This window comes from Tamandua tetradactyla, chromosome 2 (genome assembly GCF_023851605.1).
Source record: "Tamandua tetradactyla isolate mTamTet1 chromosome 2, mTamTet1.pri, whole genome shotgun sequence".
Lineage (NCBI taxonomy): Eukaryota > Metazoa > Chordata > Mammalia > Pilosa > Myrmecophagidae > Tamandua > Tamandua tetradactyla.
The window spans coordinates 155440612-155512700 of record NC_135328.1 but is presented as its reverse complement, the minus strand read 5'-3'; the positions used below and the strand labels follow the sequence as shown (position 1 = coordinate 155512700).

Genomic DNA, 72089 nt, shown 5'->3' with positions numbered 1-72089 from the left:
TTGACATTTAGTGTTATTACTGTTTGGATAATATTTTCCTCTAACATTTTGCCTTTTGTATTATATATATCATATCTGATTTTCCTTCTTTCTACACTCTTTTCCATATCTCTCTCTTCTGTCTTTTTGTATCTGACTCTAGTGCTCCCTTTAGTATTTCTTGCAGAGCTGGTCTCTTGGTCACAAATTCTTTCAGTGACTTTTTGTCTGAGAATGTTTTAATTTCTCCCTCATTTTTGAAGGATAATTTTGCTGGATATAGGCGTCGTGGTTGGCAGTTTTTCTCTTTTAGTATTTTAAATATATCATCCCACTGTCTTCTAGCTTCCATGGTTTCTGCTGAGAAATCTACACAAAGTCTTATTGGGTTTCCCTTGTATGTAATGGATTGTTTTTCTCTTGCTGCTTTCAAGATCTTCTCTTTCTCTTTGACCTCTGACATTCTAACTAGTAAGTGTCTTGGAGAACGCCTATTTGGGTCTAATCTCTTTGGGGTGCGCTGCACTTCTTGGATCTGTAATTTTAGGTCTTTAATAAGAGTTGGGAAATTTTCAGTGATAATTTCTTCCATTAGTTTTTCTCCTCCTTTTCCCTTCTCTTCTCCTTCTGGGACACCCACAACACGTATATTTGTGCGATTCATATTGTCCTTGAGTTCCCTGATACCCTGTTCAAATTTTTCCATTCTTTTCCCGATAGTTTCTCTTTCTTTTTGGAATTCAGATGTTCCATCCTCCAAATCACTAATTCTATCTTCTGTCTCTTTAAATCTATCATTGTAGCTATCCATTATTTTTTCTATGTTTGCTACTTTATCCTTCACTTCCATAAGTTCTGCGATTTGTTTTTTCAGTTTTTCTATTTCTTCTTTATGTTCAGCCCATGTCCTCTTCATGTCCTCCCTCAATTTATCGATTTCATTTTTGAAGAGGTTTTCCATTTCTGTTCGTATATTCAGCATTAGTTGTCTCAGCTCTTGTGTCTCATTTGAGCTATTGGTTTGTTCCTTTGACTGAGCCATATTCTCAATCTTTTGAGCGTGGACAGTTATCTTCTGCTGCTGGCGTCTGGGCATTTATTCAGATTTCTCTTGGTGTTGGACCCAGCAAGGTTGTAATATTTTTCTGTGAAATCTCTGGGTTCTGTTTTTCTTATCCTGCCCAGTAGGTGGCGCTCGTGGCACACGTTTGTCTGCGGGTCCCACCAGTAAAAGGTGCTGTGGGACCTTAAACTTTGGAAAACTCTCGCCGTCCTGGGGGTTCGCTAGCCGAAGCGGCTTGAGCCGGCCGGGGTCCGAACGCAGGGAGGGTTGCTGGTCGCCGCAGCCAGGGAAAGAGCCCGTCCGAATTTCCTAGTCGGTCCTGGGCAACAAGCGTGGTGGGAGGGCGCCAGCGGCAGCAGCCCGCCCGGGAGAGTGCACGTTCCCCGGGAGTCACGGGTTTGGAAGGGGCCTCCCCCACCCGTCACCGTTCTCCGCGGCCTGGGGGTTTCTGATCCAATTCTCTCAGTTGGTCCGGGGGCTGCGCGTGGTGTGGGCGCCAGCCGCGGCAGTTTCAGGGGACCGCCTCTCCAATTCTCCCAGCCGGCCTGGGAAGGGGGAAGGGAGTAACTCTGGCCGCTTGCCACCCCGCCCGGTAAGGCCCGCGCGCCTCGGCAATCTCACCCGAGCTGCTTCTCTCAGCCAGCCAGCCATTCCAGGATGGGGTACGCTGTCTTTTTTATCTCTGTTGTCGCTTTGGGTGCTTTCTGTATCGTTTCTACTCCCCTAGTAGGTGTCCTGGAGAAGAAACTAAGATCCGCGCGTCTTACTAAGCCGCCATCTTCCTCCTTTTCAATTTTGATGCCTTGTATTTCTTTTTCTTGTCTAATTGCTCTGGCTAGAACCGCCAACACAATGTTGAATAATAGTGGTGATAGTGGACATCCTTGTCTTGTTCCTGATCTTAGGGGGAACGTTTTCAATTTTTCCCCATTGAGGATGATATTAGCTGTGGGTTTTTCATATATTCCCTCTATCATTTTAAGGAAGTTCCCTTGTATTCCTATCCTTTGAAGTGTTTTCAACAGGAAAGGATGTTGAATCTTGTCAAATGCCTTCTCTGCATCAATTGAGATGATCATGTGATTTTTCTGCTTTGATTTGTTGATATGGTGTATTACATTAATTGATTTTCTTATGTTGAACCATCCTTGCATACCTGGGATGAATCCTACTTGGTCATGATGAATAATTCTTTTAATGTGTTGTTGGATACGATTTGCTAGAATTTTATTGAGGATTTTTGCATCTATATTCATTAGAGAGATTGTTCTGTAGTTTTCTTTATTTGTAATATCTTTGCCTGGTTTTGGTATGAGGGTAATGTTGGCGTCATAGAATGAATTAGGTAGTTTTCCCTCCACTTTGATTTTTTTGAAGAGTTTGAGGAGAGTTGATACTAATTCTTTCTGGAACGTTTGATAGAATTCACATGTGAAGCCGTCTGGTCCTGGACTTTTCTTTTTAGGAAGCTTTTGAATGACTGCTTCAATTTCTTTACTTGTGATTGGTTTGTTGAGGTCATCTATGTCTTCTTGAGTCAAAGTTGGTTGTTCATGTCTTTCCAGGAACCCGTCCATTTCCTCTAAATTGTTGTATTTATTAGCATAAAGTTGTTCATAGTATCCTGTTATTACCTCCTTTATTTCTGTGAGGTCAGTAGTTATGTCTCCTCTTCCATTTCTTTTTTTTTTTTTTTTTAATTTTTTTATTAATCAAAAAAAAAGAAAAGAAATTAACACAACATTTAGAAATCATTCCATTCTACAAATGCACTCAGTAATTCTTAGTATCATCACATAGATGTATGATCATCATTTCTTAGTACATTTGCATCGATTTAGGAAAAGAACTAGCAAAACAGCAGAAAAAAATATAGAATGTTAATATAGAGAAGAGAATTAAAATAATAATACTAATAATATATATATATAAAGGAAAAAGAAAAAACAAAAACAAAAGATACAAACACACAAACAAACAAAAAACCATATTTCAGGTGCAGCTTTATTCGATGTTCCAACATAGTTACATTACACTTAGGTATTATTGTGCTGTCCATTTTTGAGTTTTTGTATCTAGTCCTGTTGCACAGTCTGTATCCCTTCAGCTCCAATTACCCATTATCTTACCCTGTTTCTAACTCCTGCTGGTCTCTGTTACCAATGATATATTCCAAGCTGATTCTCGAATGTCGGTTCACATCAGTGGGACCATACAGTATTTGTCCTTCAGTTTTGGGCTAGACTCACTCAGCATAATGTTCTCTAGGTCCATCCATGTTATTACATGCTTCATAAGTTTAGTCTGTCTTAAAGCTGCATAATATTCCATCGTAGGTATACGCCACAGTTTGTTTAGCCACTCGTCTGTTGATGAACATTTTGGCTGTTTCCATCTCTTTGCAATTGTAGATAATGCTGCTATAAACACTGGTGTGCAAATGTCTGTCTGTGTCTTTGCCCTTAAGTCCCTTGAGTAGATACCTAGCAGTGGTATTGCTGGGTCGTAATCCATTCTGCCATTCTATGTCTTTTGATTGGGAAATTCAGTCCATTAACTTTTAGTATTATTACTGTTTGGATAATATTTTCCTCTACCATTTTGGCTTTTGTATTATATATATCATATCTGATTTTCCTTCTTTCTACACTTTACTCCATACCTCTCTCTTCTGTCTTTTCGTATCTGACTCTAGTGCTCCCTTTAGTATTTCTTGCAGAGCTGGTCTCTTGGTCACAAATTCTCTCAGTGACTTTTTGTCTATAAATGTTTTAATTTCTCCTTCATTTTTGAAGGACAATTTTGCTGGATATAGGAGTCTTGGTTGGCAGTTTTTCTCTTTTAGTAATTTAAATATATCATCCCACTGTCTTCTAGCTTCCATGGTTTCTGCTGAGAAATCTACACATAGTCTTATTGGGTTTCCCTTGTATGTGACGGATTGTTTTTCTCTTGCTGCTTTCAAGATCCTCTCTTTCTCTTTGACCTCTGACATTCTAACTAGTAAGTGTCTTGGAGAACGCCTATTTGGGTCTATTCTCTTTGGGGTGCGCTGCACTTCTTGGATCTGTAAATTTAGGTCTTTCATAAGAGTTGGGAAATTTTCAGTGATAATTTCTTCCATTAGTTTTTCTCCTCCTTTTCCCTTCTCTTCTCCTTCTGGGACACCCACAACACGTATATTTGTGCGCTTCATATTGTCATTCAGTTCCCTGATCCCCTGCTCAAGTTTTTCCATTCTTTTCCCTATAGTTTCTGTTTCTTTTTGCAATTCAGATGTTCCATCCTCCAGTTCACTAATTGTAGCTTCTGTCTCTTTAGATCTACCATTGTAGGTATCCATTGTTTTTTCCATTTTTTCTTCTTTGTCCTTCACTCCCATAAGTTCTGCGATTTGTTTTTTCAGATTTTCTATTTCTTCTTTTTGTTCAGCCCATGTCTTCTTCATGTCCTCCCTCAATTTATTGATTTGGTTTTTGAAGAATTTTTCCATTTCTGTTCGTATATTCAGCATTAGTTGCCTCAGCTCCTGTATCTCATTTGAACTATTGGTTTGTTCCTTTGACTGGGCCATATCTTCAATTTTCCGAGCGTCATCCATTATTTTCTGCTGGTGTCTGGGCATTTGATCAGATTTCCCTGGGTGTGGGACCCAGCTGGTTGAAAGCTTTTTCTGTGAAATCTCTGGGCTCTGTTTTTCTTTTCCTGCCCAGTAGGTGGCGCTCGTGGCGCTCGTCTGTCTGCACGGGAGTCGGCCCGGGAAACCGCGCGTGGAGGTGGGGGTCGCTGGCCGCTGCGGCTTGGGAGAGTGCCGGTCCTAATTGCCCAGCTGGCCCGAAACGCCAAGCGTGACGGGAGGGCCCCGCTATCCAACATTCCCAGTCAGACCGGGGAGCCACGTGCGTGGAGGGGACCCCAGTCGCCAGCCGCCCCAGCCGGGAAAAACGCGCGCCCCTCGGGTAGCTCACCGCAGCAGATTCTCCCTGCCCGTTCAGCTGTTCCAGAATGGGGTACGCTGTCTTTTTGGTCTCTGTCGTGACTCCGGGAGCTGTTTTGTATTGTTTCCGTTTCTTTAGTTGCTTTTCTGGAGGAGGAACTAAGACCCGCGCGTCTTACTAAGCCGCCATCTTCTCCGGAAGTCCCTCCTCTTCCATTTCTGATCTTATTTATTTGCATCCTCTCTCTTCTTCTTTTTGTCAATCTTGCTAAGGGCCCATCAATCTTATTGATTTTCTCATAGAACCAACTTCTGGCCTTATTGATTTTCTCTATTGTTTTCATGTTTTCAATTTCATTTATTTGTGCTCTAATCTTTGTTATTTCTTTCCTTTTGCTTGCTTTGGGGTTAGCTTGCTGTTCTTTCTCCAGTTCTTCCAAATGGATAGTTAATTCCTGAATTTTTGCCTTTTCTTCTTTTCTGATATAGGCATTTAGAGCAATAAATTTCCCTCTTAGCACTGCCTTTGCTGCGTCCCATAAGTTTTGATATGTTGTGTTTTCATTTTCATTCGCCTCGAGGTATTTGCTAATTTCTCTAGCAATTTCTTCTTTGACCCAGTCGTTGTTTAGGAGTCTGTTGTTGAGCCTCCACGTATTTGTGAATTTTCTGTCACTCTGCCTATTATTGATTTCCAACATCATTCCTTTATGGTCCAAGAAAGTGTTGTGTAAGATTTCAATCTTTTTAAATTTGTTAAGACTTGCTTTGTGACCCAGCATATGGTCTATCTTTGAGAATGATCCATGAGCACTTGAGAAAAAGGTGTATCCTGCTGTTGTGGGATGTAATGTCCTATAAATGTCTATTAAGTCTAGTTCATTTATAGTAATATTCAGATTCTCTATTTCTTTGTTGATCCTCTGTCTAGATGTTCTGTCCATTGATGAGAGTGGTGAGTTGAAGTCTCCCACTATTATGGTATATGAGTCTATTTCCCTTTTCAGTGTTTGCAGTATATTCCTCACGTATTTTGGGGCATTCTGATTCGGTGCGTAAATATTTATGATTGTTATGTCTTCTTGTTTAATTGTTCCTTTTATTAGTATATAGTGTCCTTCTTTGTCTCTTTTAACTGTTTTACATTTGAAGTCTAATTTGTTGGATATTAGTATAGCCACTCCTGCTCTTTTCTGGTTGTTATTTGCATGAAATATCTTTTCCCAACCTTTCACTTTCAACCTATGTTTATCTTTGGGTCTAAGATGTGTTTCCTGTAGACAGCATATAGAAGGATCCTGTTTTTTAATCCATTCTGCCAATCTATGTCTTTTGATTGGGGAATTCAGTCCATTGACATTTAGTGTTATTACTGTTTGGATAATATTTTCCTCTAACATTTTGCCTTTTGTATTATATATATCATATCTGATTTTCCTTCTTTCTACACTCTTTTCCATATCTCTCTCTTCTGTCTTTTTGTATCTGACTCTAGTGCTCCCTTTAGTATTTCTTGCAGAGCTGGTCTCTTGGTCACAAATTCTTTCAGTGACTTTTTGTCTGAGAATGTTTTAATTTCTCCCTCATTTTTGAAGGATAATTTTGCTGGATATAGGCGTCGTGGTTGGCAGTTTTTCTCTTTTAGTATTTTAAATATATCATCCCACTGTCTTCTAGCTTCCATGGTTTCTGCTGAGAAATCTACACAAAGTCTTATTGGGTTTCCCTTGTATGTAATGGATTGTTTTTCTCTTGCTGCTTTCAAGATCTTCTCTTTCTCTTTGACCTCTGACATTCTAACTAGTAAGTGTCTTGGAGAACGCCTATTTGGGTCTAATTTCTTTGGGGTGCGCTGCACTTCATGGATCTGTAATTTTAGGTCTTTCATAAGAGTTGGGAAATTTTCAGTGATAATTTCTTTCATTAGTTTTTCTCCTCCTTTTCCCTTCTCTTCTCCTTCTGGGACACCCACAACACGTATATTTGTGCGGTTCATATTGTCCTTGAGTTCCCTGATACCCTGTTCAAATTTTTCCATTCTTTTCCCGATAGTTTCTCTTTCTTTTTGGAATTCAGATGTTCCATCCTCCAAATCACTAATTCTATCTTCTGTCTCTTTAAATCTATCATTGTAGCTATCCATTATTTTTTCTATGTTTGCTACTTTATCCTTCACTTCCATAAGTTCTGCGATTTGTTTTTTCAGTTTTTCTATTTCTTCTTTATGTTCAGCCCATGTCCTCTTCATGTCCTCCCTCAATTTATCGATTTCATTTTTGAAGAGGTTTTCCATTTCTGTTCGTATATTCAGCATTAGTTGTCTCAGCTCTTGTGTCTCATTTGAGCTATTGGTTTGTTCCTTTGACTGAGCCATATTCTCAATCTTTTGAGCGTGGACAGTTATCTTCTGCTGCTGGCGTCTGGGCATTTATTCAGATTTCTCTTGGTGTTGGACCCAGCAAGGTTGTAATATTTTTCTGTGAAATCTCTGGGATCTGTTTTTCTTATCTTGCCCAGTATGTGGCGCACGTGGCACACATTTGTCTCAAGTGTTTGGAATGGGTCTCCCCCAGTCACCGATCTCCGTGGCCTGGGGATTTCGGATCCAATTCTCTCCATTGGTTCAGGGGCCGCGCGTGGTGGGGGCATCAGCTGCCGCGGCTTGAGGGGACCCTGTGGCTGGTTGCGGGCCGCAGCGGGCCTGGGGGATTCCCCACCGGACCAGGAAGCCTCCCGTGGGAGGGGCTACCATGGCTTGGATAGCCCTCCTATCCGAGACTCATATCCGCGGACTCGAAGCAGAGACTCGAAGCCGCCCGCAAAAGAGGGGTGCCGCCTGCCTTGGCTTGGGAAACTTGCTTCTCCAATACTCTCAGCCGGCCCGGAAAGGAGGGAGGGAGTAGCTCGGACCACCGCAGCTGCCGCTGATTGAGAAATCACGCGCCGCTCGGGGGTCTCACCGCAGCCGAGTCTCGCAGTCAGTCTAGCCAGCCCAGACTTTGGATAGCCCTCTGATCTGAGATTCGTAGCTGCGGACTCAAAGCCGAGACTCGAAGCCGCCCGCAGAAGAAGGGCGCCGCCTGCCTCGGCTTGGGAAACTTGCTTCTCCGATACTCTCAGCCGGCCCGGGAAGGAGGGAGGGATTAGCTCGGACCGCCGCAGCTGCGGCTGCTCGGCAAATCACACGCTGCTCGGGGGTCTCGCCGCAGCCAAGAGTCACAGTCAGACTTGCCAGCCCAGACTGGATAGCCCTCTGATCCGAGACTCGTAGCTGCGGACTCGAAGCCGAGACTCGAAGCCGCCCGCAAAAGTGTGGCGCCGGCTGCCTTGGCTGGGAAGCTTGTCTCTCCGCGTCCCTCAGCCAGCCCGGGAAGGAGGGAGGGATTAGCTCGGACCGCCACAGCTGCGGCTGCTCAGGAAATCGCCCGCCGCTCGGGGATCTCACTCACCGCAGCCGAGTTTCGCAGTCAGACTAACCAGCCCAGACTGGGTTACACTGTGTGTCCATTCCCTGCTGTAGCCCCGGGAGCTGTTCTGTACTGTTTCTGTTCACCTATTAGTTGATTTGGAGTCAGAGGAACTAAGACGCATGTACCTTACTAAGACACCATCTTGGATCCCTCTGCCAATACTTTTTGATTAACTGCTTAATATATTCTAGGATGTACCAGGCATTACATTAGTCTATACAGGATTAAAGCACCTCTTTCTTATTCTGGGATCCCTGTGTTTCAGTTGTTCATATGAGCTATACAGATAGGTTGAGTTAGATTATGTACTACAGAAAATTTCAGTTCCAGACGAAATAAACCTTTCTTTGGTCTCAAAGAGCATATGTGGTTCTAAAATATAGACAATGTCTTCCTTACTCCTGTGTTCTGAATTACTTTAACCCCAACCTGATCAGCTTCATTCTTATCTCTAAATATCATTACCACTCTGGACTTGATGTGTCTGCTATAAAGACTTACAATCTAGGCCCTTGTTTTTGTTTGTTTGTTTGTTTGTTTTTTGCATGGACAGGCTCTGGGAATTGAACCTGGGTCTCTGGCATGGCAGGTGAGAACTCTGCCACTGAGCCATCATTGCACTGCCTGGCCCATGTTTTCTTATAAGCATTTTCTAAAGGAGACCATACCATTGTTGTTCTTTTGTTTCTGGATTATTTTGCCTCACCAAAGTTCCCACATAATCATTCACATCATTGCATGCCTTGTGACTTCATTCTTTTTTGTAGCACCACAACATTCATTCATAAGTATACACCATCGTTTGCTAATCTACTTCTCAGTCAGTGCATCCTTCAGCCACCTGCATTCTTCAGGCATCATGTATAGTGCCCAAAGTCCACAGTCCATGAGCACTCTCAATTTTAGATAATTTCATTTTTCCCAAGAGAAAGAAAACCAATAAACACACCCCCACCAAATAAGAAATCTAAACCTCCTCTTAACTCTTGTCCCTCCCATTATTTACATCTCCTGTTGCTATGGTAGTGCTGATATTTTCCTTTTAAACATAGCCCATAGCATGTAATAGCAGTTTCCCCCTATACCCTGGACCTAAATACTCTTTGTGCAGAAATCACACCTTTGAAGTAGTTCTTGCATGAATTAATTTATATTTCTAATGTTAAATCAGCGGAACACGTAGGTCTATACAAACTCTTTTAATCTTGCTCACTTTCAATATGCTAATATTGCTTACAGACCCACAGAAAACTGCCTTCAATTCTATCTGTTCCCTTACATTGGAATTCAAGCTTATTAGCTAACGATTCACACATCTCTAGCTTTGGTGTATCTCTGTTCCCTATATTCTGTATTATAAGCTTCTGATTTTACCTTTACCATGGTCATAAAAGTGGAATCATACAGTATCTGTCCTTTTGTGTCTGGCTTATTTCACTCAGCATTATGTCTTCAGGGCTCATTCATCTTGTCATGTGCTTCAGGACCTCATTTCATCTTACTGCAGCATAATATTCCATTGTATATATATACCACATATGGTTAATCCACTCATCTTTGATGGGCATTTGGTTTGTTTCCATTTTTTGGTGAATGTGAATAATGCTGCCATGAACATCAGTGTGAAAATGTCTGTTTGTGTCATTGCTTTCAGTTCTTCTGGGTATATACCAAGTAGTGCTATTGCTGGATTATAGGGCAACTCAACATTTAGTTCCATAAGGAACTGCCAAACAGTCTTCCATAGTGGCTGCCCCATTATACATTCCAACCAGCAGTGCTTAAGTGTCCCAGTTTCTCTACATCCTCTCCAACATTTATACTTTCCTGTTTAATAGCAGCCACTCTTAAAGGTGTGAGGTGATATCTCATTGTCTTGATCTGCATTTCCCTTAAAGCCAATGAAAGTGAACATGACTTCATGTGTTTTTGAGACATCTGTATTTGTTCTTCAGAAAAATGCCTATTCATATCTTTAGTCCATTTTGTAATTGGTTTGTTTGTTCTTTTGCTGTTGAGTTGCATGATTTCTTTGTGTATATAGGATATCAAACTTTTGTCTGATATGTGATTTCCAAATATTTTCTCCCATTGAGTTAACTGCCTCATCACCTTTTTGTCGAGGTATTAAAGTATTTTTGGTATTAAAGTGAGATTACCTTCATAAGATTAATTAGGTAGAGTTCCTTTTCCCTCATTTTTTTTGGGAAAAGTTTGAGGAGGATTGGTGTTAGTTCTTCTTGGAATGTTTGATAAAATTCCCTTGTGAAGCCATCTGGCTCTGGGCTTTTCTTTTGTAGGAAGATTTTTGATGACTGATTGACTCTCTTTACTTGTGATTGGTTTATTGAGATCTTCTATTTCTTCTTGAGTCATTGTAGCTTGTTTGTGTGCTTCCAAGAAATTGTCCATTTCATCTAAGTTGTCTAGTTGTTGGCATATAGTTGTTCATAGTATTCTCTTAAGATTTCTTTTATTTCTTCAGGGTCTGTTTTTATGCACCCATTCTCATTTCTGATTTTGTTTACTTGCATCCTCTTTTTTTTTCTTTGTCAGGCTTGGTAGTGAACCATCAATTTTATTGATTTTCTCAAAGAACCAATTTTTGGTTTTGTTGATTCTTTCTATTGTTCTTTTGTTTTCCTGTTCATTTATCTCTGATTTAATCTTTGTTATTTCTCTTCTATTTGCTTTGGGGTTAGTTTGCTGTTCTTTCTTAAGTTCATCCAGGTGAGCAGTTAAGTCCTAAGTTTTTGCTCTTGTTTTTTAATATAGGAATTTAGGGCAATACATTTCCCTCTCAGGGATCATATGGTAGCCCATGAAAAACTCTGGGATCTGTCCTGTAATCATTTGTTGAATGAAGAGTGCTTTGAAAACTATTGGTTTTTTATTTCTTTGCTTTGCATATATGTTATACAAATCAACAAAAAAGTTAAAAAAATAAAAAATAAAAAAATTCTGGGGTAATATATATAACAAAAAATTTTTTCCCTCTTAGCACAGCCTTTTGGTGCATCCCATAAGTTCTTATAAGTTGTGTTTTCATTTTCTTTCATCTCCAGATAGCTACTGATTTCTCTAACAATTCCTCCTTTGACCCATTGGTTGTTTAAGAATATGTTATTTTATATATATTTGTGAATATTCTCATTCTTTGGTATTTATTGAGATCCAGCTTCATTCTATTGTGAGCAGAGAAAGTCCTCTGAATAATTTCAATGTTTTTAAAATTATAAAGACCTGTTTTGTGCCCCAACATATGACCTATCCTGGAGAACATTCCATAAGCATTAGAGAAGAATCTATATCCTTGTGTTTTAGGATGCAATGACCTATATATGTCTGTTGTGTCTAAATCATTTATCAAGTTGTTTATCTTCTCCATCTCCTTGTTAATCTTCTGTCTGGTTGTTCTATCTATAGAGGATAATGGTGTTTTGAAGTCTCCTACTATTATTATTGAAACATCTGTCACTCCCTTCAGTATTGACAATGTCTGTCTCATGCTCTGGAGCTCCATGGTTAGGAGCTTAAACATTTATGATTGTTATATCTTCTTGGAGATTTGTCCCTTTAATTGATATATAGTATACTTCTTTGTCTCTTATGATGTCTTTACATTTAAAGTCTATTTTGTCTGATATTAGTTTTGTTACTCCTGCTTTCTTTTGGTTACAACTTGCATGTAAAATCTTTTTCCATCCTTTAATTTTCAATCTATTTGTACCCTTGTGTCTAATATGAGTCTCTTGCAAGTGGCATATAGCTGGATTATATTTCTTAATCCATTCTACTAATCTGTATCTTTTAATTGATAAATTTAGTCCATTAACATTCAAAGTTATTACTTAAAAAGCATTTCTTGAATCTACCATCTTATGTTTTTTAAATTTTGTCAGGTCTACATATTCTTTTTCCTCTTTCTCTTTTTAATCTGTTAAATTACTCTTATTAGTACTCTTCAGTTCTGTGCCCTCCTCCAGACCTCCTTCTCCTGTCTTTTTTTTTTTTCAGTTGGCAGAGCTCCTTTTAGTATTGTTTGTAGGGCTGGTCTCTTGTTCACACATTCTTTCAGGATTTGTTTGTGAAAATTTTAATTTCTCCCTCAGTTTTGAAGGGCAATTTGGCTGGGTTCAGAATTCTTGGCTTCCAAGATTTTAAATATATCATACCACTGCCTTCTCACCTCCAGGGTGCCAGCTGAGTAGTCTGAACTCAGTCTTATGTGTTTTCCCTTATATATAGTAGATTGTTTTTCTCTTGCCAATTTCAGAATTTTCTGCTTCTCTTCAACATTTGACAGACTGATTAGTATGTGTCTTGGGGAAGGCCTATTTGGATTTATTCTCTTTGGGGTTTGTAGGGCTTCTTTAACTTGTTCATTTATATCCTTTATAAGGATTGGGAAAATTTTCCCCATTATATCCTCAACTACTTTTCCTAGCCCTTTACTCCTCTCTCCTCCTTATGGGATACCAATGATTCTTATATTTGTGACTTTGTTTTGTCTATCCTTTTCCTGAGATCCAATTCAAATTTTTCCATCTTTTTTGTCACTTGCTATTTTGAGTATTCAAAATCAGTTATCCTGCCCTCTAGATTGGTTATCTTTCTTCTTTTTCCTCAAATCCATGCTTGTGTGCCTCTAGTATGTTTTTTATTTGGGCAACAGAGTCTTTAATCTCTGTGATATCTGCTGTTTTTGTATTTATTCTTTCAAATTCCTCTTTATGCTCTTCTACTGCCTTTTTGCTCTCCTTTATGTCATTAGCCATCTCACTTATTTTATTAAGTAGAGTTATATGAACACCTTTGATTAATTGTTCCAATGTCTGTGTATCCTCTCGTGTTTTAAATTGGTCATTACGTTGGGCTATATATCATTATGATATGCTTAGTGATCTTCTGTTATTTTCATCGCCTGTAAGTATCTTGATTGATTTACTTTGGGAGCTGATTTCCTTCGGTAGTCCAAAGCTTTGTGTTTGCAGGGTGAATGTGAATGCAGGGTATGGAGCAAGACACAACAGTGCAGTAATTCATTGCAATGCAGGTATAGGTGCAGGTTTGGGATGTTAAGCTGGTGCTTGTGAATGTGGGTGCTCACTGGCCAGGGAAGATCTAGCTCTGTGGGTGCACGGGCCTTGGGGGCATAACCCTAGTGTCTGCTGGCCTAGGTCACTGGGCCCTTTGTGCATATGCACAGAGCTATGGCAGCAGGTCGGCCTTATGCCTTCATGGACTGGGGGCAGATGTGACCCAGCTGTGTAGGTCAGCACTTTATCAGAGCTGGGAAGCCTGACTAAGGGCCATGTGCATGCATGTGTCTAGGAGTAATGTGAACTGGTATTCCAAGAGCTAAGGGGCATGACTGGGGCACAGTGCAGATCTAGGAGTGCCATAAACTCACGCACAGAGGCGGGGGGCAGGATGAGCCTGTGTGCCACTATGAGTGGGGGCTCAGGTGTAGCCTGGGTGGTAAGTGCCCACAGCCTCTATGCACCGGCAACAGCCTGCAGGGAGTAGTGAGGGGGAGGTAGGGCTCAGGAGGGTGCAGGAGATGTGGGCTGGGCTGCACTTGGGGTGGGGGGATGGGGCGGGTACACACACTGGGGATTGTTGGAGAAAGGGCACTTTGAGCACGGGGAGTGGGGTTGAGTGACAGGGTTTGGGTGTGTGGGGTGTGGGGTGATTCGTGGGTCAAAGGGCTGCACTGGTGAGGGTAGTGCATTCAAGGAACACAGCTTGGCTTACTTTCTAGTCCCCATCTCTCCATCAATGCACTCCTGTTGATTCTCTGCTTCCATGTTAGGCTCCAGTTTTCTACATCTTGGATCCTTACTTTTTGCAACCAGGGCCACCCTATGTGGTGCAAAAGATTTTCCTAGGTCAGTTGCACTCTTGAATCACTATCTCAGTTACCTTCCCATCCCATCTCTAACTTTTCCTTGGAGCAAGGCTGAACTCAATCTACCCTATTCAGCCATCTTCCTGGAACTCAGAATATATATTTTTATCCTAATTTTTTTTTCTTTTTCTGTGAAAAATAGCATACATACAAAAAAGAAATTTCAAAGAACAGCACATCAATTATTTGTAGAACAGATTTCAGAGTTTGGTATGGGTTACGATTCCACAATTTTAGGTTTTTACTTCTAGCTGCTCTAAGATACTGGTGACTAAAAGAAATATTAGTATAATGATTCAGCAATCATACTCACTTGTTAAGCCCTGCCTGCTCTGTATAACTCCACCATCACCTTTGATCTTTCTCCCACTCTTTAGGAGTATTTGGGCTATGGCCATTCTAAATATTTCATGCTAGAAGGGCTGCCAATAATATGGGGTAGAGAGCTGGAACTAGCTGATGTTCTGGAAAGGCTGGCCCCTCTAGGTTCAGGACTTATCTGGCCCAGGGCCCCATGGTCATATTTCTGTACACTTGAAAAGCACCATCTAAGGAGGGAATCCAGAAAAAATTATGTTTGCAATAGTGGCTAAAAGAACAAATATCTAGGAATAAATTTAACCAAGGATGTAAAGGGTTTATACACAGAAAACTAAAGATTGCTAAAAGAATTCAGAGAAGACATGTATAAATGGAAGTACAGTCTATGTCCATGGATTGGAAGACCAAATATCATTGAGATGTCAATTCTATCTCCAGTTGATCTATATATTCAAAGCAATGCCAATCAAAATTCCAACAGACTACATTGCATAAATGGAAAAATGAATTATCAATTTTATTTGGAAGGGTAAGAGGCGTCAATTAGGAAAAACATCTTGAAAAAGAACAATTAAGTGGGAGGTATCATGCTTTGTGATTTTTAAACATATTTCAAGGCTGCTTTGGACAAAAGTATCATGGTACTGGCACAAAGATAGATATGTCAACCAATGGAATTAAATTGCAGGTTCAAAAATAACCTACAAAATGGTTTGTCAAAAATTGTTTTTTTAAACATTTTTTTCCGAATTATACATGGAGAAAAATGATACATTTCAAAGTACATTTTGACAAGTAGTTATAGAGCAAATTTCAAATTATAGTATATGTTACAGTTCCACAATTTCAGGTATTTTCTTATAGCTGTTGTAATACACTAGAGGCCAGCAAGAAATATCAATATAATGATTCAGTAGTAACAACCATTTGTTAAATCCTATCTTCCCTGTTACAAGTCTTCCCTTTCATCTGATTCTACTCCAGTCTCCAGGATATTTGGGCAATGACCACTCTAAGTTTTCATGTTGAAAAGAGATGTCAACATTATTGAGTAGCGGGATGCAATTAGTTGATGTTCTTGGAGAGACTGGTGCCTCTGGATTTCTGGGCTGATCTGGCATAGGAACAATATGGAGGTTTTAAGTGTCTGAAAATAAACTTAGCGAAATGAAATTTTTGTAGAGCCACAGACATAGTCTTGATAATTTTAGTGTTTTCAGGAATACTGCTGGTTGGGGACTGGCATACAATGGCAATTTGCATTATCTAGTGGAAACATGCATAAGAGTAATCCCAAGAATAGCCTCTTGACACTATTTGACTCCTATTAATTTAGGAGTCCCTAATGGTTTAGAGGGTATCAGGAATTTCCTAGGTGGGGAAATTTAATATTTCCATATTATTTCTCCCATCTCTCAAGGGACTTTGTCAATACTTTTTATATGCTCACCATACCCTGGAACATATCAGCATATTGCATTGAACTATACAGAATTACAAGTTCTCATTCCCTATTCTAGTTTTCATGTGTTTATATTGTTTAAGTTAACCGGCCAGACAGGTTAAGTTAGAATGGGTGCTAGAGAAAATTTAAGTTTTGGACAAAATAAACATCCTTTCCTTTGGTCTCAGACAGTAAGTGAAGTTCTAAAATATAAGTAAAATCATCCTTTACCTTGTATTCTGATTTACTTTAGTCCCAATCAGATCAGGTTCATTCATATCTTTCATTGAAGTCTGATATCTTTTTTTGCTTCCTTAACAGTTGCTGTATAGAGTAATGCTGACTTTCAGAGCGGTGGATGCTGAAAATCTACAGCTTTCAGAGTCTTAGGTATCACACAGATACCCAGAATACCAGGTTACACCTCCAAGTTCATAAATAACACTTAAAGCTCAGGCATAAATGTAATTTCTGTAAAAACTTACAATCTGGACCCTAATTTTTTTCAAGTATTTTCTAAATGAAGCTATAAAATATTTGTCCTTTTGTTTCTGGCTTATTTTGTTTGTCAAAATGTCCCAAAGTTTCAGTCATGTCATTGCATGTCTCATGAATTCATTCCTTTCTGTAGCTGCACAATATTCCATCATATGTATATACCACAGTTCACCCTTCTCCTCGATGTATCCTTCAGCCACCTCCATCTATTGGCTATTGTGAATAATGCCACTATAAACATAAGTGTGCAATGTTCACTAATAACAAGATTGTCTAATCATATGGCAACCCCATATCTAGCCTCCTATGAATTTGCTACATTACTCTCTGGAGGGACTGCACCATTCTTCTACCCTACCAACACTGAATATATATAACTCTCTATCCACTTTTTCTGGAGCATTTGAGTCTTTCTTCTAATTAATTAAATGAGAATTCCTCAAAAATGAACTTTCTGTGTTTCAAAGGACTTTGTCAAGAAGGTGAAGAGGCAGCAAACTCAATGGGATAGGATATTTGATAACCATTTGTGATGGTTAGGTTCATATGTCAACTTGGTCAGGTGAGCATGCCCAGTTTTCTGGTCAAACAAGCACTGCCCTAACCATTACTCAGAGGGCATTTTGTGGTCTTGAATCATCAGTCAATTGATTGCACTTATGGTTGGTTACATCTATAACCAACTAAGAGGACTGTCTTCTGCAATGATAGAATCCAATCAGCTGGACCCAATCCAATCACATGAATATAACCTAATCAGATGAAGGCTTTTATGGGAGAGGTACTGAATCCAGCAATCAGAAGACAGCTTTCATCCCTACTTCACCTAGCCAGTCTGTCCTGGGGAATTCATCAAAGACCTTCATCATTGTTGCCAGCTCATGGCCTGCCCTATGGAATTTGGATTTGTGCATCCCCGAAGTTGCATAAGTCACTTTTATAATGTTGTGGGGTGCACCGAAAAAGAGACCACACAATTCAAAACTGCAAGCCAATTTGGAGTCTTTATTAGCCAGCCAGCAACTGCCTCAGAAACCTCCAAGGAAGAGGATTCAGAGAGCAACCCCTAGAGGTTTTCAAGGTGTGCTTATAAAGGCTAAAATCATGCTGTGGTGTTTTTTTTGCAGTTGCTAGCAAGCAAGCGGTTCATAGAAGCAGAAGAATGCCGTTAGCCATTGCCAAAACCTATCCCATTCCCACAGTTTCTTAGCATTGGTTATTGTTTAACTCTCGGGGACATTCCGCCCCACTGGTGTGGGGACTCTCCCTTCTTGGGCCTGATTGATTGCTCCTACTTGGGCTTGATTAATTGTTCCTGGCCCTCCACAATAAAATCTCATATTTACCTATAACTGCTGTTTCTGTTTCTCTAGAGAACCCTGATGAGTATAGCTTGATATCAGGAGTGGTTCTTGAGGAAGGGAATTTTAAAAATGGGGTTTTACTATTGATTCTCTACTTTGATGAGACTCAAAGGCACTAATAACTCAATTTCTAATAATCAAGATGGCACTGATATTTCATGGCATGAGCTTGCAATACAGATACACAAAATATCACCATTTGTGGCTTAGTGGCAGAATTCTTGCTTGTCATGCCAGAGACCTGGGTTTAATTCCTGGTGCCTGCCCATCCAAAAAAAAATCACTATTTGATTCTTTTAATCATACTTTTATATGAGGAAAGGCTCTGAGTGACAGTGTTTTTGACACCTAACAGCATATTCTTATGTAGGCTGGATACAGTTATAAGACAAAGGGATGAACTGAAGGCTACCAATTTACAACTTAAATGCCACATGAAAGATATAGAAGTTTCTATGTGTGTCTTGAAAGAAAATCTTGTTTCCAGTGATTGCAGACTTGAGATCTCTGAAAACCAGACCTAGATTTGTGTGAGCAGTACATTTACAACATAAACTAAATTCTCAAATTTGCAGGATTCTACTGTTAAACTAAAGGCATTGATAGGAAAAGAATGGAATCCTGAAAATTGGAAAAAGGGACATATGGGTTGATAATGAAGGCAGTGGGGACATTGGAACTCTTGATTCACCTGAGACTTTGCTATATAAAACTGTAATCATCTGTCTTGAGGAAATAGCCACCTCAATTCTAGTCTGTCCTGGGGAAATAGCCACCCAATCTCCAGGCTGCCTTGAAAAGACAGATACCCATCTTCTGGACAGCCTTAAGGAAAGAGTTTCCCTACTTCTAATCTGTCCTGGGGAGTCTGGCATCCAACCTCCACCTAAAGAGATTAACCCTGCAATAGTTGTAAACTTGTAACACCTATACTGGGGAAAAAGCCCTAACTCTTCTGTCTGGAAAGAGTAATCCAGTTTCACCAGATGAAACTGCAACAGAATTCCCTGAGGTAATTCACTTGAAGGACACTTCTAATTTTTTTCATGACCCACCCCCACCACCCCTCTTTTCTTCAAGACCTATGTGGTAGTTAGATTCAGTTATCAACTTGGCCAGGTGAAGGTGCCTAGATCCATTGCTATGGACATGAGCCAATGGTGTGTGAACTTCATCTGTTGCTGATTATATCTGTAGTTGTCTAGGAGGAGTACCTGCTGCAATAAATGATGTTTGATTTAATTGGCTGATGCTTAAATGACAGAACTCAATGTTGCACAGCCCAAGGAGCTCAGCATACCTCCTCTCAGAACTCACAGCTCAGCCCAGGCCTTTGGAGATGCAAAAAGAAATCACCCTGGGGAAAGTCGTTGGAACCCAGAGGCCTGGAGAGAAGGCCAGCAGAGATCACCCTGTGCCTTCCCACGTAGGAAAGAACCTCAGTTGAAAGTTAGCTGCCTTTCCTCTGAAGAACTAATGAAAAAAATCCCCTTTTATTAAAAGCCAATCCATGTCTGGTGTGTTACATTCTGGCAGCTAGCAAACTAGAACAACCTATGACTAGACTAAAGTCCCAACATGCCCCCAAAAGGTGAGGTACAAAGTGTGACTCATGAGGATGCATGCTATACTCCAAAAGAACTGCATGACTTCTCTAATTTTTATAGGCAGAAATCGGGGAAATATGTGAGGGAATGGATATTAAGGGTGTGGGATAATGCTGGAAGGAATATAAAGTTTGATCAAGCTGAATATATTGATGTGGGCACACTAAGAGATTCTGCATTCAATGTTGTAGTTCAACAGGTTAGAAAGGGCATTAACAGTTTGAATGGTTGGCTGAAACACGAATCAAAAGGTATCTGACATTACCTGTGGTCAAAATGCCAGAATTGCCCTGGTATAATGTATATGAGGGGATCCAAAGATTTTAATGTTAGAGTGGATTTATCATGGAAAAACTGCTCACACACTCCGGGAATGTCCAGATGTCACATCTATTACCAGGACTGTGCAGAATATATTTGTGAGACTAACTCCATTATTCCTGAAGTGTTATGTAGTTGCGCTTCTTGGTAGGTCAATTATAACTGTGGGAATTGTTATCACTAAGCTGGAATCCTTAAACACAATGGAGATAATTGGATCGCAGGTTGGAAGAAGCTCTGTGGCAGCACTTAATCACCAAAGACAATGTGGGTGTGGCTACCATAATGGACAGCAGACTCAAAGCAGCAATCAAGATAATCTGACCCACAGAAATTTATCACATTGGCTAGCAGATTATTGGATACCTAGAGTGAAATAGTTGAGCATCTACTAAATTCTTGATTGATCTGTATATACAGAAGATTTCTAGGCCAACTGAAAAAAGTCTAACTTAAAACACAAAAACAGAGAGTCACCATCCCTTAATCAATTTCAAGACTTGAGACAGTTCACAGACCTAGAGGCCTTTGAATGATTGGAATATCAGATACATTTGGGGAAGTACCCTGTTACACTGCCAAAAATTTATTCTGTAGTCTTCCTCTGAGCCTTCCCTGAGGAGACCTACAGCCTTTTGCCAGATTAACTATGCATTGGAAGGCTATCTGGGGGACTGTTAGATACTGGCCCAGAAGTAATATTAATTCCAGAAGACCTAAAACATCACTCTGGTCCACTATTCAGTGTAGGAGCTTATCAAGGTCAGGTGATCAATGGAGTTTTAACTCAGGTCCATCTAATAGTAGGTTCAGTGGGTTCCCACACCCATCCCAGTTCCAGAATGCATACTTGGAATAAACATACTCAGTAACTGTCAGAATCCTCACATTGGTTCCTTGAATCATGGAGTGAGGGCTATTACAGTCAGAAAGATCAACTGGAAGCCACTAGAATTGCCCTTACCTACCAAAAATAGTAAATCATAAGCAATACTGGATTACTGGAGGGATTGCAGAGATTAGTGCCATTCTTCAGAATTTGAAGGATGCAGAGATGGTGATTCCCACCACATCCCCATTCAACTCTCCTATCTGGCCTGTGCAGAAAACAGATAGGTCTTGGAGGATGACCATGGATTATTGTAAACTTAACCAAGTAGTGACTCCAATTGCATCTGCTGTAGCAGATATGGGCTCATTACTTGAGCAAATCAACACACCCCCTGGTATCTGATATGCAGCTATTGATATGGCAAATGCTTTTTTTTCTCAATAGCTGTTAAATAAGGACCATCAGAAACAGCTTGCTTTCAGCTGTCAAGGCCAGCAGTATACCTTCACTGTCTGACTTCAGGGTATATCAACTCTCCAGCCCTGCGTCATAATCATGTCACCTGGGACCTTGATCATTTCTCCCTCTCAGAAGACATCAGACTAACCCATTATATTGATGATATCATGTTGATTGGACCTAATGAGCAAGACATAACAACTACTCTAACTTATTGGTAAGGCATTTATATGTCAGAGGATAGGAGAGAAGTCCAACAAAAATTCAGGGGACTTTCATCTCAGTAAAATTTCTGGGTGTGTAATGGTGTGGGGCATGTTGAGCTATCCCTTCTAAGATGAAATATAAGCTATGCATCTGGCCCCTTCTATGATCACAAAAGAGGAATAATACCTAATTGGCCTCTTTGGATTGGAAACAGCACATTCCTTATTTGGGTGTGCTACTCTGGCCCATTTACCAAGTGACAAGAAAAGTTGTTAGTTTTTACTGGGAAGTGGAACCAGAGGAGGCACTGTGAAATGTCCAGGCTACTATGTGAGCTGGTTTGCCACTTAGGCCATATGCTGGAAGTGCAATTGTCTGAACAATTCTGTCTGGAGCCTTTGCAGGTTCCTATAGGAGAAGCACAATGCAGGCCCTTAAGATTTTGGAGTAAAACCCTACAATTCTTTTTTTTTTTAATGTATTACCAAAATAATTTATTAAAACATCTGTATTTGTAGAAACAAAGTATCTATAAAGAAAAAATTCCAAAGTTCATCTAATATAGAAAGCTGATTAAAATATATATATTCATATAATATAAATATATATAAATATATATATTTTTATATATATACATAATCTTTTTAAATGATTGATGACTATTTCTAATGCCTATAAGGTATACTTCTATTACTTCAAGCTTTCTTAATGAAAAAAAAAAAAAGTCTTTGTACAGGTTAATGTAGCACAGCCCAGAATTCTAAGTCACTGAATTAGAAACAGTAAAAAAAACAAAAACAAAACCCACATTATTGCTACAACTAAGCGAAGGATTGAAAATTTCTGTCTTCTTTACCAGCTAGAATTCTATAGCTTGTCACAACCTGTATTTTCTATTTATTACATTAGCAAAGAATACTCTGAATTTTATTAAGGAAATTAAATTAAAAAGGCACCATTCAGCTCTAACTAGACATGACCATACAAGTAATTTCGGAGCTGTACTCCAGGGGGCCTACTTTGGAAGGATTCATTTTTCCCTAAACTATCATATACAGGAATGTCTATTTGCATATAATCTCCAGGATACAATTTTGAATTGTTTTATAATGTTGGGTCAGCACCACTGTTTTTTGCCAGTCATTACTTATCAAGGACTAGACTATAGAAAAGCTGAAAAATTATTTGAGGCCCTTGCTACCTCTTCATGACAGCCCCACATTTTGTTAATCTGGTTATTCTTTATATCTCCCTTAAAGGAATGAGCAGATGAGATGAGTATAGAGCATAACATATTTTCTGCTGTAACCATTTTAGGTAAGATTCCCAAGTTATAATTATTATTTTTTTTTATCAATGCTGTCTCTAGCCTGTCATCAGCAGAGATACTGATGACTCTTAAAGGCATATAAATGCATTTCATCTAAACATTTGAATGCACTATTTTTATGTTAAACTTTAGTTTTGAAGTTTTCAAAGTACAAAAGTAGACAGAATGTTATAGTGATTCTCCATGTACACTCAGTACCCAGCTTCCTAGTTAGCTAGTCATGGCCAATCCATCTTACAGCCCCCAATAAATATAATTCGAAGTACATGTCAGGCATCATTTCATTTTGTCTATATTTTAGTAAGAATCTGAAAAAGCAAAGGACTTCTTTTTAAAAAAAGAAAAACTATTTTTAATACTTTTAAAACATTGATAGTCCTTACCAACTTTTTGATAGTTTGGGGTCAGAATTTAAATAAGGTACACTTATTTAAATCCCCACTCTCATTTTAATCTTTTCCTTTGGGGTATTTGATGATGAAATGCAGTTATTTATCCCTTAGTCTGGATTTAGCTGATGACATCGCCTATGATTTCATTTAACATGCTCCAGTCTTCTGTATTTTTCTTTCTTTTTTTTTATTAATTAAAGAAAAAAAAGAAACTAACCCAACATTTAGAAATCATTCCATTTTACATATGCAATCAGTAATTCTTAACATCATCACATAGATGCATGATCATCATTTCTTAGTACATTTGCATCGATTTAGGAAAAGAACTAGCAAAACAACAGAAAAAGATATAGAATGTTAATATAGAGAAAAAATAAAAATAATAATAGTGGTAAAAAACAGAAAAGGAAAAAGAAAAAAAAAGACAAACAAAGAAACAGACAGACAAAAAAAAAAAACCTATAACTCAGATGCCGCTTCATTCAGTGTTTTAACATGATTACAATTAGGTATCATTGTGCTGTCCATTTTTGAGTTTTTGTATCTAGTCCTGTTGCACAGTCTGTATCCCTTCAGCTCCAATTACCCATTATCTTACCCTGTTTCTAACTCCTGCTGGACTCTATTACCAATGACATATTCCAAGTTTATTCTCGAATGTCGGTTCACATCAGTGGGACCATACAGTATTTGTCCTTTAGTTTTTGGCTAGACTCACTCAGCATAATGTTCTCTAGGTCCATCCATGTTATTACATGCTTCATAAGTTTATTCTGTCTTAAAGTTGCATAATATTCCATTGTATGTATATACCACAGTTTGTTTAGCCACTCGTCTGTTGATGGACATTTTGGCTGTTTCCATCTCTTTGCAATTGTAAATAACGCTGCTATAAACATTGGTGTGCAAATGTCTGTTTGTGTCTTTGCCCTTAAGTCCTTTGAGTAGATACCTAGCAATGGTATTGCTGGGTCATATGGCAATTCTATATTCAGCTTTTTGAGGAACCGCCAAACTGCCTTCCACAGTGGTTGCACCATTTGACATTCCCACCAACAGTGGATAAGTGTGCCTCTTCACCGCATCCTCTCCAGCACTTGTCATTTTCTGTTTTGTTGATAATGGCCATTCTGGTGGGTGTGAGATGATATCTCATTGTGGTTTTGATTTGCATTTCTCTAATGGCCAGGGACATTGAGCATCTCTTCATGTGCCTTTTGGCCATTTGTATTTCCTCTCTGATAGGTGTCTGTTCAAGTCTTTTTCCCATTTTGTAATTGGGTTGGCTGTCTTTCTGTTGTTGAGTTGAACAATCTCATTATAAATTCTGGATACTAGACCTTTATCTGATATGTCGTTTCCAAATATTGTCTCCCATTGTGTAGGCTGTCTTTCTACTTTCTTGATTAAGTTCTTTGATGCACAAAAGTGTTTAATTTTGAGGAGCTCCCATTTATTTATTTCCTTCTTCAGTGCTCTTGCTTTAGGTTTAAGGTCCATAAAACCGCCTCCAATTGTAAGTTTCATAAGATATCTCCCTACATTTTCCTCTAAATGTTTTATGGTCTTAGACCTAATGTTTAGATCTTTGATCCATTTTGAGTTAACTTTTGTATAGGGTGTGAGATACGGGTCCTCTTTCATTCTTTTGCATATGGATATCCAGTTCTCTAGGCACCACTTATTGAAGAGACTGTTCTGTCCCAGGTGAGTTGGCTTGACTGCCTTATCAAAGATCAAATGTCCATAGATGAGAGGGTCTATATCTGAGCACTCTATTCGATTCCAATGGTCGATATATCTATCTTTATGCCAATACCATGCTGTTTTGACCACTGTGGCTTCATAATATGCCTTAAAGTCCGGCATCGTGAGACCTCCAGCTTCGTTTTTTTTCCTCAAGATGTTTTTAGCAATTCGGGGCACCCTGCACTTCCAGATAAATTTGCTTATTGGTTTTTCTATTTCTGAAAAATAAGTTGTTGGGATTTTGATTGGTATTGCATTGAATCTGTAAATCAATTTAGGTAGGATTGACATCTTAACTATATTTAGTCTTCCAATCCATGAACACGGTATGCCCTTCCATCTATTTAGGTCTTCTGTGATTTCTTTTAGCAGTTTTTTGTAGTTTTCTTTATATAGGTTTTTTGTCTCCTTAGTTAAATTTATTCCTGGGTATTTTATTCTTTTAGTTGCAATTGTAAATGGGATTTGTTTCTTGATTTCCCCCTCAGCTTGTTCATTACTAGTGTATAGAAATGCTACAGATTTTTGAATGTTGATCTTGTAACCTGCTACTTTGTTGTACTCATTTATTAGCTCTAGTAGTTTTGTTGTGGATTTTTCCGGGTTTTTGATGCATAGTATCATATCGTCTGCAAACAGTGATAGTTTTACTTCTTCCTTTCCAATTTTGATGCCTTGTATTTCTTTTTCTTGTCTAATTGCTCTGGCTAGAACCTCCAACACGATGTTGAATAACAGTGGTGATAATGGACATCCTTGTCTTGTTCCTGATCTTAGGGGGAAAGTTTTCAATTTTTCCCCATTGAGGATGATATTAGCTGTGGGTTTTTCATATATTCCCTCTATCATTTTAAGGAAGTTCCCTTGTATTCCTATCCTTTGAAGTGTTTTCAACAGGAAAGGATGTTGAATCTTGTCGAATGCCTTCTCTGCATCAATTGAGATGATCATGTGATTTTTCTGCTTTGATTTGTTGATATGGTGTATTACATTAATTGATTTTCTTATGTTGAACCATTCTTGCATACCTCGGATGAATCCTACTTGGTCATGATGTATAATTCTTTTAATGTGTTGTTGGATATGATTTGCTAGAATTTTGTTGAGGATTTTTGCATCTATATTCATTAGAGAGATTGTTCTGTAGTTTTCTTTATTTGTAATATCTTTGCCTGGTTTTGGTATGAGGGTGATGTTGGCTTCATAGAATGAATTAGGTAGTTTTCCCTCCACTTCGATTTTTTTGAAGAGTTTGAGGAGAGTTGGTACTAATTCTTTCTGGAATATTTGATAGAATTCACATGTGAAGCTGTCTGGTCCTGGACTTTTCTTTTTAGGAAGCTTTTTAATGACTGATTCATTTTCTTTACTTGTGATTGGTTTGTTGAGGTCATCTATGTCTTCTTGAGTCAAAGTTGGTTGTTCATGTCTTTCCAGGAACCCGTCCATTTCATCTACATTGTTGTATTTATTAGCATAAAGTTGTTCATAGTATCCTGTTATTATCTTCTTTATTTCTGTGAGGTCAGTAGTTATGTCTCCTCTTCCATTTCTGATCTTATTTATTTGCATCCTCTCTCTTTTTCTTTCTGTCAATCTTGCTAAGGGCCCATCAATCTTATTGATTTTCTCATAGAACCAACTTCTGGTCTTATTGATTTTTTCTATTGTTTTCATGTTTTCAATTTCATTTATTTCTGCTTTAATCTTTGTTATTTCTTTCCTTTTGCTTGCTTTGGGATTAGTTTGCTGCTCTTACTCCAGATCTGCCACGTGGACAGTTAATTACTGAATTTTTGCCTTTTCTTCTTTTCTAATATAGGCATTTAGGGCAATAAATTTCCCTTTTAGCACTGCCTTTGCTGCATCCCATAAGTTTTGATATGTTGTGTTTTCATTTTCATTCGCCTCGAGGTATTTACTAATTTCTCTTGCAATTTATTCTTTGACCCCCTTGTTGTTTAAGAGTGTGTTGTTGAGCCTCCACGTATTTGTGAATTTTCTGGCACTCCACCTATTATTGATTTCAACTTCATTCCTTTATGATCCGAGAAAGTGTTGTGTATGATTTCAATCTTTTAAAATTTGTTAAGACTTGCTTTGTGACCCAGCATATGGTCTATCTTTGAGAATGATCCATGAGCACTTGAGAAAAAGGTGTATCATGCTGTTGTTGGATGTAATGTCCTATAAATGTCTGTTAAGTCTAGCTCATTTATAGTAATATTCAGATTCTCTATTTCTTTATTGATCCTCTGTCTAGATGTTCTGTTTATTGATGAGAGTGGTGAATTGAAGTCTCCAACTATTATGGTAGATGTGTCTATTTCCCTTTTCAGTGTTTGCAGTGTATTCCTCACGTATTTAGGGGCATTCCAGTTCGGTGCATTAATATTTATGATTGTTATGTCTTCTTGTTTAATTGTTCCTTTTATTAGTAGATAGTGTCCTTCTTTGTCTCTTTTAACTGTTTTACATTTGAAGTCTAATTTGTTGGATATTAGTATAGCTACTCCTGCTCTTTTCTGGTTGTTATTTGCATGAAATATCTTTTCCCAACCTTTCACTTTCAACCTATGTTTATCTTTGGGTCTAAGATGTGTTTCCTGTAGACAGCATATAGAAGGATCCTGTTTTTTAATCCATTCTGCCAGTCTATGTCTTTTGATTGGGGAATTCAGTCCATTAACATTTAGTGTTATTACTGTTTGGATAATATTTTCCTCTACCATTTTGTCTTTTGTATTATGTACATCATATCTGATTTTCCTTCCTTCTACACTCTTCTCCATACCTCTCTCTTCTGTCTTTTCGTATCTGACTCTAGTGCTCCCTTTAGTATTTCTTGCAGAGCTGGTCTCTTGGTCACAAATTCTCTCAGTGACTTTTTGTCTGAAAATGTTTTAATTTCTCCCTCATTTTTGAAGGACAATTTTGCTGGATATAGGAGTCTTGGTTGGCAGTTTTTCTCTTTTAGTAATTTAAATATATCATCCACTGTCTTCTAGCTTCCATGGTTTCTGCTGAGAAATCTACACATAGTCTTATTGGGTTTCCCTTGTATGTGATGGATTGTTTTTTTCTTGCTGCTTTCAAGATCCTCTCTTTCTCTTGACCTCTGACATTCTAACTAGTAAGTGTCTTGGAGAACGCCTATTTGGGTCTATTCTCTTTGAGGTGCACTGCACTTCTTGGATCTGTAAATTTAGGTCTTTCATAAGAGTTGGGAAATTTTCAGTGATAATTTCTTCCATTAGTTTTTCTCCTCCTTTTCCCTTCTCTTCTCCTTCTGGGACACCCACAACACATATATTTGTGCGCTTCATATTGTCCTTCAGTTCCCTGATCCCCTGTTCAAATTTTTCCATTCTTTTCCCTATAGTTTCTGTTTCTTTTTGGAATTCAGATGTTCCATCCTCCAAATCACTAATTCTATCTTCTGTCTCTTTAAATCCATCATTGTAGGTATCCATTGTTTTTTCCATCTTTGCTACTTTATCCTTCACTTCCATAAGTTCTGTGATTTGTTTTTTCAGTTTTTCTATTTCTTCTTTTTGTTCAGCCCATGTCTTCTTCATGTCCTCCCTCAATTTATTGATTTCGTTTTTGAAGAGGTTTTCCATTTCTGTTCGTATATTCAGCATTAGTTATCTCAGCTCCTGTATCTCATTTGAATTATTGGTTTGTTCCTTTGACTGGGCCATATTTTCAATTTTCTGAGCATGATCCGTTATCTTCTGCTGGCGTCTGGGCATTTAGTCAGATTTCCCTGGGTGTTGGACCCTACAGGTTGAAAGATTTTTCTGTGAAATCTCTGGGTTCTGTTTTTCTTCTCCTGCCCAGTAGGTGGCACTCGTTTGTCTGCGGGTCCCACCAGTAAAAGGTGCTGTGGGTCCTTTAACTTGGAAAACTCTTCCCATGGGGGAGGTTCGCCGGCCACCGCAGCCCGGGAGAGCGCCCGTCTAAATCTCCTAGCCGGCCCGGGGTGCCAAGCGTGGTGGGAGGGCACCAGCCACCACGGCCTGGGAGAGTGCACCGTTCCCAGCCGGACCGGGAAGTCACGTGTTTGGAAGGGACCCCAGTCACCATTCTCCGTGGCCTGGGGATCTCCGATCCAATTCTCCCAGTTGGTCCGGGGGGCCGCGCATGGGGGGTGGGCACCAGCCGCCACGGCTTGAGGGGACCGCCTGTCCAATTCTCCCAGCTGGCCCGGGAAGGAGGAAGGGAGGGACTCCAGCCCCTTGCCACCCCGGGGAAGCCCGCGCCCCTCGGCGATCTCACCGGAGCGGGTTCTCCCAGTCAGTCAGCCATTCCAGAATGGGGTATGCTGTCTTCTTGATCTCTGTCGTGGCTCCGGGGGCTGTTCTGTATCATTTCTACTCCCCTAGTAGCTGTTCTGGAGGAGGAACTAAGACCCGCGCGTCTTACTAAGCCGCCATCTTCTCTGGAAGTCCCTACAATTCTTTTTAGAAACAATCTTGTCCTGCTACTGTGCTTTAGTAGAGCTGATGCTCAACCATGGGCCACCAAGTTATCATGAGACCTGAGTTGTCTGTCATGAGTTGGGTGTTGTATGACATCCCAAGCCATATGGTTGAGTTTGAACAGCAGAACTCAATCACAAAGTTGAAATGGTATATATAAGATAGGACTCAAGCAGATCCTGAAGTCACAAGTAATTTACATGAGAAAGTGGCTCAAATGCACACACCTCCACTCCTGTCACATTACCTTCACTTTCCCAGCCCAGAGGTATGGCCTTTTGGGAAGTTCCTTACAATCAGTTGCCTGAGGAATAGAAAACTTGCACCTGATTTACAGATGGCTCTGAATGATATACACATAACACCTGGAAATGGACAGCTTCATCACTCCAGCCCCTTTCTGGGACATCTCTGAAATGCTGTGGTGAGAGGAAATCCTCTGAGAGGATGGAACTTCAAAGCAGTGCACTTGATTGTTCATTTTTCTTGGAAGGAGAACTGGTAGAGTTGCATTTGTATGCTGACTCATGGGCTGTTGCTAATGATCTGTCTAGATGTTCAGGGACTTAGAAGGAGCATGATTGGGAAATTGGTGACAAAGAGATTCAGCTAGAGGTATGTGGATAAACCTTTTTAGGTGGGCAAATGCATGATGATATTTGTGTCCAATGTGTAAACTCACCAGAGGGTAACTTCAGCAGAGGATGGTTTTAATAATCAAGTGGATAAGATGACCCATTCTGTGGATAAAAATCATTCTCTTTCATGAGACACTCATGCCGTTGCCCAATGGACTCATGAACAAAGTAGGTATGATGGTAGGGATGGAACTTATGCATGGGATCAACCACATAGACTTCCACTCACTAGGCCAACTTGGCTACAGCCACTGCTGAGTTCCCAATCTGCCAGCAGCGGAGACCCACACATAGTCCCTTATTTGGCACCATTCCCTGAGGTGATCAGCCTGGTGCTTGGTGGCAGATTAATTACAATGGATCACTGCCATCATGGAAGGAGCAGTGATTTGTTCTAATTGGAGTAGATACATACCCTAGATATGATTTGCTTCCCGTATATGCAATGCTTCTGCCCAAGCAACCATCTGTGGACTTACAAAATGCCTTACCTACCATCATGCTATTCCAAAAAGCATTAATTCTGATTAAGGAACCCACTTCACAGCAAATGAAGTGTGGGAATGGGCACATGCTCATGGAATTCTCTGGTCTTGCCATTTTCTCCCTCATTCAGAGGCAGCTGGGTTGATAGAGTGGTGGAATGGCCTTTTGAGGACTCAATTATGGCACCAACGGGATGGCAATAACTTGCAGGGCTGGCGCATTGTTCTTTTGGAGGCTGTGTATGCTCTGAACTGGCATCATCTCTACAGTGCTCTTTATCCCACAGCCAGGATTCATGGGTCCAGGCATCAAGGGGTGGAAATGGGAGTTGCACCATTCAATATCATCCCTAGTGATCGATCCACTAGAAAAAATTTTTCTTCTTGTCCCTACAACCTTAAACTCTGCTGGTCTACAAGTTTTAGTTCCAAAAGGAGGAGTGCACCTATCAGGAAACACAATGATTCCATTGAACTGGAAGTTAAGACTGCCACCTGGTGCCTTTGGGCTTCTCAGGCCTCTGAATCAACAGGTAAGGAAGGGGATTACTTTACTGGCTGGAATGATGGATCCTGACTATCAGGAGGAAATAGGATGGCAACTATATGATGGAAGTAAAGAATTTTCCTGGAATACAGGAGATTCCCTAAGGCATCCCTTAGTACTGCCATGCCCTGTGATTAAAATCAATGGAAAGCTGCAACAACCCAATCCAGGCAGGACTACCAATGTCCCAGAAACTTCAGGAATGAAGGTTTGGGTCATCTAACTGGCCAAAACCATGGCCAGCTAAAGTGCTTGCTGAGGGTAAGGGAACATGGAAGTGCTTGCTGAGGGTAACCTGGAACATGGAAGTACTTGCTGAAGGTAAGGAAACATGGTAGGTAGTAATAATTATGAACCATGACCATAATGGTATGAACATTTCTTCATTATTTTCTTATGAGTATGTTTGTATTTGTACATAAAATAAATACCTTTGTTTTCTTCTTGTCTTATACCTGTCATATGACAGAGGTTGTATTGTTCATGTTGTAGTATTTAAGTTATAGGATATCAAGTTTTAGAGTGAATGTTACTTAAGGACTTGCACCCTATTCTGAAGAGATTTAGTATGTTTCCAGTTGTACATAGGACAGTTGAGTATTGTTAGGCAAAAAAATGTGTCTGTCATTGTGTTCTGTTTAGAAATTAAGTATGATTAAAGGTGATGTATATAGCTGCCAAGTTGAAAAGGGGTTGACTGTGATGATTAGGCTATGGTGTCAACTTGCCCAGGTGACTGTGCCCAGTTGTCTGGTCAAGAAAGCACTGGCCTAACCATTTCTGTGAGGACATTTTATGTACTTAAATTACAAGTCATTTGTTTGCATATATGGCTGATTACATCTATGATCAACTAAGGGAACTTGAATATAATCCAATAAGTTGAATTATATGAATCCAATAAGTTGAAGACTTTTAAGATTTCCAAAATCCAGCAGCCATAAGAGAGAACTTTCATCTCTACTTCAGCCAGCCTACCTCTTCTGGGGAATTCATTGAAGACCTTCAACATTGTTGCCAGCTTGTAGCCTGCCCTATGGAATTTGGACTCATATATCCCCAAAGTTGTGTGAGACACTTTTATAAAATCTCATATTTACTATATCTCCTATTAGTTCTGTTTCCCTAGACACCTCGACTATTACACCATGTATCTAATAAGGATTTGGTATCTGATATATACAAAAAAATCCTACAACTCAACAATAAAAGAACAAAAAACCCAATTATAAAATGGGCAAAATAAATGAATAAACATTTTTCTGAAGAGGAAATTACAAATGGCTAAAAAGCACATGAAAAGATGTTAATATTAATTAGCTATTAGGGAAAAGCAAAGGTTTTAAGATTTGGAAATCTTAAAACCACAATGTGATATCATCTCAGACCTATAAGAAAGGCTGCCATTAAACAAACAGAAAAGTACAAATGTTGGAGGGTCTGTAGAGAAACTGGAACACTTATCCACTGCTTATGGAGATGTATAATGGTACAGCCACTGTGGAAGACAGTTTGTCAGTTCCTTAGAAAATTTGATTTTTGACAAGTCTACCATGTCCCCTCAATGGAGAAAGAATGCTCTCTTCCACAAATGGTGCTGATAGAACTGTACATCTAAATGCAAAAGAATGAAAACGGACTCCATATATCACACAATATACTAAAAGTAATTCAAAATAGGTCAGAGACCTAGGTATAAGAGCCAGGGGTATATAACTGCTAGATGAAAATATAAGGAAGTATTTTTTGGGATCTTGTGTTAGGCAATGGGTTCTTAGACTTCATGCTCAGACTCAAGCAACAAAAGAAAAAAATAGATAGATAAGACCTCCTTAAAATTAAAACTTTTTTGCATCAAAGGACTTTGTCACAAAAGTGAAAAGACAAACTGCTCACTAGGAGAATATTTGGAAACCACATTTCCCAAAAATGTTTGTAATCCAGAAATATAAAGAAATCCTACAACTCAACCATAAAAAGATGAAAACTCAGTTAAAAATGGACAAAATACATTTCTTGAGTCATTTCTCCAAAAAGGATATACAAATGGCCAAAAGCACATGAAAAGATGTTCAACATGACTATTAAGGAAATGCAAATCAATACCACAATGAGATATGATTTCACACCCATTGTATTGGCTACAATTTAAAAAATTAAAATGTTGGAGAAGATTTGGAGAAATAGGAACATTCATTCACTGCTCATGGAATTTAAGATGCTGCTGCTGCTGCAGAAGACAGTTTGGAAGTTTCTCAGGAAACTAAATATAGAACTACTATATAAACCAGAAATTCCCCTACTAGATATATACCCAGAGGAATTGAAAGCAGGGACTGGGCCATATATTTGCACATCAATGTTCGTACTGGCATTATTCACAATTTCCAAAGCTGGAAGCAAACCTAGTATCCATCAACTGAAGAACAGATAAACAAATTGTTGTATATACATAGAATGGAATATTATTCAACTGTTAAAAGGAATGAAGCCATATACATGTGTCAACATGGATGACATTACGCTAAGTGAAATAATCCAGACACGAAATGACAAATATTGTGTGATCTTACTGATATGAACTAATTATTATAAACAAACTTATGGAGTTAGAATCTGGGATAATGACTACCAGGGGATAAGTTGTTGTATACAGAATTTTGAGCTGCTACTTAATTTGTCCAGAATTTTTCTTTAAGTTAGTTTAAAGGTTGGGAAATAGATGGTAGTGATGATAGCATATTATTGTGAGTGTAATTAACAACACTGAATAATGAATGTGAATGTGGTTGCAGGTGAATGTTTTGGGTCATCTATGTTACTAGAATGAAAGAAGATAAAACATGTGGCTGTGTAACACAGTGAACCCTATTGTAGATGATGGACTGGGGTTAATAGTACAAGTATATTATAACAGTACAAGTATAATAGTAATAGTGCAAGTATGAATGTTCTTTCATAAATTGTAACAAATGTATGATACTAATACAAGGTTTTAATAATAGGGTGCTTAAGGAAGAATGCACCTACTGTTAACTATGAACTATAGTCAATATGTTAATATTCCTCCACCCATTGAATAAAGATACAACACTAATGCAAAGGGTCAGCCACAAGATGGGATACAGGAATGCTGTATTTTTATGTGATTTTTCTGTAAACCTATAACCTCTATTAAATTAATAATAATAATAGGACTTATTTCACAGACCTGAGTATTGAGTGTTTTAAATGAGGCACTCAATGCATAGTGATTCACATAGTGGCTAGAATATGGAATTGCTTACTAAATGCCCAGTACTATTGTTAAAAAAAATACAATTATAGAAACATGCTATCACCCATTGTAACAAGTGTTCTACACCAATGTAAGTTGTTGGTGATGGGGTGGTATAAGGGAGTCCTGCGTTTTATACATGATTGTTCTGTATAACTGCAACTTGTTTAAAAAATTTTTTTTAAATAAGAAAATCTATGTTCAGTTATCAGATGTGCCCACCTTGGTCTTGGGGAAGAGGTTTTTTTATGTCCCTTTCTGTCATTCTGTCACTAGTAAGCTAGCCAGGACCTGGGCGCTGCAGCTGCCTGCTATAATGTATCAGCCTCTTCCTCCTTCTCTTCCTTGTACACTGTAATGTGCTCTTCTGGCCTCTGGAGTTTCAAAATAGTTGTTTCAGATAATTCCTGCCTATTTAATAGTTGTGTTGGAGAAAGAACTGAGTCCTGGAGCTTCCTATTCCACTTTCTTCTCATACTGCTTTTTATTTTTTTTGGAGACTATAAATAATATAGTATTTAAATTTTTAATATAGATATTTATTACAGAATTTGTAGGTTTACAGATAAATCATGCAGATAATGCAGAAACATATATATACCCATATACTCCCTCCCATTACTGACACTTTTCTTTAGTTAGGTATCTTTATTACAACTGATGAAAGAATATAATTAAAATGTGCTATTAAATATAGAATGTAGTTTATATTGGGTTCAGTGTTCATGTTGTACAGTTCTGTGTTTTTTATAAATTTTTATTCCAGTAGCATACATACAACCTAAAATTTCCCCTTTTAACTACATTCAAAGGCATAATTCAGTAGTGTTAATTATGTTCACAATGTTGTGCTACCATCAGCACCATCCATTATCTAATAATTTGAGATAATTTTCCATAATCTCAAACAGATTCTTCACCAAATAAGAAATAACTCTCCTTTCCCTACCTCAACCCTGGCCCCTTGTGCCCTGAATTCTAGTCTCTGACTGTCTGAATTTGCTTATTCCAATTATTTCTTATCAGTGAGATCATACAATATTTGACTTTTACTATATGGCATATTTCACTCAACATGATGTCTTCAAGTTTCATCCATGTTATCACAGAACATTATATCAGAAGAGATATATATCATCACAAGCAGAATGAGTTAACTCTGACCTGAATATATAAATTTTTGTTTGCAGTATTTGAAAGCAGACAATTCCTTGTTAACACATTCTGATTCTAAAGAGCTCTCTATATAATTCCAGTTAAGGAGATACGAACTAAGAGATCCAAATTTAAGTTAATAAGGGCAATCATGTTGAAGGACCATTCATACCAACTTTAGAAGTGAGAAAGAGCACAATTTGAAATAGTTATAGATTAAAAATACAAAAGTTTTGGAGTTAACACTGATAATAACAAAATGTATATGTGCCTTGAACTTTTGAGTGACCTGAATTATGGAGGGAAAAAATAACGGATTACCCAAACTAGTCACAACAGGGTACATAATGGATTAATGCAATTTACAGTTAAATTCTGTACAAAGTTAACTCAAATGGATCATTGACCTAAAAGAAAAATGAAAACCTTCTGAAGAAAATATTTGAGAAAAACAAGGTGAACCTGGATTTTGCAATAAGTTTTTTTTTTGGTAAGATCCAAAGGACGACCCATGAAAGAAAAAACTGATGTTGCAATAGAAACTCTTGAAATCTTTTCTGTAACTACTTGTTAAAATGTACTTTGAAAATTATTGCTTTTTCTTTTTTTATGTGTGTTATATTTCACAATAAAAACATTAAAATCATAAAAGAGATTATTAAAAAAATTATTGTTCTGTCAAAGACACTATTAAGAGAATAAAGATGAGCCACAAACAGGGAAAAAGCATTTATAAAACATGTTATAAAAGGTTTCTATTGGAAATATTAAACCTCAAAAGTAACAAAGCAAAACATTCAAAATTGGGCAAATAGGGCAGACCCGAAGGAGGTTATCAATGTTGAGGGAGTTGGGCTAGGTGAGGTGGGGACAAGTTTCTAGTAGAGGAAGGCAGGGAGAGGCAGGGTTGTGACAGTGATGGGAGCGTGCCTGGTTCCTGCCCACGTCTCCCACTCTCCTTCCTCCTCTGACAGGTAGAGACTCATGAAAAGCTCAATTTGCAGGTCCCCAGAGCTTTTTTTTGCCTCTTTGCTCTGCTTGTTGTGAGCCATGAGTCCCCACACAGTGCACTGTTTCATATGGGCTATGGATGGTGTAAATTTGATGGTCTTCTTACTTTAACATCATTAACAGACCTTTTACCATGATTCTACTCCTACTACAGTGTAGGCTAATAGGAATGTTCTCCATCTTTGCCAAATTCCAAGTGATGTTACTGAATCACAGATCATATCATTGGGTCTACCATTTGGTAAAGTAACTAATCTTTTTATGTTGATATGAAAAGGGCATTCTTTCTTACAAATGGTTTCTGAGGAAGCTGTTACTTTTGTGAATTATTATACTTACTAGTCTTATCCTCATCTTTGATGCCAGCCTGTTTATATTCATTATTCCAATCACAAAGAACTTAAAACTGACAATCTGCCTAATCAAGCCATAACCCAAGCTGCACTGCAGGTCATCAGTGTTGTTCAGTTAAGAAGTCTGGCCCTTACTGGAGCTCCTCCTGCCAGTGAAGGCACAGTCCTGCCTGGGCAAAGCCCTGTGCTTTAATTATTGGAAACCTCTTTCACCCTGTTACTCTGGAAGTTCTTCAAATATTTTCTAAATTTTGCTCAGTCTTGAAAATTTACAAATTTCAAGACTTTGAAATTATTCTCCTTTACAAAAGGATAATCAGATTCAATCTTTGCTTCAGTACACTGAGCCAATGTCTGCACATTATGCCAAAATGTTTCTGGATGGCCAGAATATCTGCAATGCATGCTGTACTATGAATTGCCTTCCTCAAGCTCAACAGCCTTATTGTGAAATATATAATGACAAAAGCAGAGACTTCATTTGCTTAGACCTTCCTACTGGTGATAGCCAGCCAGCCCTTGAATCTGTAGCTGCTGTTTTTGATGCACCCAAAATAATTTCTTCACCATATGCAGGAGGTGCTGGATTTGACTTAGTCATTGGATTTCCTCAAATGACAGATCTTTCAATCCCAGCTGTTTCTGGAGCTTTTGATCCCCTCACAGTCATCTCCTTTGCTAACACTGGAAATATGGCCATTCCTAGGGCCAGTGAGATGCCAGGAAATTCTGTTCTACTCATTACCAATCTCAATCTGTATCTTATTGCATCATATGGGCTTTTTATTCTATATGGAGTGTGTGGTGATATACATCAGTGAAGATTATGCTTTTGAGAAAGAAAATGCCTTTGTTCAGATGGCAGATGCAAATTAAGCTCAGCTAGCAATTACCCATCTAAGTAGTCAGAGAAGTTATGGAAAATTGCTTCATGCTACATTGTCCAAGCATCAAATGTTCTTGTCCTTTTTCCTCAAAGAAGGACAAGAAGAGCAAGTTCTGACTAAGTATTTAAGCAAATAGTCCTTTGCCTCCCTTCAAGAAGCCTAGCTCTTCCAGGATCTCTTTCTACCATCAGCACTCTACATCTTTCCAACATCCCCCATTCTGTTACAGTTGATCTGGAAAACCTATTGACAGGCATTGGATATTCAGTGAAGGCTTTTAAATTCTTTCATAAAAGTCACAAAATGGCACATATGCAATTAGAATCCAAGAAAGAAGCTATCTAGACCCTTATTGGACTTCATAATATTGACCTTACAGACAATCACCACAGTTTCCTTCTGAAATCTGACTTTTCTGTAAATTTTCTCCTAAGACTGGGCCATGATTTCAGTACACCTTCAAACACAGACTGAAGGAGCTCAAGGCAAGTTCTGCCTCTTTCACAAAATAACTATTAAACTCTTGCTGTTTGATATCCAAGCATATTACAAATATTGTTCTCTTTTTCATTTTTGCCCTTGCCAGTAAGTGATCAAAAGTTTTTCTTTACACTATAGTTTGTATGAAAATTAACTTCAAGAAAAATATAATTCCCCATATTGAATTGAATTTTAAAGGATAGATTTTCTTTTAGTGTGGATCCAGATCAGCCTTATACAACATTTCTAACTCTGAACTTAGAAAATGTAAATATATAGACTTTTTTTTCATTTTCTTAAGAGGACTTGACTTGTAGAAGACAAACTCTAATTGCTGTTGCAAAAAACATCTGTATGAAGTAGAAAGTGGTTTCAATAACATTAGTAGAGAATATGTCCTAGAAGCTGGAGGTAACTGGACTGGGTAAAATTCAGACTGCAATTTAACAGAAAAGTCCCATATGATGAGGCTGAGGCCAACACCTGGTGAGGATGAAAGCTTTGTCTATGAGGAATTTTGGATGATACCTGGAGAACTATTATACTATGCATAAACCAAACTGAATTGTTTTCACAAGTGTTTTAAAGTTTCATAAAGTAAATGGATTTTTCTACATGCACTTCAATTTCACAGCAAGAGTGCTATAGAATACTTAAACACATAAGAGAGCATTCATGCAAGATATCTAATTCCTTGATATGGTAATGCATACAACAATTCAAACTGATTACACTATGATTGCCACTCAGGCTTCCTGCAACTACAAGGTGGTGGTTATGGAAAGCATGGCTCCTGGTATCAATATCTAGAAAGTAGCCACCACCTTCTTCTATGTGTGTTCTCTTTTTTCATTTTTTCTTCATTTTTCTTAATCAACTTTGCTGTTGTTGCTGATTCTTAGCAAAGCTGGTAAAAACAAAGTTGTAATCATTGGACATAGCATTCTGATAACTAAGGCATATAAAACCCTCAATTTTCTGGGGTGAAGAAAGCACTGTGCAACATTCAGAACTCTGACTTACAAACAAGGTGGTTGTGAATTTTCCTGGCTTGCAGACTTCTAAAATATCCCTGATAAGGTCATCATAGGAGGTCTGACTTAAGTTTATTTCAAAGCTAAAATAAGAAAATTCTGGTTCTGAAGTGATGTGAATAGACCAATAAATTCCATCCAATTTCATTCCATTCATCAAATACCCACAAAGATTAAACAGTGTGGCATCAATGACAGAACCTGGTATAAGGTTACGAATTCCACTCTCATGAGTCACATCCTCTGTAGTAACACCATCTTTTATGTAGAACTGTTCCATAACTGCTGGGTCAAATTCATTCATCAGACTTTCCAGGGCTTGTTCTGGCTGAGTGATTATATGACTCTCTGGGAAATCCAGAGTATACAAGTACCAACTGTCAGAATTCATCCAGCTCATGAAATATTCTGCTCAATTTGGGAAACTTGCATTAAGAAACTCTATTTCTTCCTGAAAATTCTGGTGTGAGGACCTTGGTGAGAAGGCCTCATGAAATTCTTACAAGAATAAAAGAAGCTTTAAATTTAGTCAAACCCACTAGCCAGTTTCAACAGGGGAACCAGTAAGATGGTAAGTACCACGTCTTCAAAATAAAACATCTCTTGGAGACAAACATGCTACTCTCACTGAGTACATGATTTTCCTGCCTGTCAGTTTTTGTCACACTTATGATTGAACATTGCACATCCTTCAAAAGTATGTCCCACTCAGATCTTGGGATGGTACAAAAGGTCCCCAGACCCTTGGTTTGTGTTAGGCTGCTGCCAGGAGAAACAAACCTCCAGTAGCTTCTCAGTCTTTTTGAAAAAATTTGCAGCTTCTATCACTGTGAGACTAATAAACAACCAACAACCACGGAAAATCAACCATAAACCTTTTTTTCCACTGCTGCAGATTGTTCCAGCTACATTACTAAAGTTCAGCCTCTGTGTGTGTGTGTGTGTGTGTGTGTGTGTGGTCGGGAATCGAACTCGGGTCTAACCCACATGAAAGGCGGGCATTTAACCACTGAACTACCCGACCACCCTCACAGCCTCCTTTTCTTTGCTACATTTTATATTAACTTTTAATAAAAAGGATTAATAAACATTTCCTGGCTTTTTGTGAGTTAAAGTTGAAAGTGAGTCTGTTGGAAATAAGAGACAGATACAGTGCAGTCTTTTGTAGTCGGCTTCTTTCTCATTACAGAGAGTAGAGTTAGTGCTTCCTAATGTCACCGGCCATACTGTGAGAGCCTAAATATACAGACTTTTAAAATTACTTTATGTAATTTAAATTACTTATGACCAAGTTTTTAACTTTATGATTCAGAGGTTTGACCATAGGGAAAGATGTTCACTTATCATTTATGTCAACTTTTTGCCATTTAATGGCAGTTATTATATATAAACAAATTTAGTCATATTGGAAGCAAATCTATATATTTTATGATTTCCTCCCCACTGGAAGATGCTCCTTTGAATAATGTATATTTTTAACTTTTTAAGACTATTTGGAGATAAAAAGTGTCTCAACCATCCCCAGGAAAAGTAAGTGGAAGCCAATCATGATCTGTTAAGATCAAAATAATAATTTTATTAGGAAAAGTTACATTTTAAATTTCAAAATTACACATTTATTGAGTAATATATGATCTTAGAATATTTAAAAAGAAAATAATCATGTTTATAAACTATTTTAAGTTGCTTTAGATAAAAAAAGGTGTTTACTTTTTGAGGAAAATACTCAAGTCTATCATATGGTTTGACAGATTTTTAAAAATTTATCTTTGGTAAGGTCTTCTTTTAGAAAAAAATTAATCTCAGGTGTTTTTTGTACCACGCTAATCTCTAATACTTATTCAGAATTACTTAATTTATTATGTGCCTTATTATATGCTCATGATAACAATAGGTTACAGATTTATGCAACTATCTTGAAAGCTGTATTGTGGGCTTGATTTGTGTGGTTCTGGTGTCAACTTGGCCAAGTGATGATGCTCAGTTTTCTGCTCAGGCAAACACTAGCCTGACCATTGCTGCAAGGATATTTCATGGCTGGTTCATACACCAGAAGGCTGGTGTATTAAACCATCAGTCAGTTGATTGCATCTGTGGCTGATTATATCTGCAATCAACTAAGATGTGTCTCCCACCAATGAGATAATCCAATCAGTTGAAGACTTTTAAGGGAGAAGACTTCCTTAAAAAAGAAGACTTTTAAGGAAGAAGAGAGACTTTTTCACTGCTTCTTCAGCCAGTGAGTCTCTCCTGTGGAGTCTGTCCAGACCCTTCATCAGAGCCTACACTGTGGATTTTGGACTTTCCCATTCCCACAGTTGCATGAGACACCTTTATAAATCTCATATTTATAGATATCTCCTGTTGGTTCTGTTTCCCTAGAGAACCCTGGCTAACAGTGAGCATTTTGTTTTTTCTTTTCTCTCTTTTGGTGAGGATTTAAAAATTTTTTTCATTACAATTCTGAATGATTTTCAATACGTAATGGTTGTTATTAAAATTTTTAGTACCTTGGTGTAGAGATGGGGGTGGTGAATCATTTGGGAATAACTCAGTGCACACCTGTGTGCCTCTTCACATTGTGACTAATTGCAGTTTTTGCTGGCTGTAGCACATATATATCTGGTTGAATGTAAGAGTGCATTTTAATGTTTCTTCAGCAATTACATAATACAAATTTGTTTCTTTTTAAACAGAAACTTTCTCTTTTAGAAATTATTTTTTCAATGTTTGATTATGTCTTTAATGGTAGAAAGGATCATTTTTGCCCATCCCCTTTCAGATATTCACAGTGACTCTTCTCAACTTTTAAAATAATATCTCAATCTCTTTGGTGTATTCTAGCCATTAATTTGAACACTAGGAGGTTCTTACAAAAGAAATATTCTAAATATTTGGAGAGTGAACAAGGTACAGATTCTTAAAAACAGAACTCACCCAACACTGAGCAACAGTTGTTGGAAAAATAGGAAAAGGGACTCTAAATTGTCACCTTTAAAATGGGTCAATTGGGCAGGCCACGGTGGCTCAGCAGGCAAGAATGCTTGCCTGCCATGCCAGAGAACCTGGGTTCGATTCCCGGTGCCTGCCCATGTAAAAAAAAAAAAAAAAAAAAGGGTCAATTTAGTACTGGGTGAATAGATCTGATTTAATCACTTATCCAGATTTTTTTCTTTTTCATTTACCATACATATTTTTACAAAACACTGCGTAAGGAGAAGGGGAAATTTTTTTTAAGAAATTCTCCAAACTTTGCTTCATTTTTTTCTTACATGCAGCAGTATTATAAGAGTGATATTAAATTGGACTATTTAACTTGCTTTGAGTTAGGAATTATTGTGTAATTTATTAATTAATGATTTTCATAACATTCAAGTTATGAGATTACAACGGAGATCACAATGGTTTTGAATGTAATTTTGAAGCAAAGAATTTCCTGTAAATCTGAGAGAAAACATTTGGATGCTTTTCAAGGATTTATGTACAAATATATGTGTATGTGTGGCTAAATATATGTATGCACATGCATCTTCTAATGTTGTGCATATATGCACATTACATATATTTTAACTTACTGACATCAAATTAAGATTTGGAAAGTGGGATTTTCTTCAGAAATAAAGTGTTTGAAACTATGTATTTGTATCTCAAATTAGCTGTAACATGGATATTGTCCATATCGGTCTGTTTGCTGTTTGACTTGTGGAGGTCTACAGACTTTGTGTTGGCATTGTTCCTACAAAAGGATTAAAAATTTCAGGGTGGTGGGAAAACTAAATCTGTGTATTTTTCTTTATGCATGCATTTATTAGATGTCTTCAAGGCAGTAGTTTGTTTTTGCAGTTGATCTGCCAGGGTATCATATTTTTCAAGTTTATTCACCTTATTTTAAGGAGTGCTGTCTTAGTTTTGACAATGTCTTGACATTTAAGCAGAGTATGGATATTCAGGACTTTAAAAAATAGCAATATATGTTTAGCAGTAGCAATTTATGCCAAAAGGAAAAGTTTTAACTTTTAGATTGAAATAAATTGCACAGCAGCAAAATGTATTTTGTGTAAAGTACAAATAGAAAAATGATCTGATACCTCACTTGACAAAAGAATGGAGAGTATCAATTATTTGCTTAAGACTAAAAGTCATAATCTATTATTTGGAGTCACGTTTCTGATTTTGCTGTTGAAAGTTGCAGCTCTCACAATCTGAAAAACACAATTTCTGCCTACATAATTCCTTACAGGAGCAGAGGCTTCTTTGACCCACCCAGGATGATGATTCTTTTGTGTAAAGGTTCTGCTTCAGTTGATTAGAGGTAACTCTCATGGATATCTCTGTGTTCAGTTTCATAAAAACTTTTCAAACTTCCAAGTCATTAGGCAGCAATATTTACACATTGATATATCATCATACTCAGTTTCTGTTCCCACTAAATAAATTTGGACAAAAGATGACAAACTCAACCAAAAGATTTTTTCCCTGTGACTCAATAACCATTTTGCCAGACTGTCAGCTTAATTCTTGGAAAACTAATATGTACTGCTATTTTTAAGACCAAGAACAGACAGCATGACTGCATAAAAGCATTTTTCTTAGCCATTCCTTTGCCAGTTGGACTAAAAATATTCTACTCTTATGAAGAAAAGAAAAAAAACACAATTTAGATTACACAAAGCTTTCCCTTTAAAGAAAATATAACTCAGATGTCCCTTAAAATAGCTATGTCGTTATATACAAGATTATTTGCAATCTTTTTCTGTGCAAATTCTAACAACTAGTTGTGAATAGTTCAAAAAATAAAAATTACTAAAATATCGGTTTGGGGGGTTTTAAAGGGAGAAATAAAACAAAGCAGGACCAAAGTTTATGTACCTTCATCAGAAGTTCTAGTTGACCTTTTGTTCCTATTTCAGACTAAAGGTAGTATCAATATTCTGTTTTTCAGGAAATATGTGCTACATAGTTTTTAAAGAATGCTATCCCACAGATGATTCAAGCAAAGAATGGTAACTGTATAAATGAAGTCTCAGTACACTTTTGCCTATATCACATAATATTCATTATATAACATTGCACAGGTATCCAAGAACAAAGCTGTTTCCTAACTTTATGTTAGTCATATTAGTTTTTATAAGGTCCCTCGACCAGATAATATATGCCTTATATTCCAGAGAACAAAAATATTTATCTGTCCAGTGAACCTTGTGATAATAGCTATGATTGAAACCTGCTTCTGGCAAGATTAAATCAGCTTTGTAAACATATTTTTGTGGTTATTTTCAGTTATTTGTTCTATGTAGAAGTTGTAGTAAAAATATTTAAATACCTGTTTTTTGTGTCATTTAAACAAATTATATTCTGGGGTTTAGCAGACTATGGCAGTTATGACTATCTAACTGAAGCTTGCATAAGAGTAGCCTCCAGAATAGCCTCTTGACTATATTTGATCTCTCCTAGCCACTGATGCCTTATTTTATTACAATTCTTTTCCCCTTTTGGACAGGAAGGTATTGTCTATCCCACGGTGCCAGGGCCAAACTCATCCGCAGGAACTGTGCCCCACGTGGCTTAAGAACTCTTAAGCCTAGGACTCTAACTGAGACTTTATAAAAGTTTCATGTGCTAAGTTTGCTTTCCTGGAACCTATAATTTCCAGAGGGTTCCTAGATCAGATAAATCCTGAAACCCAGAGGGATCAGCCTCTCTAAGATTATCAGCTAATTACATGCCTCTATCCTTTAGTGTCAATACCCCTTCTCAACATGAAAAAATCAGGCTGGCATTGCCTAAAGATCCCTATAGATTAAGAGAAGAATCAAAGGGGAAGGAGGAGTTATAACAGAGAAAATGGAATTTAACAGAGAAAATAGGATTCTAATATGACTGGATTACCATATGACAGCATGACTGTTGGATCACTATATTGATATTTCTTCTAACCTCCTGCTCCTGTTTTGGAGCAGTTAGAGGGAAAAATCTGAAATAATGGAATGGTAACCCATAACAAACTCTGAAATCTGTTCTGTAAGTACTTATTGAAGTATACTTTGAAAATTACTGCTTTTTCTTTCCTTACTCTGTATATATTTCACAATAAAAACATTTAAAAATTATATATATATTTTTTACTTTACTATTGTTACACAGATCTTTAAAAATTCATTCAACATTCTGAAAGTGCTAACTATAAAGTTTACTGACCTAGCAAAGTTTTGCATCCAAATGTCACCTCACTGTTCTGATAAAATACTGTTCTGGTTTTAACTCCTCCCTCTTAAGCATTGTTTTATTCCCAAGCTCCTTTTTGAAAGAAGATCCAGTGCAAAGTATCTTTTACCTTCTGTTTCCTATCAGTGGATAGACTACTTAGAGGAAAATAGGAGTTTAAATGTGAACTGAATGGATTAGGATGAAAAAGTTTGATGGGCATTTTCAGTACAGTGTTCTATTCAATGAAAAATAATAGCATGGCTATGAGCCTCTGACATTGTCTCATGATTTATATGGTCTGTCCATAAAATTCCTTTTTTTTCCATTTGTTACAGTGTTCATCTAACAGAAGAAAATGGTCTAAATATTTGAAACATTTTTTTAAGCAGGTCAAAGAAAAGTTTTTGTGAGCACGTTAACATATAAAGTGGTTTTTTAAGTTTTATATAAAACATCAATTGTATTCTAAGTTTTGATAGCAGCTCTCATTTGTAACATAGATTATGGCATTGGGAGAAATGGATTCTGTGATTCCTTAAATGAATTATGTTGTAAATGGAAAGAGAATAGGAAATATAAAAAAAAATTTTTCTTCACAAAAAATTGAGCAAAAGAGTTGAATAGACATTTTACCAAAAATAGATACCCATATTCCAAATAATCATATGAAAAGTTGCTGAATATTATTTGTAGGTAGGGATGAAAGATGAAAATCAAAAGATCATGGAGAAAATAAAATTTAAAAAGTAAAAAAAACATAAAAAAAGATCATGGACATAAATGTTGTCCTCCAGTTTATAAAATTATGTCCCAAGGTGATACAGGTTAACAATATTAATAACATTATGCATGAATACTGGAGTTGAATAATTAAATAAATAAATGGCAGAGGTGGGAACCAGGTTTATCACTGTGGGAGTGGAAATTACTGGAAAGCAAGGATCTAGAATGATTGATGTAATAATGAATTTGGAGTTGGAAAAATAAGTAAAGAGCTCATGTTTAGCCTTTATAGATAGAAATGGTGACATTAAAATATGTGTCAGTCAGTGGGAAATTTGTGTTTCCCAAGCACAAATCTGGGAAAAAGCAGTCATGGCTACATGTTCTAGACCTTTACTCCAGCTTGGCCCTGCTGCTACCACTGCTGAGGTCACAGAGGTGTGAGATGGCAGAGAGTGGGAGGCACTCAGGGTGACCCTTCCTTTGATGGTCCTTTCCCAAGGGGGTACCCCATATCAGATAGACACAATTCTGTGCATCTGTGGACTATTGTGAAATTCCAAACAATGAATATCGTGCATAAGTGGATGGATTTGCTAATTGGAATTTTATTTTATTTTTTACAATCACCTTGATTTTTTTAAACCCACCTTTCTGGATAATCTAGCCCTTTGAGGTGAGGCAGCATCACACCATTCCTGCCTGAATGAGGAGGGAAAATGAAAAGGCACCCCAAAAAACTCACTCCAAAAATGCCTTGATCTCCTCATCATTTGCACCTCAATTCTCATCTAGGCTATTAGTAGAGGATGAGCTAAGACCTGAGGTAGGGCCCTTCCCTCTGCAAGTTCCACATACATGCCATGTACATACACTTCAAAATGTAGAGGTACTTGGCAACGGTGTTTTTTTGTGTGTTTGTGGGGTTTTTTTTTTTTTTTTTTTGCTTTTTGGGCCTCTGCTGAAACTGAAATAAAAATAGTACAATTTTAACATCATTTGCATGTGATATTTAAGCCTAGGCTCATATTCATTTCAGCCTGTTTATTAGGTGAATTTCTTCATTGCCTCTTAATTTGATCAGCATACTTAGGTCATAATAATCCCCTGCCCATATTAAATATTTCTCACAGTGTCATGCTTTATCCTGACTTCTGAACTTCACAATTGGGACCATATAAGTCCCACCAAGATCTTCAGACCCACTCCAGAAACATTCTAAAGAAAGACAGGAAGACACGAAAAGCTCTAGCTTAATATCCCACCAGCTGCCTATGAAGTCAGTATTTTGCTTGATTCTTGATATCTTCAGTTTTCTGAAATATATACCCTGACTTCCACTGCCTTTAGTTATCCTAAGATATCCTTTGGGTCACTGCCTTCTATTTCCATCACCTTCAGGGAAAAGATTCCTCACCCAGCATTCTGGTTCCCCTATACATCATGACTGAATTCTTCTGTCTAAAATCAGCTCCTTGAAATTATGTTTAAAACTCCTCTGCCCAAACCTTAGCTCAACTTTTGAGTAGAAAATCTGGATCTTGGCTTGTATTGTACCTTCTGCTAATGAATAGTATTATGTCTGCCTGTCTTTTCTCCTTACTCTTACCACCCTGAAGCTAATGTTATGGTTGCCTCCCTTATTGTTGTAATCCTATACACCAGAGATGGACTCTAGTCTAAACCAAGCAACTGCAATCCTATCCCCTTGCTAGTGATTGGTTTAGAAAATAATCCTAAGCCAATCTATGTATGTAGGACTATTAGAACACAGTCCTAATAACCAATCTATGTTCAGAAATGAGCATTTGACAATTCACACCAATGTAATGAAAGAGGTATTGAGTTTCTGAGTTTCTCACTCTTGAGAGAATCCCAGAACATGAAACCTATCTCCTATCAAGTGACTAAAGAAGCATAAGGCCCTGTGATTGGCAGACAGATCTTGACTACTCAGGAAAGTAGCCTCTAAACAAAGCAGATATTGAAGATAGTCAGAAAGAAGCCCAATATTTGAGGACCATGGTGTGAGCCATTCCATCAATCAGAGTGAACACTACTATATACTCAGACTTATGTTATGTGAGCCATTCCATCTTGTCATTATTTAAGCTATTTTGAGTTGGAATTTCTGTTCTTTGCCATGAAAACACACTGTTAGGGAGGTCTGCCCTTATTAGAAACAATCTTCAGTCTCATGGCTAAACATGCTTGTCACTAGATATTCAACAGATTGTGAGTGTTTGCCTCTATACATATATAAACACCTTGAAAATTGAAAAATATAATGCAAATTAGATTTTTCTAAAAAAGATTTTGTTTACATTTGTGTGCTCTACATTGTGTATAAAAATTAAATAGTGATATACATAGTAAACAATGTACAACTGTACAGATGCAATTGAAAACATCCTTATTAGTGTAACTTTAACTAAGAGGAGAATCTGTGTTTTAGGGCAATAATGGCTGTTTTAGTTTGGTAAAGCTGATGAAATGCAATATACCAGAAATGGGTTGGCCTTTATAATCAGGATTTATTAACTTACACTGAGGCATGAAGAGGTGATGCTTTCTCCCTGAAGAGCAGTTAACTGCAACCCTCAGCTCCAATGTCACATGGAAATACACATAGCGACATCTGCTGGTCTCTCCCTTCTCTCCCAGGTTTGGTTGCTTTTAGCTTCTGACTTTCATGGTTTATTCTCTCAGCTTCTGTGTGTCTGTTCCCTCTTAGCTTCTCTCATAAAGAACTCCAGTAATATTAAGACCCACCTTGAATGAGGTGGGTTGCATCTTAAGTTCATACTTGCCAAAAAATCTTACTTAGAATGGGTCCAGAACCATAGGAATGAATTAGCTTTAAGAACATGATTTTTTCTGAGGTACATAGAGCTTCAAACCATGACAATGGCCCTTTGAAAAAAGTACTTCTATGGCACCTTACTATTTCCTGTGGCAGTGAAATTAAATTCTTGGAGGTAGTATTCAAGGACGGGATTTTTTTTTTTTTTTTTTTGCATGGACAGACACTGGGAATTGAACCTGGATCTCTGGTATGGCAGGCAAGAACTCTGCCACTGAGCCACCGTCACAACACCCTAAGGATGAGATTTTTAAAAGCCTTTCTAATAACCATTATTGCCCTAACAAAAATCATAAAAATATTGAGCAAAACTAGTGGTCAACAAGTATGAAAACAAGGACATCACATTGACAAACATTGCACATTAGTAAATAAGTTCTTTAGTTATGCTACAGCATGATCTGGCCTAAATAAGGCCAAACAACTGGGGGAAACAAAAAATAATTGAATACTAATGGATGCCTCCAAATTGTCATGGATTTGGAATGTGAAATAAAATTTTCTTATGTATTCATCAAGATTCTCCAGAAAAATAGAACTGATAGGAGATATATATATATATATATATTAAGAGATTTATTATAGGAATTGACTCAAGTTACTGGGGGGATTGGCAAGTTCAAATTTCATAGGACAAAATTTGCAACTTTGATGAAGGTGACATTGAATTTCTCAGGAAAAGTGGATACAATATAGATTGAAATTCTTCATTATGGCTATTCCAGCTTTAAAGCCTCCTACTGACTGTATGAGAAGACGACTCTTTTTGAGGATGGCAATCTGCCTTTTGATTGTAAATGCAATCAATTCAAAATTTAGCCATTAAATTTAATTCTAATTTTGTTAAAGAACCAGGAGCACTCTTGTTACAGCAATTGCTGATTGCAGTTACAATCAAAATAGGAGAATAAAAATCCTCCATTAGAGTTTCCAACTTGTGGCCTGTACTATGGAATTTGGATTTGCCAATACCTATGGTCACATGAGCCAATTTGTATAATAAATGTTATACTGTTTATATATATGTGTGTGTGTGTGTGTCTATGTTGTCTGTATAAGTATAACCTGTCCATTCAGTTTCCCTGTACAACTCTGAGTGATACACTGTTTGAAGAATTATGGAACATTTCAGAAAAGGCTTATATACAGTAAAAAATAAGTAAATTGATGTTTTTGTTGAGCTCTGCCTGCTGACAGGAAAGTTTAAAAGCAGATAATAAACTGTTCATTATTATCTAAATGTCCTCCAGTAAGTTTGAGATAAATCATTTAACAGATAGTTTTGAACATAAAAGAAAGTGAACACCATCTCCAAACAAAATTTTAAAATATTGACTTCAGTGGAAGATAGTGAGTTATAGTCCTGACATTTAACCAAGGCACACGACTTTCAAACTCACATATTTATTTACTAGATCTCCATATTACCTTTCATCTAAAGAAGTTCAACTAAAGTTCAAAGTCTTGAAAATGCAACCTAATTCTTCTCAGAGATTTATATAAGATTATATCCCCATCAAAATTTTAGACCAGCTTAAAGTAAACAAAGATATTTAAAGAAAAACTCTCTTCTCCCCTCCCATCTCTCTCTCTCTCTCTCTCTCTCTCTCTCTCTCTCTCTCTCTCTCTTTCTCTCTCACACACACACACGCACATAGGGAAAAATGATATCAAGTTCTTAAAGTTTCAATAAATAAATGGTAAGTTATTTGGCCCAGTGTTTATTTAACTGCAGCTCGATGATACTTTTTTATATTCTCATACTTTTCTATGTGACTTATTAAATTATAAAATTTAAAAGTTTCTCATTTGAATTGAATTCTAATCTAAGAACTTTTTTAATGTATGTGATTTCTGAACTATTTGGATGTCTGCTTTATATCTGAGGATGGCAAGATAATTTCATTTGTGTTTGTGATTGTTGATTACATATCTATCAGATAATACTACTTTAATTTTAGTGGATTAAGTAGAGATGGACTTCAAATGCTACATTTAAGTAAAGGCTGACTGGATTGCAGACTACAGAAGGAATGTATATTTTGAATACAGAAAAGTGTGTGAAGAATTGCAAATTTCTAGGAACAGAGTGGTGGAAGCCTGCCAGGGGAAAACGAAAGAGAGAGAAGACAGTATTATGTTCACAGTGTGAGATGCATTCTAGTTCCACTGATGTTATTGATTAGTATTATATTGGTTTCCTAATTTTGTTTTAATTAAATAATATGTGCTTTGATTTTATATTTGTAGAAGAGCTGCAAAAAGTTTTTATATATTTACATTTAAGGGTTTTACCTAATTATAGTAATTACCCTCAAGCTTAAATATAAAGGAGAAGACAGTTAAGGAGTATCCTCTGTTCTTTCATTGACACACACAAAGGCACACACACAAAATGCACTTATTACTGAGCCTTACTACACCTCTAAAATCTTCTTGTCTGCTTTTACAACAATGTGACTAAGTGGGGAAATTTCAGACATTGGAAAAATCATGATAAAAGCTGGGGCCAATGCCCTACACCTTGCTGGAATTAAGTGCAGTTTGAGATAATATTCTAAGACTGAGAGTATGATTTTTTATCCAATAATATAATAGTCTAAGGCTCTCTGAACATGAGGTTTCATATTTTTAACTCTAGCATTATAAGAATATAGAAAATAGAAATTATGACAGAGTTAATTTGTTCATTCATTTAACCAATATTTATTAACTGTACAAAAGTACTGTACCTGATTATAGAGATACAGTGGTGATTTTGAAACATGATTTGGCATTACTGTCTACTGGATGGAAGAGCTATTGATGAAAAAATCATGCAGCTATAGAGTAACAACCTACTGTGGTAACTGCTCTGAAGTCACCTAGTGTCATGATAATGTTGTACAGATAACTACGTCAGATTTAGTCAACTAGTATTTTATTCCTCAAAAAGGAGAAATCACCTTGATCTGAAAGTTGTATTGACCAGCTTTCTGGCTGTCAATGCAAAAAAAATACAATCTGGAAATCACACAAGTCACACTCTTCATAATCTTATCTCAAAACCAATCAGCTCTACAGAAGGATAACTAAACTGATATTGAGAATATAGAAAAAATTTTCCTGTGATCTAACAGAAGAAGGGGGAGGAGAAGAGGATAAAAAAGGAGAAAAAGAAGAAGATAAAAAAGGAGAATGGAAGGAAGAAAAGATGGAACAAAGGCTATCGCTGCAGAGATGAGGTCCTAGAGAACATGTCAGTCAAAACTCTGAACACTCACTACAGGGTTCCAGCACATTCTGGGCTTGGCAATGAGATCATCAGAGGCTTGTGGGGAGAGAATTCTTAATGAAGAAGAACAACCAGAGGATTTGGAAGGGGGAAAGCATTTCAACAGAGTGCTATTCTTTCAAGGATTTTGTCTCTGAAGGGAATAAGAAACATCGGGATTATTCCCAGAAGATACACACAGTATTGGTTAAAGGTCTAGGTGGCTCACATGATGGAGAGAGCCCTGGAAAACAAAGGGAGGGCACTATGTGAGAGAAGTGAGAGAATTGACATGGCAAAAAGGTGAATCACTAGGAGTGTACACTAAGCATAAGTCAAGACTTTGCCTCAAATATCCCATTTCATCAGAACCATACCATTTTCAAACTATCAAACATCCAGTCAATTTGTTTACAAGGACCACAAAATGAATCTGATTTGTTAATTATTTGGTAGTTGAATAAAAAATAACAATTAAAAATTAAAGCTATGAAAAATTTCACACCATTTCGCATTCGATCCTGGTGCAGGGGATCGTCCCACCTGGCTGTTCCACAGCATGACCACAGAAGGGCTCAGTCAGATGAGAATATGCTGAAGAAGACATGTTTTATATGCATATCTTTTCTTTCTTATCTAGTACCAACCAACCAAGGCCATTTTTATGTGTATAGACAGTAGCAAATAAAAACATCCCCGGAACAACTTAGTTAAATCATAAAATTACAACTTCTCCTAAATGAAGAAGCTTTATTCCACCAGGCTTTTCCAGCATAAATACAAGGCATTCTTTCAGAATATCATGTACTATTGAGGAAAGTACTCTAAAGTAGAAAAGGGAATCTACAACAAGTCTTTTTACCATGGACAAGTGATGTTATGAGTTCATGACTAAATCTGTGCTGCAATGCCTGCCCCACAGGGTGGTTAAGGAAAACAACATAAAAATTAAGATGATGTATTCAACTACCATTATACCTACATTTAACAGTTCTTACTAAATGCCACACACTATCATAAGCCCTTTACACATATTAGCACATTTTAAACTCCAAAAAATCCATTGAAGATGATACTATAATTATCCCCAGATAACAAAACTGAGCAAGGGAGGTCAAGTAAATTGCTCAAGGTCACAAAGTACTGTAGAGGCTGACTGGCTCTTCACCAAGCCTGCTTCTTTCTGGGAATGGGAATATAGCTAACCTCTATTCCCAGCCCTCCTCACACTTAGTTGTGGTCATGAAACAGAGCTCTAACAAATGAAACATGAGCAGAAGCATGTGCACCACTTCCAGCCCTGGCCCACAAAACTTCACACACATGATTTACATTCTGTTTACCATTCTGTTGGCTTAACATAGAAAAGAAGTTATCATGGAAGCACAGACTGAAGACAGTAAAGCAGTAAATCTTATGGAGCCTGAAGGAACCACCACTTGGAGAAAAGCCATCTATTCACCAGAACCACTCCATTAAGACTTTACATGAGTGAAATGTGAGTTAGACTTTATTAAAATAAAATTTTAAAAACCTCTGTTCTGCAAAAGACACTATTAGGAAAATGAAAAGTTAGGCCACTGTGCTGGTTTGAAAGGATTATGTGCCCCAGAAAAGCCAAATCCTTCAATCCTGATTCAGTTTCGTAAAGTGGAAACCTTTGATTTGATTGCTTCTATGGAGATTGGACCACTCAATAATGGGTGTGACATTTTGAGTAGATGGAATTGTGACTCCACCTATCCAAAGTGGGTCTTGATTAGTTTATTGGAGTCCTTTAAAAGGGGAGACATCTTGGAGGAAGATGCAGATGCTTGGAAAGCAGTTGCTTCAGAGCCAACAGAGATGCAGACATTTGAAGATGCTCGCAGGGCTGACAGAGAGAGTAGATGCTTAGACACAAACTTTTGGAGATGCAGAATCCAGCAGACATCACCATATACCTTCCCATAAGATGCTAGGCAAGCCAGAACACAGATTTTTCTCCCAGATGAGCTAAGTGAAGGCCCACAAATACTAAGAGAAGAAACCACTGGCATCAGAAGCTGGCAGCAATGAAATTGGGGACAAGGACCAGCAGATGCCAGCCATGTGCCTTCCCATGTGACAGACATTGGCCTTCCTTGAGTCAAGGTATCTTTTTCTGAATGCCTTAATTCAGACATTTTTATGGCCTTAGAATGGTAAACTTGTAATGTAACAAATTCCCTTTTTAAAGCCATTTCATTTCTGGTATATTACATTCCAGCAGCATTTAACAAACCAAAACAGCTACAGACTGGGAGAAAATAAATGCAAAATACATATCCAATAAAGGATTTGTATTCAAATTTTAGAAGGAAATCATAAAACTCAACAATGAGAAACAACCACCCAATTTTAAAAAAATGGGCAAAAGATCTGATCAGACACCTCACCAAAAGATATTTGAATGAAAAATAAGCATGTGAAAATAGTCTCAACATCATATGTCTTTAGGGAAATGCAAATTTAAAAAATTAAGATACCACCACACAGCTATTCATATGGTTAAAATTTCCAAAGCTGACGATTCCAAATGCTTACATAGACATGGAGCAATAGAAATTCTCATTCTTTGCTGGTGGGAAAGCAAGATAGTATAGCCACTTCTAAACAGTCAGACACTCTGGCAGTTTCTTTTAAAACTAAACATTATCTTACCACACTATCCAGCATTTGTGCTCCGCTTTACACGAATGAGTTGAAAACTTATGTCCACACAAATACCTGTACAAGAATGTTTACAGCACCTTTATTTATAATTTCCTAAAAGTGGAGGTAGCCAATATGTCCTTCAATTGGTGCATGGATAAAAATACCTGTGTACATCCATACAATGGAGTGTTATTCAGCAATTAATAGAAATGAGCTGTTAGCCATGGGAAAGCCTGGAGAAACCATGCTGTATTAGTCAGGGTTCTCTAGAGAAACAGAACCAACAGAAGATATATGGAAATATGAGAGTTTATAAAATTGTCTCAGGCTACAGCAGGGATGCACAAGTCCAAATTCCATAGGTCAGGCTGCTAGTTGGCAACTCCAGTGAAGGCCTTTGATGAATTCCCCAGGAAAGGCTGGCTAGCTCAATTAAAAATGACACTTCTCTCTTTTCTCTTTAGTCTTTGATTGACTGGATTCTTTAATTGTAGAATACACTCCCTTGGTTGATCACTGATGTAATCAGCCACAGATTCAGTCAACTGACTGAAGATTTAATAAACCAGCCTTCTGATTTATTAACCAGTTATAAAATGTCCTTACAGTAATGTTTAGAATAAGAAACTGAGCACCATCACCCAACCAAGTTAACAAATGAACATAATCATCACACATGTATATTGTTAAGTAAAAGAAGTTAGCCTAGAACAGCTTACATAATATTTAATTCTAGCCATATGACATCTTGGTAAAGGCAATAATATAGAATCAGTGAAAAGTTAAGTGGTTGGCAGAGTTTCAGGGAAGGAGGGAAGGATGAACTGATGGAGCACTTGACATTTTTAGGTGAGTGAAAATATTCTGTATGATACTATAATGGATATATGACCTTAGGCATTTGTCAAAACCCATAGAAATATATGCTCAACGAGTAATCTCTATTGTAAATTATGAACTTTAATAAAATGCATCAATATTGGTCCATCGACTGTAAGAAAAAGTACCATTATAATGCAAGTCATTAATAAAACAGAATAAAAAGGGCAGCAGGGAGGAGTTTCCAAAATGGAAGATTATGGAATGAATGGCTGAATCTTTCCCCAAAGCAGCAGGTAGCCAGACAGAAACCATCCAAACCAAATTTTTGTGGACCTATAGCAGAGAACGTCTCAAAGCTCAGGTAAGTGATGGATAAAGAATTTGAAAAACATGGACAGAAACTAATCCAAGCAATGGGTTCTAGTGTCCATTCTCGACCCCTGAGGTTGCAGTGGGTGGCCTGATTCTTGCGTGGGGGATAGCTGCAGACTGGGGGAATTCTTCAGTATAAGGACAGTGGGAAATATGGCCCCAACAGAGAGCCAGATTTTGGCCAGTAAAGTGAGGGCACAGGAAGCCCATAGTTTCAACTCTGACCATCCAGATGATGCTGAGCTCCAAGAGGTAAACAGCTTAAGGATGACTAAGTTTCCAAAAAGTGACATCTACTGGCCAGGACTGAAAGTGCAGGAGAAAATATAGGGATTTCAGAGCCTCTCCAGACCCTAATCCAGGCACATTGCAATTGGTCTATACCCCCTTCATGGCATAACCTTGTTTTAGCTGAGAAATATGGATGCCTCAATTGTGAAAGCAGTCCTAATACAGACCCTGGTAACAACTAAATCCTAGACAAGAGAGAGAAATCGGCCTTCAGAATAGACCCATCAAGGTAATCAGATGACAAGATATCTGCAAAATCATGAGATATACTAAAACTCAAGAAGAAGAGGCCAAGTCAAAGGAACACATAAAAAAGCCAGAAAAGACACAGAATGTGGAAAAACAAATCAAAGATGTGCAAACAAATCTGAATCAATTCTAATAAATGAAGGAACAGACATATATGGATCCTTGCACCCCAAAGCAGCAGGGTATACATTCATCTCAACTGTTCATGGAACATTCTCCAGGATAGACCATGTGATGGGGCAAAAACAGGTCTTGATAATTTTAAAAGATTGAAATTATACGAAGCACCTTCTCTGATCATAATGGAATGAAGCTGTAAATCAATAAAAAAATAGATAAATGGAGTATACACAAATACTTGGAGGCTAAACAAAGCACTGTTAAACAATCATTTTGAGATAAATAAATATCTTGAAACAAATTAAAATGAGGACACAACATGTCAAAACTAATGGGATGCACTGAAGGCAATGCTGAAAATCAATGTAGTACACCATATTAACAGATTAAAAGGGAAAACCACATGACTGCTAGATTGATGCAAAAAAGGGCATTTGACACAATTCAATATCCTTTCCTGATAAAACCCTTCAAGAGGTAAGAATTGAAGGACACTTTCTCAACATGAAAAGGGTATTTATGAAAAAACCATAACTAACATTATACTCAATGGTGAGAGACTGAAAGTTTTCCCTCTAAGATTGGAAACAAAACAAGCAAGTAAACACTACTATCTAATGTATTAGAAGTTCTAGCTAGAGCATCTAGGAAAGAAAAAGAAATAAAAGCTATTCAAATTGGAGAGGAAGAAGTAAAACTGTCATTATTTGTGGATTACATGATTCTCTCTTTAGAAAACCCAGAAAAACAACCACAAAGCTATTTAAGCTAATAAATGAGTTCAGCAAGGTGGCAGAATACAAGATCAACTTGAAAAAAATCAATCATGTTTCCATACACTAGTATTAAGCTATCTGAGGAGGTATCAAGGAAAAAAAAATCCATTTACAACAGAACCTAAAAAAATCAATGTAACCAAGGAAGTAAAGGACTAGTACACTGAAAACTACAAAACATTGCTAAAAATTTTCAAGAAATTTGTTCTAGTTTGCTAGCTGCTGGTATGCACTATACCAGAAATGGAATGCCTTTTGAAAAGGAAGATTTAACAAGTTGCTAGTTTATAGTTCTAAGTTTGTGAAATTGTCCAAATTAAAACAAGTCTATAGAAATGTCCAATCTAAGGCATCCAGGAAAAGATACCTTGGTTTGCAAAGGCCAATGACAGTCAGCATTTCTCTCTCCGCTGGAAGGGCACATGGCAAACATGGTGGCATCTGCTAGCTTCCTCTCCTGGCATCTTGCTTCATGAACCTTCCTGAACCAGTGTTCTCCTTCTTCATCTCCAAAGTTCACTGGCTGGTGAACTCTGTGGTTCTCTCATTCTGTCATGGTTCTATGGATGTCTCCTTGTTCTCAAAAGGAATTGTCTCCAAAATATCTCCTCTTTTATAGGATTTCAGTAAGTTAATCAAGACCCACGTAGAATGGGTGGAGACATGCCTCCATCTAATCAAGTTTAAAACCCACAGTTGATTGAACCACATTTCCATGGAGATAACCTAGTCAAGTTTCCAACCTATAGTACTGAATAGGGATTAGAAGAAACCATTGCTCCCACAAGATTGATTAGGATTAAAATATTGCTTTTCTAGGGTACCTAAATCCTCTCAAACTGGCACAAAGACCTTAATAAGTGGAAAGACATTCCATGTTCATGCATTGGAAGGCTAAATGTTGCTAAGATATCAATTCTATGCATTTTAATCTATATATTCAATGCAATACCAATATAAATTTTAACAGACTACTTTTCAGAAATGGGAAAACTAATTATCAATTTTATTTGGAAGAGCAAGGGGCCTCGAATAGCGAAAAACTTGAAAAACAAGAATGAAGTGGGAGGTATCATGCTTCCTGATTTTAAAGCATACTATAAAGCATACTATAAAGCCACAGTAGTCAAGGAAGCATGGTACTGGCATAAAGACTGGCATATTGACCAATGGAATTGAATTGAGAGTTCAGAAATAAACCCTCAGCTGTATATTCAATTGATTTTTGATAAGACTCCCAAGTCCACTCAATTGGGACAGAACAGTCTCTTCAGTAAATGACGTTGGGAGGGCTAATTATCCATAACCAAAAAAATGAAAGAGGACTTTTTTCTCAGATCCAATAGAAAATTAACTCAAAATGGAAAAAAGACCTAAACATAAGAAACAGTTTGAAAAAAACTCCTAGAAGAAAATGTAGGGAAGCATTTTCAACATCTAGTGATAGGTGGTACTTTCATAAACTTTACAGTAAAAGCACAAGTGATGAAAGAAAAAATAGATAAATAAGACCTCCTAAAAATCTAATAATTTGGACCTTCAAGGGACTGTGTCAAAGGATGAAAAGACAACCATCTCAATGGGAGAAATTATTTGGTAACCATGTATCTCCTAAGGGTTTGGTATCAATATATAAAGATGTCTCACAATTCAACCATAAGGAAGATAATTTGAAAATGGACAAAAGACATGAATAGACATTTTTTAGAAGAGGAATTACAGATGACTAAAAGGCACATGGAATGATGCTCAGCTTTGTTAACTATTAAGGAAATGCAAGTCAAAACCACAATGAGGTGACACATCGACATAGCAATATAAACAACCTCTGAAAACTTCTCTTCAGAGATTCAGCATTAAGAAAGAAAAATTCTGAATTATTCAGAAATCTGGGGGAGGATATGGATTGGAAAGGGACACTACAAATCCAGAATTGAAGAATTAGAAGACTATCAGGTAGGAAATTTTGGACCCAGATTGCTGGTCTTTTCCTCTCCCCCTCACTCAGTTTCACAGCATGCACAGGCAGAGAAACAGCAGGAGGGACCCATCTAATAGAGACTCAGGATATGTATTCTCTTACAGCAGTAGGACAGAGTCTCACATTTTGAAGACCTGGGTGACAGGGTAGAGCTTCTCAAGGCCCGGGTCAGCGAGAGACAGTGAATTTGAGAAAATGTTGACGGAAGATGTATTTCCAGCCCTGTGTCCATAAGTCCTTCCCCCATCCCTGTGAGAAACATCAGCAAGAGACCTGATCCCTACCTTTGGGAAGGCTAAAGACTAGTACAACTGGGTTTGTATTCCTCCACAAATAAAGTGAGGGACATGGACCCATAATGAGTCAGATTTGGGCTGGCAAAGAGAGGGACAAGGAACCAGATCAGCCTGATCTGCTGAGGTGCAACATATGCTCTAAGGTACAGAGCTCTGAGGTTGATTAAGGTATCTAATAGTGCCATCTGATGGGCAGAGCAGAAAATGCAGAACAATTGAAGGGTTTTTTCAGAAACTACCCAGAAAATTATCTCAGGCTGACTGGAGTGGGTCTATATACCGTACATGGGGACCTATCCCTGTTTTGGCTGAGTAACACAGATGACCGAACTGTTAAAGCAGTATCCTAAAACTGACCCAGGTCTTGCAGGATAGTAAAGAACAGGGCACCACAGGGAGACAGTAGACACATGTGGTAGTTAGATTCAGTTGTCAACTTGGCCAGGTGAAGTCACCTAGTTTTGTTGCTGCGAACATGAACCAATGGTACGTGAACCTCATCTGTTGCTAATTACATCTGCAGTTGGCTAGGTAATGCCTTCTGCAATGAATGATGTTTGACTTAATTGGCTGGTGCTTAAATGAGAAAGTACAAGGTAGCACAGCCCAAGCAGCTCAGCATACCTCATCTCAGCACTCGTAGCTCAGCCCAGGCCTTTGGAGATGCAGAAAGGAATCACCCTGGGGAAAGTTGTTGGAACCCAGAGGCCTGGATAGAAGGCCAGCAGAGATAATCCTGTGCCTTTGCACATAAGAAAAAATCTCAGTTGAAAGTTAGCTGCCTTTCCTCTGAAGAACTAACAAAGTAAATCCCCTTTTATTAAAAGCCAATCCGTCTCTAGTGTGTTGCATTCTGGCCGCTAGCAAACTAGAACAACATGTTTTTCCCACAAATAGTGACATTTCTGTGGTTCCCAGTGCCTCCTTCCATCCCTAGACAGGATGCTATAGATACCTAGTTTAGGGGGAGACTGGTGTGCAGAACAAATCTGACAACTAGCTAGTGAGAGAGATAAGAACAGATAGAGAACAAATTCAACCAACAACAAAGTAATATGCAAAAAAGATAAAATGACCTTTAGAATAAATTAAGCAACAAAATTGGATGCCTCAACACCAGCAAAAAATTACTATTCATAACAGGAAGAATGAAGATATAGCCCAACCAAAGGAAAAAACTAACACCTCAGCTGAGATGAAGGAATTGAAACAACTAATTCATGATGTTAAAACAGATCTTCTTGGGTGATACAATGATGGCTCAGTGGCAAAATTCTCACCTGCCTCCAGAGACATCAGTTTGTTTCTGGTTCCTGCCCATGTAAAAAATATATATATTTTCAGAGGATCCAAGATGGCGGCTTAGTAAGGGACGTGCGTCTTAGTTCCTCTGACCCCAAATCAACTAATAGGTGAACAGAAACAGTGCAGAACAGCTCCCGGGGCTACAGCAGGGAATGGACACATAGCGTAACCCAGTCTGGACTGGCTAGTCTGCGAGACTCGGCTGCGGTGAGATCCCCGAGCGGGACGCGATTTCCCGAGCAGCGGCAGCTGCGGCGGTCGGAGCTACTCCCTCCCTCCTTCCTGGGCCGGCTGAGAGTCTCGGAGAGGCAAGTTTCCCAAGCCAAGGTGGCCGGCGCCCCTCTTTTGCAGGCGGCTTCGAGTCTCGGCTTCGAGTCCGCGGCTACGAGTCTCGGATCAGAGGGCTATCCAAAGTCTGGACTGGCTAGTCTGACTGCGAGACTCGGCTGCGGTGAGACCCCCGAGCGGCACGCGATTTCCCAAGCAGCGGCAGCTGCAGCAGTCGGAGTTACTCCCTCCCTACTTCCCGGGCCGGTTGAGAGTCTCAGAGAGGCAAGTTTCCCAAGTCGAGGCAGCCGGCGCCCCTCTTTTGCGGGCGGCTTCGAGTCTCGGCTTCGAGTCCGCAGCTACGAGTCTCGGATCAGAGGGCTATCCAAAGTCTGGACTGGCTAGTCTGACTGTGAGACTCGGCTGCGGTGAGATCCCCAAGCGGCGCGCAATTTCCCAATCAGCAGCAGCTGCGGCGGTCGGAGCTACTCCCTCCCTCCTTCCTGGGCTGGTTGAGAGTCTCGGAGAGGCAAGTTTCCCAAACCGAGGCGGCCGGCGCCCCTCTTTTGCCGGCGGCTTCGAGTCTCAGCTTCAAGTCCGCGGCTACGAGTCTCGGATCAGAGGGCTATCCAAGCCGCGGTGCCACCCCCCCCGCGGGAGTCACCTGGTCCGGTGGGGAATTCCCCAGGCCCGCTGCATCCGGCGACCAGCCACAGGGTCCCCTCAAGCCGCGACAGCTGATGCCCCCACCACGCGCGGCCCCTGAACCAATGGAGAGAATTGGATCGGAAATCCCCAGGCCGCGGAGATTGGTGACTGGGGGGGACCCATTCCAAACACTTGAGACAAACGTGTGCCACGTGCGCCACCTACTGGGCAAGATAAGAAAAACAGATCCCAGAGATTTCACAGAAAAATCTTACAACCTTGCTGGGTCCGACACCCAGAGAAATCTGAATAAATGCCCAGACGACAGCAGCAGAAGATAACTGTCCACGCTCAAAAGATTGAGAATATGGCCCAGTCAAAGGAACAAACCAATAGCTCAAATGAGATACAAGAGCTGAGACAACTAATGCTGAATATACGAACAGAAATGGAAAACCTCTTCAAAAATGAAATCGATAAATTGAGGGAGGACATGAAGAGGACATGGGCTGAACATAAAGAAGAAATAGAAAAACTGAAAAAACAAATCACAGAACTTATGGAAGTGAAGGATAAAGTAGCAAAGATGGAAAAAACAATGGATACCTACAATGATGGATTTAAAGAGACAGAAGATAGAATTAGTGATTTGGAGGATGGAACATCTGAATTCCAAAAAGAAACAGAAACTATCAGGAAAAGAATGGAAAAATTTGAACAGAGTATCAGGGAACTCAAGGACAATATGAACCGCACAAATATACGTGTTGTGGGTGTCCCAGAAGGAGAAGAGAAGGGAAAAGGAGGAGAAAAACTAATGGAAGAAATTCTTATGAAAGACCTAAAATTACAGATCCAAGAAGTGCAGCGCACCCCAAAGAGATTAGACCCAAATAGGCATTCTCCAAGACACTTACTAGTTAGAATGTCAGAGGTCAAAGAGAAAGAGAGGATCTTGAAAGCAGCAAGAGAAAAACAATCCATCACATACAAGGGAAACCCAATAAGACTATGTGTAGATTTCTCAGCAGAAACCATGGAAGCAAGAAGACAGTGGGATGATATATTTAAATTACTAAAAGAGAAAAACTGCCAACCAAGACTCCTATATCCAGCAAAATTGTCCTTCAAAAATGAGGGAGAAATTAAAACATTCTCAGACAAAAAATCACTGAGAGAATTTGTGACCAAGAGACCAGCTCTGCAAGAAATACTAAAGGGAGCACTAGAGTCAGAACTGAAAAGACAGAAGAGAGAGGTATGGAGAAGAGTGTAGAAAGAAGGAAAATCAGATATGATATATATAATACAAAAGGCAAAATGTTAGAGGAAAATATTATCCAAACAGTAATAACACTAAATGTCAATGGACTGAATTCCCCAATCAAAAGACATAGATTGGCAGAATGGATTAAAAAACAGGATCCTTCTATATGCTATCTACAGGAAACACATCTTAGACCCAAAGATAAACATAGGTTAAAAGTGAAAGGTTGGGAAAAGATATTTCATGCAAATAACAACCAGAAAAGCGCAGGAGTGGCTATACTAATATCCAACAAATTAGACTTCAAATGTAAAATAGTTAAAAGAGACAAAGAAGGACACTATATACTAATGAAAGGAACAATTAAACAAGAAGACATAACAATCATAAATATTTACGCACCGAACCAGAATGCCCCAAAATACGTGAGGAATACACTGCAAACACTGAAAAGGGAAATAGACTCATAAACCATAATAGTTGGAGACTTCAACTCACCACTCTCATCAATGGACAGAACATCTAGACAGAGGATCAATAAAGAAATAGAGAATCAGAATATTACTATAAATGAGCTGGACTTAACAGACATTTATAGGACATTATACCCCACAACAGCAGGATAAACCTTTTCCTCAAATGCTCATGGATCATTCTCAAAGATAGACCATATGCTGGGTCACAAAGCAAGTCTTAACAAATTTAAAAAGATTGAAATCATACACAACACTTTCTCAGATCATAAAGGAATGAAGTTGGAAATCAATAATAGGCGGAGTGCCAGAAAATTCACAAATATGTGGAAGCTCAACAACACACTCCTAAACAACGAGTGGGTCAAAGAAGAAATTGCTAGAGAAATTAGCAAATACCTCGAGGCGAATGAAAATGAAAACACAACACATCAAAACTTATGGGATGCAGCAAAGGCAGTGCTAAGAGGGAAATTTATTGCTCTAAATGCCTATATCAGAAAAGAAGAAAAGGCAAAAATTCAGAAATTAACTATCCATTTGGAAGAACTGGAGAAAGAACAACAAGCTAATCCCAAAGCAAGCAAAAGGAAAGAAATAACAAAGATTAGAGCACAAATAAATGAAATTGAAAACATGAAAACAATAGAGAAAATCAATAAGGCCAGAAGTTGGGTCTATGATAAAATCAATAAGATTGATGGGCCCTTAGCAAGATTGACAAAAAGAAGAAGAGAGAGGATGCAAATAAATAAGATCAGAAATGGAAGAGGAGACATAACTACTGACCTCACAGAAATAAAGGAGGTAATAACAGGATACTATGAACAACTTTATGCTAATAAATACAACAATTTAGAGGAAATGGACGGGTTCCTGGAAAGACATGAACAACCAACTTTGACTCAAGAAGACATAGATGACCTCAACAAACCAATCACAAGTAAAGAAATTGATCAGTCATTCAAAAGCTTCCTAAAAAGAAAAGTCCAGGACCAGATGGCTTCACATGTGAATTCTATCAAACATTCCAGAAAGAATTAGTACGAACTCTCATCAAACTCTTCAAAAAAATCGAAGCGGAGGGAAAACTACCTAATTCATTCTATGAAGCCAACATTACCCTCATACCAAAACCAGGCAAAGATATTACAAGAAAAGAAAACTACAGGCCGATCTCTCTAATGAATATAGATGCAAAAATCCTCAACAAAATTCTAGCAAATCGTATCCAATAACACATTAAAAGAATTATTCATCATGACCAAGTAGGATTCATCCCACGTATGCAAGGATGGTTCAACATAAGAAAATCAATTAATGTAATACACCATATCAACAAATCAAAGCAGAAAAATCACATGATCATCCCAATTGATGCAGAGAAGGCATTTGACAAGATTCAACATCTTTTCCTGTTGAAAGCACTTCAAAGGATAGGAATACAAGGGAACTTCCTTAAAATGATAGAGGGAATATATGAAAAACCCACAGCTAATATCATCCTTAATGGGGAAAACTTGAAAACTTTGCCCCTAAGATCAGGAACAAGACAAGGATGTCCACTATCACCACTATTATTCAACATTGTGTTGGCGGTTCTAGCCAGAGCAATTAGACAAGAAAAAGAAATACAAGGCATCAAAATTGGAAAGGAAGAAGTAAAATTATCACTGTTTGCAGACGATATGATACTATACGTCGAAAACCCGGAAAAATCCACAACAAAACTACTAGAGCTAATAAATGAGTACAGCAAAGTAGCAGGTTACAAGATCAACATTCAAAAATCTGTAGCATTTCTATACACTATTAATGAACAAGCTGAGGGGGAAATCAAGAAACGAATCCCATTTACAATTGCAACTAAAAGAATAAAATACCTAGGAATAAATTTAACTAAAGAGACAAAAAACCTATATAAAGAAAACTATAAAAAACTGCTAAAAGAAATCACAGAAGACCTAAACAGATGGAAGGGCATACCGTGTTCATGGATTGGAAGACTAAATATAGTTAAGATGTCAATCCTACCTAAATTGATTTACAGATTCAATGCAATACCAATCAAAATCCCAACAACTTATTTTTCAGAAATAGAAAAACAATAAGCAAATTTATCTGGAAGGGCAGGGTGCCCGAATTGCTAAAAACATCTTGAGGAAAAAAAACGAAGCTGGAGGTCTCACGCTGCCTGACTTTAAGGCATATTATGAAGCCACAGTGGTCAAAACAGCATGGTATTGGCATAAAGATAGATATATCGACCAATGGAATCGAATAGAGTGCTCAGATATAGACCCTCTCATCTATGGACATTTGATCTTTGATAAGGCAGTCAAGCCAACTCACCTGGGACAGAGCAGTCTCTTCAATAAATGGTGCCTAGAGAACTGGATATCCATATGCAAAAGAATGAAAGAAGACCCATCTCTCACACCCTATACAAAAGTTAACTCAAAATGGATCAAAGATCTAAACATTAGGTCTAAGACCATAAAACAGTTAGAGGAAAGTGTTGGGAGATATCTTATGGATCTTACAACTGGAGGCGGTTTTATGGACCTTACACCTAAAGCAAGAGCACTGAAGAAGGAAATAAATAAATGGGAACTCCTCAAAATTAAACACTTTTGTGCATCAAAGAACTTCATCAAGAAAGTAGAAAGACAGCCTACACAATGGGAATCAATATTTGGAAACGACATATCAGATAAAGGTCTAGTATCCAGAATTTATAATGAGATTGTTCAACTCAACAACAGAAAGACAGCCAACCCAATTACAAAATGGGAAAAAGACTTGAATAGACACCTCTCAGAGGAGGAAATACAAATGGCCAAAAGGCACATGAAGAGATGCTCAATGTCCCTGGCCATTAGAGAAATGCAAATCAAAACCACAATGAGATATCATCTCACACCCACCAGAATGGCCATTATCAACAAAACAGAAAATGACAAGTGCTGGAGAGGATGCGGTGAAAGAGGCACACTTATCCACTGTTGGTGGGAATGTCAAATGGTGCAACCACTGTGGAAGGCAGTTTGGCGGTTCCTCAAAAAGCTGAATATAGAATTGCCATACGACCCAGCAATACCATTGCTGGGAATCTACTCAAAGGAATTAAGGGCAAAAACTCAAACGGACATTTGCACACCAATGTTTATAGCAGCGTTATTTACAATTGCAAAGAGATGGAAACAGCCAAAATGTCCATCAGCAGGCGAGTGGCTAAACAAACTGTGGTATATACATACGATGGAATATTATGCAGCTTTAAGGCGGGATAAACTTATGAAGCATGTAATAACATGGATGGACCTAGAGAACATTATGCTGAGTGAGCCTAGTCAAAAACTAAAAGACAAATACTGTATGGTCCCAATGATGTGAATCGACACTCAAGAATAAACTTGGAATATGTCATTGGTAACAGAGTTCAGCAGGAGTTAGAAACAGGGTAAGATAATGGGTAATTGGAGCTGATGGGATACAGACTGTGCAATAGGACTAGATACAAAAACTCAAAAATGGACAGCACAATAATACCTAATTGTAAAGTAGTCATGTTAAAACACTGAATGAAGCTGCATCCGAGCTATAGGTTTTTGTTTTGTTTTGTTTTGTTTTTTTTTGTTCTTACTATTATTACTTTTATTTTTTTCTCTATATTAACATTCTATATCTTTTTCGGTTATATTGCTAGTTCTTCTAAACCGATGCAAATGTACTAAGAAACGATGATCATGCATCTATGTGATGATGTTAAGAATTACTGATTGCATATGTAGAATGGTATGATTTCTAAAAAAAAAAAAAAAATGGTCAGCACAATACTACCTAATTGTAATGTAATTATGTTAAAACACTGAATGAAGCTGCATCTGAGCTATAGTTTTTTTTCTTATATATTTTTGTACTTTTTATTTTTATTTTTATTTTCTCTCTATATTATCATTTTATTTCTTTTTCTGTTGTCTTGCTATTTCTTTCTCTAAATCGATGCATACATACTAAGAAATGATGACCATACACCTATGTGATGATATTAAGAATTACTGATTGCATATGTAGAATGGAATGATTTCTAAATGTTGTGTTAGTTAATTTTTTTTAATTAATAAAAAAATAACTAGGAAAAAAATATATATATATCTTCTAAATCAATTCAATAAGTTGAAGGAAAATATGGAAAAAGAAATGGAAGATAACAAAGACATGAGGTATCCATAAAGAAAAACTTGGACGTTTGAAAAAACAAATGGCAGAACTTATGGGAATAAAAGGAACAACAGGAGAAATGAAAAACAAAATGGAGACATACAACAGGAGATTTGAAGAGGCAGAAGAAAAGATTGGTGAACTTGGAAAGGACATCTGAAATTCTATGCATAACAGAGCAGATAGGGAAAAAGTGGAAAAATTTGAGCAAGGTCTCAGAAAACTGAATGACAATATGAAGTGTATGAATATACACTTCCAGAAGTGTTCTGGTGTTCCAGAAGGAGAGAAGAGAGGAGGCAGAAGGAATAATAGAGGGAAAAATCAATGAAAATTTCCCAACTGTCATGAAGGACATAAAACTACTGGTCCAAGAAGCACTGCATACTCCAAACAGAATAGCTGCAAATAGACATATGCCAAGAAAATTACCAATCATATTTTTAAATGTCAAAGACAAAGAGAATTCTGAAAGCAAAAAAAGAGAAAAACAATCCATCACATTCGAGCAAAACTTGATAAGACTAATTGCAGGTCTCTCAGCAGGAACCATGGAGGCAAGAAGGCAGGGGGTGATATATTTAAGATACTGAAAGAAAAAAAACTGCCAACCAAGAATTCTATACCTCACAAAACTGTCCTTCAAAAATGAGAGGGGGGGGGTGGTTAAAATATTTACAGAAAAACAGACACTGAGAGAGTTCATGAACAAGAGACCTACTCTACTGAAATACTAAAAGAAGTACATAGGAAAAGACAGGAACGAGATTTGGAGGAGAGTGTAGAGATGAAGATTGCCAGAAAGGGTAACTAGTAGGGTTAAAGGAGAGAGAAGATTAAGATATGACATAAAAAATCTAAAAGAAAAACGGTTGAAGAAAGTACTACCTTTATGGTAATAACATTAAATGTTAATGGATTAAACGCCCCAATAAAGCAATATAGATTGGCAGAATGGATTTAAAAAAAAAACAGGATACATCTTATCTATATGTTGTCTACAAGAGACTCACTTAGGACCCAAGGGCAAAAACAGATTGAAAGTGAAATACTGGAGAAAGATACTCCATGTAAACAACAACCAGAAAAGAGCAGGGGTAGCTATATTAGAATCAGACAAATTAGACTTCAAATGTAAAAAAAAATTAAATGAAGAAGTACATTCTTTTTTTAAATTTATTTATTAATTAAAAAAATAAAGAAACAAAATAAAACAACATACATAATCAGTAATTCACAATATCATGACTTAGTTGCATATTCATCATTTCTTAGAACATTGCATCGATTTAGAAAAAGAAATAAAAAGATAACAAAAAGAAATAAAATGATGGGTACACAAAAGTGTTCAGTTTTGAAGAGACACTATTTATTTAGTTATTTTTTCATTGCTCATGCTTTGGATGTAAAGTCTTGGAAACCACCACCTATCCCAAGATCCTGAAGATATTACCTACATTTTCTTCTGAACATTTTATGGTCTAAACTAATGTTTAGGTCTTTGATCCACCTTGAGTTAATTTTTGTATAAGGTGTGAGGTAGGAGTCCTCCTTCATTTTTTGGTATGGATATCCAGTTCTCCAAGCACCATTTGTTGAAAAGCCTGCTCTGTCCCAGTTGGCTTAACTGCCCTATTAAAGATAAGTTGGCCATGTATGTGAGGGTCCACTTCTGAACTCTCAATTTGATTCCACTGGTCAGTAGTCAGTATGGCTACAATTATGCCAGTACCATACTGTTTAGAGTACTGTAACATTATAATATGCTTTAAAGTCAGGTAGTGCAAGTCCTCCCACTTCATTTTTCTTTCTCAAGCTATTTTTAGCTATTCAGGGCCCCTTACTCTTCAAATAAATTTAATTATTGGTTTTCCTGTTTCTGGAAAGTAAATTGTTGAAATTTTAATTGGTACTGCATTGAATCTATAAATCAGTTTGAGCAGAATTGAAATCTTAACTATATTTAATCTTCCAATCAATGAACATGGCATGTCATTCCATTTATTTAGTCTTCCTTGATTTCTTTTAGCAAAGTTTGTACTTTTCTGTATGTGTGTACTTTATGTCCTTGGTTAAATTTGTTCCTAAACATTCCACTCCTTTGGTTGCTATTGTAAATGGAATTTTTTTCTTTATTTCCTCCTAAGGTTGCTCATTGCTGGTGTATAGAAACACAACTGATTTTTGTATGTTGATCTTTTATCTTGCCACTTTGATGTTCATTTATTAGCTTTAGTAACTTTACTATAGATTTTTCAGGATTTTCTGCATGCAGGATCATGTCATCTGCAAAGTTTTATTTCTTTTTTTTTTCTGCCCAGTTGCTCTAGCTAGAACTTCCAGCACAATGTTGAATAACAATGGTGACAATGGGAATCATTGCTTTGTTCCTGATCTTAGAGGAAAAGTATTTTAGTCAGTCAAAGATGCCAAAATGCAAAACACCAGAGGTGGATTGGATTTTAATAAAAGGGGGCTTGGTTAAAAATTTATAGTTCTTCAAAGGAAAGGAAGCTAACTTTCATCTGAGGTTCTCTCTTACATAAGAAGGCACAGGACAATGTCTGCTGGCCTTCTCTCCCAGCTTCTGGGTTCCAACAGCTTTCCCTGGGCAATTCCTTTCTGCATCTCCAAGTGTCTGGGCTGGGCTATGAGTTCTGAGATGAGGTATGCTCAGCTGCTTGGGTTGTACTGTGTGGGGCTCTCTTCTTGCCTCTCTCTTTTAAGCCTCCAGCTAATTAAATTAAACACTAATTGCAGAAGGCACGCCCCTTAGCCAACTGCAGATATAATAAGCCATGAATGAGTTTCATGTGCTAATGGTTTAAGTCCACAGCAACAGAACAAGGCAACATCAACCTGCCCAAGCCGACTCCTGAACCTAACTACCACAGAGAGCTTTCTGTCTTTCCCCCATTGTGCACGATGTTAGCTGCAGGGCTTTCATATGTACACTTATCATGCTTTCCTTAAGGAAAATAAAAAATTTCCTTTTATCCTTATCCTTTGAAATATTTTCATCAAGAAAGGATGCTGAATTTTTTCAAATGCCTTTTCTGCATGAATTGAGATTATCATGTGATTTTTCCTCTTCAATTTATTGATGTGGTGTATTATGTTAACTGGTTTGCTTGTGTTGAATCACCATTGCACACCTGGTATAAAACCCGTTGGTCAGGTGGGCTATGTTGGCTCAGCAGGCAGAGTTCTCACCCGCCATAGACCTGGGTTTGGTTCCTGGTGCCTGCCCATGTGAAAAATAAAAAAGGAAAAACCATTGGTCATGGTGTATAATTCTTTGAATGTGCTGCTGGATTTGATTTGCAAGTATTTGTTGAGGATTTTTACATTTATATTCATTCAAGGGATTGGTCTGCAATTTTTTCTTGTAGTATCTTTGCCTGCCTTTGATATTAGGGTGATGTTGGCTTCACAGAATGAGTTAGATAGCTTGTCCTCCTCTTCAACTTTCTTGAAGAGTTTCAGCAGGAATGCTACTAATTCTTTCCTGAAGGTTTGGTAGAATTCACATGTGAAGCCATCTGGTTCTGGACTTTTATTTTGGGGGAGTTTTTTGGTGACTGATTCAATCTCTTTACTTCTGATTGGTTTGGTGAGGCCTTACATTTCTTTTTGTGTCAATATTGGTTGTTCATGCTTTTCTAGGAAGTTTTTTATTTCATCTAAGTTGCCTCATATGTTAGCAAATAGTTGTTCATAGTACCTCATTCTCTTTTCTATTTCTGCAGGGTCAGGTTTATCTCCACCTTCCCATTTCTGGTTTAAAGTATTGCATCCTCTCTCTTTGTTTCTTTGTCAGCCTAGTTAAGGGTCCACCTATTTTGTTGACTTTCTCAAAAAAGAAAAAAAAAAGAACCGACTTTTAGTTTTACTGATTCTCTCTATTATCTTAATTTTCTCAATTTCATTTATTTCTGCTCTAATCTGCTATTTCTTTCCTTCTGTATGCATTGGTGTTGGTTTTTTATGCTTCCTCGAGTTCCTCCAGGTGAGCAGTTAATTCCTCAATTTTTGCTC

The 72089-nt window shown here is 37.8% G+C and overlaps 2 pseudogenes; one reads left to right on the top strand and one right to left on the bottom strand.

Annotated features, from left to right (window-relative positions):
* Positions 1–36622: 36622 nt before the first annotated feature.
* On the top strand, positions 36623–38302 carry LOC143674105 (polypyrimidine tract-binding protein 3 pseudogene; annotated as a pseudogene).
* Positions 38303–38868: 566 nt separating this feature from the next.
* LOC143674106 (S-adenosylmethionine decarboxylase proenzyme pseudogene) lies at positions 38869–39951 on the bottom strand (annotated as a pseudogene).
* Positions 39952–72089: the final 32138 nt, after the last annotated feature.